Source organism: Puma concolor, chromosome B4, assembly GCF_028749965.1.
Source record: "Puma concolor isolate L17-30 chromosome B4, mPumCon1.1.hap2, whole genome shotgun sequence".
Lineage (NCBI taxonomy): Eukaryota > Metazoa > Chordata > Mammalia > Carnivora > Felidae > Puma > Puma concolor.
In genome coordinates this window covers 100693971-100766059 of record NC_141673.1, presented here as the reverse complement: position 1 = coordinate 100766059, position 72089 = coordinate 100693971, and the positions used below count along the sequence as shown (strand labels likewise).

The window sequence follows — 72089 nt, the reverse complement described above, 5'->3', positions numbered from 1 at the left end:
GAAAAGGTGGACAAAATAGTTCCATATCCCCGTCCCTATATATGAGGGATGGGTACCAAACAGCCAACTGGACAGCTCTATCCTTATAAATGCTCAGGCCCAAAGTCTGGACTGCTGGAGTTACCCTCAATTCCTACTTTCCCTAATCACTCATACCAATCCATCCACACTCCTACTGGTTTATCCTTCAAAATATACCTGGAATTTGAAGACTTCTTGTCATCTCTACCACCTTTGCCCAAGATGGCATCATCTCTCATAGGGATTATAGTTCTTATTATAGGTATAAAAGATTTCCCTGATTTGTTTTTCTCTCTCAACACTGTAGCTGGGGTGGTCTTGTGAAAAGGTAACTCACATTATAACGCTGCTCTTTGCAGAACCTCCAATGGCTTCTTGCCTAAGTCATCCTTAAAACTATGGACAAGGTGGGGTGCCTGGGTGGCTCAGTCAGTTAAGCATCTGGCTTTGGCTCAGGTCATGATCTCACGGTTCGTGAGTTTGAGCCCCGTGTGGGGCTCTGTGCTGACAGCTCAGATCCTGGACCCTGCTTTGGATTCTGTGTCTCCCTCTCTCTCTGCCCCTCCCCTGTTCACGCTGTGTCTCTCTCTGTCTCAGAAATAAATAAACATTAAGAAAAAATTTTTTTAAACTGTGGACAAGGCTCTCAGAGATCCTGCCCTCCATGACCTCTTTGAGCTCATTCGCTGCTGCTCAGCCCCTCCCTCGCCCATTCACTTCCTGCCTCTTAATCTTGCTGCTGGATTTGCTCCTGATTTGAGGCTTTCATTTGTTATTCCCTCTGCCTCTTCCCCCAGATACCTTCATGGTTTGCTTCCCCACTTCTTTCGAGTCCTATTTGATTGCGTCCTTCTCAACGAAGCTTTCCTTGGCCACTCTATTTAAGATCTCAACTCTCTTCTGGGAAGAATTTCCTGTCTCCTTTCCTGCTTTAATTTTTCCCCTATTATTTACCATCCTCTACTATACTACATATTTTACTTAAAATTCTAATGATGCTGCTGTTTCTTCACTCACCAGAAAATATCAACCATAAAGACAAGGACTTTTCTCTGCTCTGTCAGTTCAGTATTCCTAGAGCCTAGAAGAATGCCTGTATCCATAAATGCTTGTTGAAAGAATAAAAAACTCTCAGCTCTGTGTGTGTGCGTGCGTGTGTGTGTGTGTGTGTGTGTGTGCTGATATGGGTAAGAACCCATTTTGCAACACCTCTGCATGTCCTCGGTGGACTCATGAGTGGTCTGCTATCTCTTGCTCTCCGTAAAATATGGGGATAATTGCTGTCTTCCATTTTAATTAAAAAGTCCCTTTCCACGTTCTAAAGTACACCATTACCCCTCTGGACGTGGTTTTGGACTGATTTGTGACTAGAACTGGTTGTTCTGTCATAGGAGAAGTGTTAGCATTTTCCTTCAAACCTTCCATAAGAAATTCAATCAGAATAGGAAAATGGCAGGAGGGATGAAAGTCTTGATCACTTCAGTTAAAACTGGAGGACATAGTTTGGAGAGAACACAGAAAAGCACTGTAAAAATTAAAAACACAAAATTATCTCTTTTCTGAAATAAAGATGATACATCAACAATAAAAACGATTGTACAAGTTCTTAGAATTAATAAAATAAATCTTTCAATAGAAGAATAGAAATACAGAGGCAACTGGCTGAATCAGTTGGTATATAGTATGTGACTCTTGATCTCAAGGTCATGAGTTCAAGCCCCACGTTGGGTGTGGGGCCTACTTAAATAAATAAATAAATAAATAAATAAATAAATAAATTTATTTTTTAAAAAGAAATTCAAATTTTTGATAAATACATTAAGCATATACTCTTCACCAGTAAAGAGGAAAATGTAAATTAAGACAGCAATAAAATAACACTTTTTCTATCAGATTTGAAATATTTAAAATAAATAGTAACTTCCAGAGCTAGTGAGGTTAATAGAGATGGGGCACATTTGTATAGTGTTGGTAGGAACACAAACTGATGCCTTCTGTTTGAAAACTGCATATGGCACATCCATCATTTTAGCTAATTTATATTTTGAAAATTTATCCCCCCAAAATAAAATATCAATAAATAATGAAATCCTTACAAGAATTCTTATTGTAGAATTGTGTCAAAGAATAATCTCAACATTCCTTCATTTTTGTTGTTATCAATAGCCTTGTGGCCAAACAGACCTGGTGCCTACCCCACAAAACAAATAATTAAAAAAATATATAATCATATTACAGTATTATGTATATATTAAATCACCATGTTGTACACCTTACAAAAGATCACATGTACAACCTAAATATAACTAATTTTTGATGTTTATTTAGATGGAGAGTGAGTGTGCACATGAGCGGGGGAGGGATAGAGAGAGAGGGAGACAGAAAATTCCAAGCAGGCTCCGTGCTCCCAGCACAGAGCTTGATGTGGGGGCTCGAACCCATGAACTGTTAGATCATGACCTGAGCCAAAACCAAGAGTCAGACACTCAACCGACTGAGCCACCCGGGCGCTCACATAAGCGAGTATTATTTGTCAATCATACCTCAGTAAAGCTGGGGAAAATGTTATGTTTCTAGGGAAAAACAAAACAAGACCAAAAAACGTAAAACTCTGGGTGGAAACCAAAGGTGACAGCTCAAAGGGTAACAAACTTAATCAGATTATCTGCCCATTCCTTCTAAATATTTATTTAGTGATTATATATAAATATAAATGCATAATTATACTGAAATTCAACATAAATCATCAGTCTCTGAAAAATAACACAAAGGAAACTCCTCTCTCTCCTTGAATCGTTATCTACTTAACTTTTTGTTAGTTAGCCTTCTTCCCAGCTAGAATGTGAACTACATGTAAGTACATTTTTATTTTATTTTATTTTATTTTATTTTATTTTATTTTATTTTATCTTATTTTATCTTATTTTATCTTATTTTATTTTATCTTATTTTATTTTATCTTATTTTATTTTATCTTATTTTATTTTATCTTATTTTATTTTATTTTATTTTATTTTATTTTATTCACTCTTAAACTTTCTTGTTTTCAAGCAGAATGACACAACAAAAAAACTCCAAATATGTTTGGCTGTTTATGCGACTAAGCCAGGGCAGACTAATGTTGAGCATACATCCAGGAAAATGCCAGGACTTACACACCCATGCATTTTCAGTGAATAGATAAAAGCTAATATTTAGCTGAAATAATGCAGAGGAAACCCATACCGTGAAAAGTCTGACTGACGATAACCGACAGCAGAGGTCTCAATTTCCTCTTTGTATGAAAATGGGAAAGAGAGGAAGAATTGGATCATTTCTAGAGGATGGTGACACTTACTAACTATATTGAATGATTTTGGCTTCAGGTCGGAATCCTGTAGCACCCCTCCCCACCATGATGTGTCTCAAGTTCCTCTCCATTTATGAACCCTCTCCCAAAACAAAATAAAAAACTATGCTTTTTTATTTTTACCCTGAAGAGTTTATTTGTTTGAATGTTATTCTTGATCATTAATATAGAACCCGATGCCATTCTATAGTGTTAGCGCCAGGTAAAGATGATTTCAAACTTTTAAGGAGGACATTGTAAGATATTTATATCACTAGGCTGCCAAAGAAATGAGACAGGAAGAAACTCCTTAAAAATATAATAGTAAGGGGGCACCTGGGTGGCTCAGTCAGTTAAGAATCCTACTTTGGCTCAGGTCATGATCTCCAGGTTTGTGAGTTCGAGCCCCACGCCCCATGTGGGCTCCGGGCTGACAGCTCAGAGCCTGGAGCATGCTTCAGATTCTGGTGTATCTCTCTCTGCCTCTCTCCTGCTCATGTTGTCTCTCTGTCTCTCAAAAATAAACGTTAAAAAATTGTTTTACATAAAATAAATAAATACACATACACACACACACACACACACACATATATACATAAAGTGGTAAGAACTATGGGGGAGCGGTGCCTGGGTGACTTATGACTCAGTCAGTTGAGTGACCACCTCCTGATTTTGGCTTAGGTTACAGGGTTGTGGAATAGAGCCCCGAGCTGGGCTCCACACTGAGCGTATAGCCTGCCTAAGATTCCCTCTCTCCCTGTGCCCTTCTCCCCCACTCTCGCCCCCTCTCTCTCTAAAAAATAAAAAAATAAAACAAAATAAAAAGAACTGGGTCGCCAGGGTGGCTTAGTTAAGCGTCCAGCTTCAGCTCAGGTCATGATCTCACAGTCTGTGAGTTCGAGCCCTGCACCAGGCTACGTACTGACAGCTCAGGGACTGAAGCCTGCTTCCGATTCTCTCTCTCTCTCTCTCTCTCTCTCTCTCTTTCTGCCCCTCTTCCGCTCTCACTCAGTCTCTTTTTCTCTCTCAAAAATAAATGAACATTAAAACAAACAAACAAAAGAACTGGGAGAATTACAAGATGAAAAAAGGTCAATGTTGCCCCCCCACTGAGGTAGATATGAAAGAAGATTAATTTTCTAGATTATCAGAGGAAAAAAGATTTTAATAGAACTAATCTGGAATTATTTATTTATACTATTTATATACTAATTATACCAATTAATATATATATTATATATTATATTATATAATGGAATAATTATATTATATAAATAATACTAATAATATACTATTTATACTAATTAATTATTTATCTATACTATTATATCCCTATAGAAGGAGATGGATAGCATAGATATTTATGGTAATAATCTTGTTTCAGAAATATTTAAGGGAGAAAAGGACCCTTCATAAAGCCTTGTCAAGTGAAAAGAAAGTGTGAAAGCTAGGTCATGTTTCTGATGGTTATCTCAGCCATGATTTTGGTCCAGATGTTTTATTTCCTGTGACGGCCTTATGTAATTAGTAGCAGATTCAGCATCATCACAGATGTGAGCTCTTGAAATGATGACAATGAAACCATTACATTACAGAATTGTTTTAGCCGTTCCAGTTATTTCTTCTTCGTCCCTACTGGCCTATCATGGGCTCTCCTCACAAGTAAAATGTGTGCATCTGGGAGAAATTGCAGCATTGTGCGTTTGGTAACGTTCACCTTTGAGATTATTTTTCTTAACGGATTGTGAATTTTCTAGATGTTTTATGTAAACTTGTCACTGGGTCATACAATGGCAAAACAAACCGACACGCACACACAAGTCACAACACGGTGGATTGGAAAATTGTTTCACGTAAAACATTGAATTGTTGGGCGGAAGTTTGTTGAGACAGGACTGAAGCGTTCAGGTCTTAGCGTTAAAGAGAGAAAGCAGACATGTTCGGTTTTGGAACCAAGATAATGATTCCTATTTCTCAACAATTCACCTTTATTCACAATCTGTACCCATCAAGTCTTCAAAGCCCATTCCAATAGCCAAGGGAGCTATTGGATGTGCCGGAAACATAAGTTTATTACTAAGGTTGTATTCTCCTACTAATGAAATGCCAAAGCTAAAAATAAATAAAGTGTATCCTCACTGTCCGAAAAAGAAAAAAAAAAAAAAAGAAGAAGAAAACATTTTTTTTTTTAATGTTCACAAAGTCATTGGCAATGTCAATGTCAGTGGCCTCTCCCTAAAATTTCATTTTGCACGTCCTGATTGCTTGGAACATCTCGGGAAAGTGCTATAGTACGTTGATTTTTTTCTCACGGTAGTCTTCTATGAAATGTCATTTTACGTTGTCTACCTTAGTTCCTACAAAAGTACATTCTCAGGGCACCTAGGTGGCTCAGTCAGTTAAGCGTCCAACTCTCAACATTGGCTCAAGTCATGATCTCACTGGTCTGAGTTCAAGCCCTGTGTCGGGTTCTGTGCTAATAGCATAAGATTATCGGGATTCTCTTTCTCCCTCTCTCTTGGCCCCTGACCCACTCATGCTCTCTCTCTATCTCTTTCTCTCTCTCTCTTTTTCTCTCTCTCAAAAATAAATTAAAAAAGAAAAAAACTTCATCCTCTCCTGAAATAAATGTAGTGATACATTTGAAACACAATGAATATTATTAAGATTGCCATTGGTATACAGCAAGTTCATTTATTTTTTAAATTCTATTCATACCTAAGATGTAATTTCTGCTCATTCTTGAAATGATTAACATATTGTACAATTTTCCAAAATTTTTACTTTGCTTTTTATTCCCGATGTGTGCAGTATTCACAAATGTATAAAGAAAATGTGTTCTTTGCCATTAATTCTATCTTTGTGTATTAGACAGGGCCCTCCGGGGAACATGGGTTCACGCAGTTAGGGAGGCTGAGAGGTCTCACCATCTTCTGTCAGCAAGCTGGACACCCGCGAAAGCAGGTGGTGTCCAAGTCCAAAGTTCTGAGACAGGCGAGCTGATGGTGTACTTCTCAGGTAAGGACAGGCAAAGAACAATGTCTCAGCTCAATCGGGCTGAAAAGGGACGTGGTCTCAAAGGGACGCTGTCTCCCTTCCTCTAACTTTTGTTCTCCTCGCTTCCTCAACGGATTGGATACTGTCCACCCACCTTGGAGAAGGCAATCTGCTTTGCTGAGACCACTGATTCAACTTCTAATGTCACTGGGGAAAACTCTCAAAGACACGCCCAGAAATCACATTTAGCTAAATATCTGGATACTCCGTGATGATGCAATCAAGGTGATACATACAATTAGCCATCACACTCACATTTGTGTGATGTGTGTTTACACTCACATTTAAGCAACACTCCTGTTTAGATTCCCCGTGCTTATGACAGCAATACCATCCTGGCAGGTGTCTCTTCTTTTCTCCTTGTCCCCTCCGGACTATTCGGAGAGCGACTTTGTTTTTTGAAATTTAAGTCAGATTATACCACTCTCTTGCTCAAAACCCTGTCATTGTTCCCCATTTCAATGTGACAAAAGCCAGTCCTTACAATTGCCTTCAAGTCTCCACGTGATCTAGCCACCTGACTGCCTCCTCTCCTCCTCCCTCTTTTTCCCTCGCTCTACTCCTCTATGGCCCCTTCAGTATGATTCATATCCTACTTACTCCTGCTTAATGTAACCATTGTTAGTCCCTCTGCCTGTAATGCTGTTCCCAATAGGTTTGCTAGGCTAATTCCACAACAGCGTTTTACCAACGATTTCAAAATCCATTGATGAGTCCGGACTAAAACAGTTGTGAAAATTTGAGATTGATGCAAAGCCATGATTTTCTAATTCTGTTATTTCTTGCATATGTGTCAGCTGGCATCTTCTATAAAGAAGAGCCCCCCCTGCCCCCCCCCATATTTTGAGTAACATTATGGGCTCTAGATTCCGTTTTTCATGCAGTGTTTTCTAATTCATTATTGGCTTTTGTTGCGCTTAAGTTTCCCCCAAATCTGGCCAGCATGACTCTCTTTGAGTTGATTCTTGTCCTTTTGTTAACTCTCTGTCAGTGTTTGAACACTGCTTTGCTTTCTGCACAAAAAAAGAGGGACTAGGCTTGCCACGTGCCTTCCCTGTGTCAGACCTACAATCAGCCTTTTCTCCAAGAATCTCTAGTTCCCTTTAGCGAGAAATGGTGCCTCAGAGCCACGATCTAAGGAGTAAGTGTTCTAGACATCCGGGTGTCGCTGGGTTTTTCTCTTTCTTTTTTCTTTTTTTTTTTTTTATAAAAATTTTTTTGACGTTTATTTATTATTGAGAGACAGAGAGACACAGAATGTGAGCAGGGGAAGGGCAGAAAGAAGGGGAGACACAGAACCCAAAGCAGGCTCCAGGCTCTGAGCTGTCAACACAGAACCTGCAGCGGGGCTCAAACTCACAAGCCGCGAGATCATGACCTGAGTTGAAGTTGGATGCTTACCCCACTGAGCCACCCAGGCGCCCCTGGATTTTTTATGTATTCTTAAAAGATCTTTATATTAATTCTTTGTCTATGGTATATTTTGCAAATATTTCTCTTATTTCCTCATTTGTCTTTTGCCACTGCTTATAGTGTTTTAATATGTTATGTAGTTATCTGGATTTTGACTTGTAATTAGTCATAGTTAAGTTCTCAGACTTGGGTTGTATAAAACTCCATCTGTGCATTCTTCTTGTGTCTGTGTGGCTTTAATTTTTTTTAGACGTAGATTTCTTCTCTATTTGGAACCTATGCTGGTATTTGACATATGGACCCAATTTCCTTATTCTCTGAATGCGTAGTTAGTTGTTCCAACTTTATTTATTGAAAAGTCCCTTTTGAGGTGGCACTTTTATATTTTTAAGTAGTTGTGTTATTTCTGAATTTTTGTTTATTCCATTTTTGTGTCTACCTTCGTGTCCAAGCGGCAGTGTTGTAAATACAGAAGCTTTATGGGGCACCTGGGTGGCTCGGTTGAACATCAGACTCTTGAATTCAGCTCAGGTCATGATCTCATGCTTTGTGAGATTCAGCCCCATGTGGGGCTCAGTGCTGACAGCTTGGAGCCAGCTTGGGATTCCCCCTCTCTCTCTCTTTCTCTGCCCCTCCCCACCCCTCTCAAAATAAATAAATAAGTTTTTATAAATACATATACATATACATACATATATAGCCTTCATAATTTGCTTTAATATCTGAAAGGACTATTTCCCATTCATGCTTTTTCCCTCTCTACCCACTATTCTGTATGTTTTTTGAATACCATGCGTATTCTAATATGCTTTTTGCAATATGAATTTCTAAGTTTTTGGGTTTTGGGTTTTTTTGTTTGTTTGTTTTGCTTAAAGAAAAAACTTTGCTATTTGTGTTGGGATTATGCTAAATTTCTATGTTAACTTAAGAAGGATTGACCAAAAAAAAAAAAAAGAGGTTAGAGAGGGAGAGAGCCAAAGCATAAGAGACTCTTAAAAACTGAGAACAAACTGAGGGTTGATGGGGGGTGGGAGGGAGGGGAGGGTGGGTGAGGGGCATTGAGGAGGGCACCTTTTGGGATGAGCACTGGGTGTTGTATGGAAACCAATTTGACAATAAATTTCATATTTAAAAAAAAAACGATTGACATCCACAGACAAGGTATGGTTTTACATTTATGCACCTCCACTTTCAGAAGTGTGCTAAAGTCCTCCTCACATTGTTTTTTGTATATCTTGTTATGTTTATTCCCAGGATGTGTATCTTATCTGTTGCTGTCGTAAGTGGGGTTTTCTCTTCCAACTGGTTACGTCTGTATCCACATTGATTTTGTGTACTCATTTTCTATTCTACTCTCTTACTGAACTTGCTTTATTGTTTGCATCCTTGATTCTCTTCGATGTTTCAGATATATTACCATGTCATCTGCTAGTAGAGATAGTTTTGGATCTTCTTTTCCAGTTGCCATGTTTCTAGTTATTTTCCTTAAAAAAAAAAAAAAAAAAATTGCATTGGCCCATACTTCCAGCATAGTACTGAATGGGAACGGAAATAAGTGAGACTTCTCACCTTGTTCTTGACCTTAGTGACAACTTCATAACATTTCCCCACTAAGTTAGAAGCTGACTTAAGGGATAACCAGCTTATACCTTCCCAAGTGTTTTTGTTAGAAATGGATATTAAATTTTGTCAAGATCCTTGAATGCTGAAGGCAATTTATAGAGATAAATAATTTTTCTCTTTGATGAAAAATATAAAATAGAGTTTAAGGGACATTTAAAAATATAAAATGGAGGGGCGCCTGGGTGGCGCAGTCGGTTAAGCGTCCGACTTCAGCCAGGTCACGATCTCGCGGTCCGGGAGTTCGAGCCCCGCATCAGGCTCTGGGCTGATGGCTCAGAGCCTGGAGCCTGTTTCCGATTCTGTGTCTCCTTCTCTCTCTGCCCCTCGCCTGTTCATGCTCTGTCTCTCTCTGTCCCAAAAATAAATAAACGTTGAAAAAAAAATTTTTTTTTAATAAATAAATAAATAAATAAATAAATAAAAATATATAAAATGGAGTTTAAGATGCATAGAACAAGACTACATGTCCCTAAGGAGAGGAGATAGAGACGAGGGGAGAAAAAAAACTTTTATAAATGTCTGAGAATTTTCCTAAAATAGTAAAAGTCACTTGACATATTTAGAAAGACCAGACTATCCTAGACATGATTTAAAAAAGAAATCCAACACTCAGTCATGTCATTGTGACATTGTTGAATTCCAAAGCAAAGGGGAAGTAAAATGACAATTGCAATATGAATAAGATAAAACAAAATGAAATACCATTTCACAATCTCAAAGTGACAAAATTAAAAGCCTGACAAGGACCAAGTGTTGGTAAAGATGTGGAGCAGTAGGAACTTATAAAACAGCTGTTGAAAGTTCAAATTTAGAACTTAGAAATAGAATTTAAAAGTGATATTTCCCAGCAAAGAAATACCCTATGACACAGAAATTCCACTTCCCGAGAAAAGGTACACATGTGAACAGATTTATACAAGAATAGAAAATAACATCACTTGCAATAGGAAAAAAAAGGAAATAGTTCAAATATCTTTTTTGAGGAGAATTTTCTAGTTTATATTATATTCTTAAATAGCTAGATACAATATGCAGCCATGACAAAGAAGGAAATAAAACTGTATTACATACGACTATGTGTGTAAATCCTTAAAACAGGCTTTTAAAATGTAGCAAATCACAGAATAATATATACAATATAATACATTTATAGAAAGTTGAAAAACTGCCAAAATCCAACAATATATTATTTGGGGATGGAAAGCTATTTTAAAGCAAAGCAAAGAAATGATGAACACAAAAGTAAAATTTTTGTGTTTATACATTTTTGAGAGACACAGGCAGAGTGTGAGTGGGGGAGGGGCAGAGCCAGAGGGAGACACAGAATCCAAAGCAGTCTCCAGGCTCTGAACTGTCAGCACAGAGCCCAATGCAGGGCTCGAACCCATCAACTGTGAGACCATGTCCTGAGCAGAAGTTGGACACTTAACCGACTGAGCCACCCAGGTGCCCCTTGATGAACACAAAATTTAAAGTAGGGCTTTGCTCTAGAGAACTGCAGGGGGAAGAATGTGCTCAGGCAAGGACATCCAGGGAACTTCATAGGTACACATACTTCTTAAGCAAGGTGGTCATGAAAAGGGGTTTATATAATGAAAATTCTTTAAACAGTACATGGACATTATCTATTATTTTAGGTGTACTACTTTGTAAAGGATTGTTGGATGACAAGGTCCTTAGAGTCCATTTCAACTTGTGAACATTTGGCTTGAAATGCATATTTGAGCACCAAAAGTCATAATACCTAGGAATAAACCCAACCAAAGGAGTGAAAAATCTATACACTGAAAACTATAGAAAACCTATGAAAGAAACTGAAGAAGACTCCTCCCCAAATGGAAAAACTCTCCATATTCACGGATTGGAAGAACACATACTGTTAAAATGTTGATACTATGCAAAGCCATCTACATAGTCAATGCAATCCCTATCAAAATAACACCAGCATTCTTCGTAGAGCTAGAACAAGCAATCCGAAATTTGTATGGAGCCAGAAAAGACCCGAATAGCCAAAGCAATCTTGAAAAAGAAAACCAAAGCTGGAGGTATCACAATTCCGGACTTCAAGCTATATTACAAAGCTTTAATCATCAAGACGGTACGGTACTGGCACAAAAACAGACACCCGGATCTATGCAACAGAATAGGGAACCCAGAAATGGACCCACAAACATATGGCCAACTAATCTTTAACAAAGCAGGAAAGAATATCCAATGGAAAAAAAAGACAGCCTCTTCAGTAAATGGTGCTGCATAAGAATGAATCTGGACCACTTTCTTACACCATACACAAAAATAAACTCAAAATGGATGAAAGACCTAAATATAAGACAGGAAGCCATCAAAATACTAGAGGAGAAAACAGGCGACAACCTCTTTGACCTCGGCTGCAGCAACTTCTTACTTGACACATCTCCAGAGGCAAAGGAAACAAAGCAAACATGAGCTATTGGGACTTCATCATGATTAAAATCTTCTGCACAGTGAAGGAAACAATCAGCAAAACTAAGAGGCAACCAACAGAATGGGAGAAGATATTTTGCAAGTGACATATCAGATAAAGGGTTAGTATCCAAAATCTATAAAGAACTTATCAAACTCAACTCTCAAAAAACAATCCAGTGAAGAAATGGGCAGAAGACATGAATAGACATTTTCCAAAGAAGACCTCCAAATGGCTAACAGACACATGAAAAGATGCTCAACTTTGCTCATCATCAGGGAAATACAAATCAAAACCTCAATGAGATACCACCTCACACCTGTCAGAATGGCTAACATTAACAACTCAGGCAACAACAGATGTTGGTGAGGATGTGGAGAAAGAGGAACCCTTTTGCACGGCTGGTGGGAATGCAAACTGGTGCAGCCACTCTGGAAAACAGTATGGAGGTTCCTCAAAAAATTAAAAATAGAACTACCCTACGACTCAGCAATTGCACTACTAGGTATTTATCCAAAGGATACAAGAGTGCTGTTTCCAAGGGGCACCTATATCCCAATGTTTATAGTAGCACCATCAACAATAGCCAAAGTATGGAAGGAGCCCAAATGTCCATCGATGGATGAATGGATAAAGAAGATGTGGTATATATATCTACAATGGAATACTACTTAGTGATCAAAAAGAATGAAATCTTGCCATTTGCAACAACATGGATGGAACTAGAGGGTATTATGCTAAGCAAAATAAGTCAGAGAAAGACAAATATCATTTGACTTCACTCATATGTGGAATTTATGATACAAGACAGATGAACATAAGGGATGGGAAGCAAAAATAATATAAAAACAGAGAGGGAGACAAACCATAAGAGACTTAAATATAGAGAACAAACTGAGGGTTGTTGGAGGAGTGGTGGGTGGGGGGATGGGCTAAAGGGACAAGGGGCATTGAGGAAGACAATTGCTGGGATAAGCAGTGGGTATTATATGTAAGTGATGAATCACTAAATTCTGTTCCTGAAATCATTATTACACTACATGTTAACTAACTTGGATGTAAATTAAACGTAAATAAATAATAATAAAATTTTAAAAATGAAATACATATTTGGTTAATGTTCACTCAAACACTTGGTTAGGCTCCTGCAAGAAGGTCAAATTTCTACCATTTATATGGAAATGTTTCCGAAGACATTCATTCCCTCTCTCAATTCCTTGCATTTCAGTGCTTGAGATACAACCTCAACAGAGAAAGATTTACTCTAGAAAATGTGGCCTTACATTGTCCTAATGGTGCTGATCTTCCTTCCAGCTTTCAAAAAATAAGCTTATCCCTTTTTCCACAGTAAGCTCTAGTGAATGAATGCAAGCTGTAGAAACTTTCCAAAACAATTTCTACAACACAGTCTTTTCCATTGTCATCAGGTAATAAACTGTGAGTATAATTTGGCCTCTTCACATCAGAGCAGATTCCAATGGAATATTCATTCCCTTTTCTACAAATTTTATGGCCAGGAGAAAGTTCCATATAACCAAAGTGGTAAAGTATATCTTAATTTTACTTAGACATCTATTGTGTTACAGAAAGAAACAAGAGAGGTGATAAGCGAGAATGGAGTTGGGCTAACTAAGAATGTCTTTAATTTAGTGTTCCTTAGTCTTACAGTTGTACTGTGTTCAACATTATGTACAAACACAATTCCTCTCAAGCTCCAGAACTTTGAATGACATAACTCCTGCTCTTAAACAAACAAACAAACAAACAACAAAAATTTACTTGATGTGAAAATTTCTGAGCATCAGTTATTGCCAATGCTTCTATTATTTGGGGCATGGCCGCCATGCCTCAGCAGGGACAGTTACCACCATGGCAAACTCCAGCTTAAGTTCCAGAAATCAAGTATGTGGCACTTATCATGCATAAACACAAATGATGACTTGGCAATTGAAGAGAGTATTCTCCCTTCCTGGTGCACTTGGCCTTTTACCTTTTAAGACTCATGTGCAGGATTGATCTGTTATTGGATAATCAGCAGTGGTCTCTACAAAAGAATTCCTTTGCCAGAAACAATAAATAACTGAAAAACTACATCTCCCAGAGAGAATCATTCTATAGCTCATCCAGATGCTTTAAAAATTTTTTTTCAACGTTTTTTATTTATTTTTGGGACAGAGAGAGACAGAGCATGAACGGGGGAGGGGCAGAGAGAGAGGGAGACACAGAATCGGAAACAGGCTCCAGGCTCCGAGCCATCAGCCCAGAGCCTGACGCTGGGCTCGAACTCACGAACCGCAAGATCGTGACCTGGCTGAAGTCGGACGTTTAACCGACTGCACCACCCAGGCGCCCCTCATCCAGATGCTTTTAATTACAGTTGTTGTATCTCACATTTCTGGATTTAAACCTCATTTCTTGGGGCACCTGGGTGGCTCGGTCGGTTGAGTGACCAACTCCTGATTTCAGTTCAGGTCACGATCTCATGGTTTGGGAGTTGGAGCCCCACATGGGGCTCCACACTGACAGTGCAGAGCCTGCTTGGGGTTCTCTCTCCTTCTCTCTCTGCCCCTCCCTTGCTTGTGCTCTCTCTAAAAATAGATAAATAAAAACTTAAAAATAAATAAATAAATAAACCTCATTTCTTTTTTAAAAAACGTTTGTTTATTTTGAGAGAGAGAGAGCGTGCACGCGCATCACGCGAGCAGGGGAGGGACAGAGAGAAGAGAGAGAATGTGGAGCTCAAACGTCACAAACCTTGAGATCATGACCTGAACCAAAATCGAGAGTCAGATGCTTAACTGACTGAGCCACCCAGGTGCCCCCAAACCTCATTTCTTGATTCACATCTAACCCCTTCACATCTCGCTACTGGAAATATAGCTTAAGAAATTGTAAATGATATCGGATGTCAGTGGGGAAGAGAGGGAAGAGAAAATGTTTGAAAGTTCAGAGAGTATTCAAAAGCATCCCTCTCCCTTAAAGGATGTTCTTCTCTCTCTCTCAGTAGGTCAAGTTTTCTCCACTTACATGTTAGAGGAATCAGCAATATAGCACTTTTTCCCTCAGTGCCTTCTTCTGGTTCCCTCCATGTTTGTGGGTTTTTTTTTTTTTAATGTTTATTATTTATTTTTGAGAGAGACAGGCAGAGAGAGCATGAGCAGGGGGCGGGGTGGGTGGACAGAGAGAGAGGAAGACACAGAATCCGAAGCAGGATCCAGGCTCTGAGCTGTCGGCACAGAGCCCAATGTGGGGCTCAAACCCACAAATTGTGAGATTATGACCTGAGCCAAAGTCAAACACTTAACTGACTGAGCCGCCCAGGCACCCCAGTTCTTTTTTTTTTTTTTTTAATTTTTATTTTTTAGACAGAGAGGGCATGCGAGCAGGGAAGAAGGGCAGAAGGAGCGAGAGAGAATCTTAAGCAGGCTGTATGCTCAGCACGGAGCCCAACTCCGGGCTCAATCCCACGACCCTGTTATCATGACCTGAGCCAAAATTAGGAGGTGGTTACTCAACCGACTGAGTCACCCAGGCGCCCCTGGTTCCCTCAGTGTTTTACATAAGCTTTGATCCATATTTCAAGCAGGCATATGGAAGCATACAGAATGCTATTTAGACTGTCTAAAGTTCAAATTTCATATTGTTTTGTGTTTATGAACAGTTTAATGAGGGATAACTAGATATCACTGGCTTTCTACTACCAGAACTTAAAATGCCTTAAAATTTAATTTTTATTGAAATAAGAAAGAAAAAGATCTCTAACAGAAAGGAAGCATATTCTTGAGCACCCATTATATTTTCACATATATGATTTTATTTAATTTTCACTCTAACCCTTGTTAACCTGCTACATGCTATTTAAAGATGACAAAACTGAATCAGAGAAATGTCATCTGGATACACTGAAAGTCAAAGTCAGCCAGTAGGGGTGTTGAGTTTGAACACTCTTCTATCTGCCCCAGAGCTGCTTTCACCGTGATTTGCTGCCACAATAATGACAGTGTCACTTGATTAAAAAGCAATTGTCATTCTTTTGACAAAATGCATTGATTTCGTGCCACACTTTGGAATCTTTATTTTCATATTATTGTTCATTTCATATCAATGAGGTCACTTAAACACTAATTCCTTTTACCTTCTGGGAGGAAAATATTCAAATAATTTTTTCCTTGAATTCCTATCTGATCTCAGTAGGATCACTTAACACTCTGGAAGAAATAGCCAACCCAATAAACCAGCCCTGGAAACCAAGATGGAAAACGTTTCCCAAACCACCATGGCTTTGCCTTTGGTGCTCAGATAGGTGGGTATGAAAGAAATCCACATACTGCAGAAAATCAGCATGCTGAATGTGATTGCTTTGGGCTTATTGGACCTGCCTGGTAGGCATAGAGTCAGAAAAGTAATAGTCAAGGTCAAAAGTTCTAGAAAGCCCAAGTACTCCAGAGCACAGCAGAAGGGAGTAGCAGACCTTTTATTACACTGAAGGATGATTTTGCCAAACCGATCGTGTGTCAATGTTAGCAAAAGAGGGAGAAGGTCCCGGCCAGACTGTGCAGATATATACGTGAAGGAGGCACTATAAACTATCACCTTGGCGAATTGGGTCACCATCGGCCTTTGTAGAGTTTCCTGGTTTTATGGCATTGAAGGCCACAACCATAAGGAAGGTCTTTGCTAAAATAGCAGAAATGACTACAGAAAATATAACTCCAAAGAATGTTTACCTCAAGATGAAGGTGACCAGGCAAAAGGAGACCAGGTAAAAGTCAAAGAACAGAAGAAGCAAAGCATTAAGGAAGCAAGGAGGATATAACTGAGATTTCAATTATTTGCTCTGACGACAGATGTGTCTCCCTATTTGAGAAATAGTCCTAAAATCAGAGTAGTGAGGACAGAAAACCAATGCCCAGAAGGCCATAACAGATCCTAGAGGGTCTTCATGGGACGAAAAAGTCCTAATTTGCGGAAGGAACTGATTTCTCTGTTTATTTGGATATGGGTCTTCAGGACCCTTGATGTTCATACATATCTGGAAGGGATATAGCTTGATTGATTATAGCCCATCAGCCATTCCCCAAACACGTGCATAAAGCAAATACGTCTCGCACAGAACTATATTTGAATTCTGAGGTAAATATACCTAATTACATTCCTTAGATCATAACACTGAAAAAGAAAGACCGTCTTTAATGGGAGAGAAACCATCTATTATACATTTGAATCCAAAATATCGAGCCAGAAAGAATGAGTTGAATTGAACAATGAGAGAGCAAGAATTTAGAAAGTGAAATGATGTTGAGGGCAAAACAGACTATATAAAGAATGGATTTGGGTAAAGTATGAAAGGAAGAGGGAATACATTCTACAGATATCCTGCACCCAGGAAATATGTAGTCCTGATGTTTATTGAGTATCTTTATGGTAAGTGCTTTCTTTTTTTTTTTTTTTTAATTTTTTTTTTCAACGTTTATTTATTTTTGGGACAGAGAGAGACAGAGCATGAACGGGGGAGGGGCAGAGAGAGAGCGAGACACAGAATCGGAAACAGGCTCCAGGCTCTGAGCCATCAGCCCAGAGCCTGACGCGGGGCTCGAACTCACGGACCGCGAGATCGTGACCTGGCTGAAGTCGGACGCTTAACCGACTGTGCCACCCAGGCGCCCCGGTAAGTTTCTTTAAACTTATAATTTGTTTGTGACAGCAGTTTTCAAGGGTGCTTTTTTATCATTAGTGCTTACAGTAAACAATAACAATGAAAGGAAGAAACTTTAGAGGTAAATGTTTTGAAGAAACTTCAAAACAAGCACAAGGAAGTGTGATGTTTCATCTATTAAGGTGTGACCTCACTCACGCAGGGGAATTTTATTATTTAAATTTTTTTTAATGTTTATTTATTTTTGAGTGAGAGTGAGACAGAGTGAGAGTGGAGGAGGAGCAGAGAAAGAGAGGGAGACACAGAATCCGAAGGGAGCTCCAGGCTCCGAGCTGTCAGCACAGATCCAGATGTGGGGCTTGAACTCACAAAACATGACATGGTGACCTGAGCTGAAGTCAGATGCTTAACCGACTGAGCCACCCAAGTGCCCCCAAAATTGAATTTTAAAAATCTCTACATGATCTGTATATTGAAACTCCTTTCAGTGTGATGAGACTCAAATCTACATGTATTATTAAGAATAAAATGCTACAATAATTGTTTTGAAAAAGCTATTAAGTTTGTATATAAAGTCAAATATCAAGAATTTCATTTAAAATTATTTAACTAATAAAAATTATTTAAATAGTATTAAATAGCTATTAAAAACTTCTTTATTTGAGGGTGTCTGGGCAGCCCAGTTGGTTGAGCATCTGGCTCTTGGTTTCGGCTCAGGTCATGATCTGACAGTTTTGTGGGTTTGAGCCCCATGTCGGGCTCCCTGCTGGTGGCTCAGAGCCTGCTTGGGATTCCCTCTCTCTCTCTCTCTCTCTCTCTCTCTCTCTGCCCCTCCCCCACTCACACTTTCTCTGCCTCTCTCAGAATAAATAAATAAACTTTGATACAATGTTTTTAAAAAGTTGGTTTTTTAAAAAATTTTTATGGGTCCAAATTTTGACTTTATTTCTTACATCCTAATGAAATGGAGCGTGTTCTTTAACCTCTCCATCAATGTACTCACCATTAAAACATGATTAATAATAGGACCTCATTACTGATCTCTGTAATCGCTGGATGAGATTTGTGTAAACAGCCTAACACAGGAAATGACATAGAGTAAATAATGAATGACTAGTACAAATAGATGGTCGCTGGGGAGGATTTGTTATACTACTGTTTCTCTTTCCTACTTGAATTACTATGATAATATCTATCCCATCCACACTGCTGATGCTCTGTTAAATATTTGGGGAGACATTATGTAAGGGCACAAACTTGCCAACCAGTAGAGAAATAATTCCTGAAGACTTAATGCACAGCATAGAGATTATAGTCAACAACGTGGATTATAGTCAACAACTTCGAAGTTGCTAAGAGACTAGGTCTTACTCATACTCATGGCAAAAAAAGAAATAATTATGTGATGTGTTATACGTTATATGTAAATTGTGTCTCCGTAAAAATTTATGAATTGTTTAATTCATTTGGGAAATTACAAATGTGTAGAGCAGGTGCATTTGCCTCTGCTCTACTTTGTAAATTCAGAGAATAGACTGTCAGAATTCAATGACTGCCTTTTAAGTCCAGGGTTTGTGGTCTTTTGATGGCAGACCGTGTAAAGGCAACTTTATTTTCTCAACTGCCTTTGGGGAAAAAATCACTCGCTAGTAAGGAGGCAAGTATGAAATTGGGAAAAAAGGCACTAACCACTGAAATGAGAGATCTGGGTTTTAGACCTTGTTTTGCCACTCAGCAAACAATATATCTGATTTGGGACACATATCTTATTTGTGAATAAATGTATCAAATTAGATCACTGCATTGAACTCTAACATTCTCCTCCTCCCCATTCTCTGTGCATTTGTCTTTCTCTTTACAAATAATCACAGAGCTCACAGAGCAAATCTTCTCGAACATGAAAGACCACTGCTGATTATAAACTGAAGGAAAAGATGATCATTGAACTCATGATAGGAACAAGGGCAACGTTATCAATGTATCAAAGGTAAATCAATGGGGACGTTCTATTGCCAGGGGAAAGAGATTTAATGATTTTTCAGCTGCCAAAATACAGTGGGAGCTGACCAAAGCCCAAAGCAGAATCTTTGGAACCAAAGGCAGTAGCATTAAGTTGGGACGTGCCTGGATAAAAAGCAGATGAGTAACTTGTTCTTCTCCAACAAATAGATTTTGTTAGGACTTCAGTGAAAGATGTTTGCTTCCCTCTTGTGCTTTACACGCTATTTCTATGACTTAGCTCATTTCTGAGTCCTCAATAGACCTGGACCAGCCTTTTCCCAATCTGCTCCAAGCAGATCTGAATGAACTTGAGGGGGAAAGGTTAAAGCCAATCTTAACTGAGGGCCTAGGACATGCACGCCAAGCAATTTACTAAGGAATGTGTATTCTATTCTAGTCATCATCACAGCCCCTACTTCAGATAGTTATCCTGGTCATCTCTGTTTTAAAGTTCTTTATTTTCAAATCATAAAGTAAATAGGAAAATTGATGATGAATACAAATATTTAAAAAAAAGAAAAAAAGAGTGCAGGGGTGCCTGGGTGGCTCAGGGGTTAAGCATCTGACCCGTGATTTTGGCTCAGGTCACGATCTCATGGTTCATGAGAGTGAGCTCTGCATGGGACTTGCACTATAGGCGAGGAACCTGCTTGGGATTCTCTCACTCCTTTTCTCTCTACCCCTCCCCCTCTGTACAAACAGGGGAGGGGCAGAGAGAGGGAGACACAGAATCTGAGACAGACTCCAGGCTCTGACCTGTCAGTACAGAGCCTGATGAGGGCTCGAACCCACGAACCGTGAGATCATGACCTGAGTCGAAGTCAGACGCTTACCCGACTGAGCCACCCAGGTGCCCCAATAAATAAACATTGTTTTTTCTTTTTTTTAAAAAAAAAGAAAGAGTGCAGGGTGGGAGGGAGGGGAGGGTGGGTGATGGGTATTGAGGAGGACACCTTTTGGGATGAGCACTGGGTGTTGTATGGAAACCATTTTGACAATAAATTCCATATATTGAAAAAACAAAAACAAAAACAAACTTGTATCAGTCAAAGAGGGAGGTATAGAGCATCCTGGGCAGAAAGAAGCCATATGCAAAGGCTCTATGGTAGGAGGAAGCTGGGCATATTTGGAGAATCAAATGAGGTCTGGTGAAGAGGCAGGTGAGAGAAAAAGAGAGAGATTAGACTCAGAGGAATTAGATGTGGACAAAGAGTGAGACCAGACATAGAAACAGCTACCAATAAGCAGAGTTGTGCAGAATGAACAAAATTTGTGAATCAACACATTTGGCCATTGCTAATTACTAAAAGCTTTTTAATGGGTTACTGCATTTTGCAAAGTGAAAGATCATCTTACTACTATTTTATGCACATCTATGGCAAAGGACTACATTCATATCAGTGTCACTATTTAAATTCAATCACTAAGTCTTTGAGCTAGGACTAATATATAGTTCCTGGAGAATTTTCTACACTTAACCTTGCTGTGAACACATGAGGTATTGAGGTAGGTAGAATGCCTTCCCTAAATATGTCCATCTTCAAAACCTGTGAGTATGGTCCTTGATAGGGCAAAAGAGAATTTGCAGATGTGATTAAGTATTTTGACACGAGATCATCCTGGGTTATGGAGGTGGGTCCAATGTAATCACAAAGGTCTTTATAAGAGGGAGGCATGAAAAAATCAGTCAGAGAAGGAGCCGTGACCGTGGAAATAGAGGTTGGAGTGATGCTGTCACGAACCAAAGAATATGGACAGACTTTGGAAGATAAATAAAAGGCAAGGATCATAGAGGTAGGCTGCCCAGTGCAGTAGCCCCTGGGCAACATGTGGCTTTGTGCACTTGAAATGGGACTCATCCAGGGGCGCCTGGGTGGCGCGGTCGGTTAAACGTCCGACTTCAGCCAGGTCACGATCTCGCGGTCCGTGAGTTCGAGCTCCGCGTCGGGCTCTGGGCTGACGGCTCAGAGCCTGGAGCCTGTTTCCGATTCTGTGTCTCCCTCTCTCTCTGCCCCTCCCTCGTTCATGCTCTGTCTCTCTCTGTCCCAAAAATAAATAAACGTTGAAAAAAAAAATTTTTTTAATAAAAAAAAAAAAAAAAAATGTGACTCATCCAGACTGGGATACACTAAATGTGTGAAATATGTAGTGGATTTAGAAAATGTAAGATAAAACCAGAATATAAAATACCTCAATATTTTTATACTAATTATATATTGTCGAAAGGGTAATATTTTGTGTAGATTGACAGATAAATGAAATATGTTGTTAAGATGGAAAAAAAAAGATAGAGTGCAATGTCTAGATAGCTTTAATAAAATTATTCACAAAAATTTAAGTAATATGGTTAACATACATTTATAAAATTTGAAATAATAAATGTAACAGAAATCAATTATGTCATAATTTTAAGCTTTGTAGAATATCTCTGTTGGATGTAATATCTTGAAAAATGAAATAAATAAAAAATAAAAATAAAAATGAAATAAATCACTTGTTCTGTTACTTAACTTCCATTTAGGTTACAAATCTTTTAAGAGAAATTCTGCTTGGGCATTTTCCGCATCTTACATGGCAGAATTAACAGCAGAATATTGATCTTGCCAGGGTGCCTGGGTGGCTCCGCCGGTTGGGCGTCCGACTTCGGCTCAGGTCATGATCTCAGGGTCCGCGAGTTCGAGCCCCGCGTCGGGCTCTGTGCTGTGAGTTCCGAGCCTCCGATTCGGTGTCTCCCTCTCTCTCTGCCCCTCCCCCACTCACGCTCTGTCTCTCTCTCTATCAAAGAATGAATACACGTTAGAAAAAACTTTTTTAAAAAGAATATTGATTTTGCCACCTCAAAATGTCCTAAGGGAGCAAAATTCCAAAATCTTATTTAACAAAATTCATGGAAAATCATATTTGATACAGAAAGAAACTTTTCTTGTTGTTAAAGAGCATGGATACGAAGGGATTAGAGAAAAGGAAAGTGTTCAAAAATATCTCGTTCTCTATTCTCCCACAGTGAAAGGGAAGTTTGTATCCTATGAAAAAATAGCAGCATAGTGACCACAGCAGTAATGTGCCAACTGCTCTGTTAAGTAATCAGTGCTCCTATACTGTAGCCCTGTGTTACATTTACCTAATACGGTTTTAATATTAAATTGCTATGAGGAGTCCCTGGCTGGCTCAGCCTGTGAAGCATGCAGCTCTTGATCTCAGGGTTGTGAGTTTGAGCCCCGCATCGGGGGTAGGTGTTACTTTAAAAAATGAAATCTTTTCCAAAACATTACCATGAAAATTCCCCTCAGGCACCATTTTTATTATTATGTTTATATCCCAGAAGGTTATTCTGTGATGAAAACTCAAGCCAAATATTGATTTTGTTTTAAACGTTTGCCATGTATCATTGAGCCAAAAATGTGTACCTGCAAATAAATATGTATAAAGGGAGTCAGTACCTCATGCATTAGAGGAAGGAAAAACTAGAAGTTATTTGTGCCTGGTTTATAAATTATGGAAAAGTTTAAACAGTAGAGTTAGTTAGATAGATACCCAAATACAATGATGAATATAACAGTAATTTTTAAAACATGAAAGTTTTGGGGCGCCTGGGTGGCGCAGTCGGTTGAGCCTCCGACTTCAGCCAGGTCACGATCTTGCGGTCCGTGAGTTCGAGCCCCGTGTCAGGCTCTGGGCTGATGGCTCAGAGCCTGGAGCCTGTTTCTGATTCTGTGTCTCCCTCTCTCTCTGCCCCTCCCCCGTTCATGCTCTGTCTCTCTCTGTCCCAAAAATAAATAAACGTTGAAAAAGAAAAAAAAAAATAAAATTAAAAAAAAAATAAAACATGAAAGTTTTTTAAAACATGAAAGCAGGTATGATCTTATTTGACAAAAAATGAATAAACAATCTATTATATAAACTCCACCTCTATAAGCTTGGAAAATGTCTCAAAGTATATATAAGAAATCATCAAGGAACGCCTGTGTGGCTCAGTCAGTTAAGCATCCGACTTCGGCTCATGGTCTCAAGGTTTGTGGGTTTGATCCCCGTGTCGGGCTCTGTGCTGACAGCTCAGAGCGTGGAGCCTGTTTCAGATTCTGTGTCTCCCTCTCTCTCTGGCCCTCTCCCCAGCTCGCGTTCATTCTCACCCTGTCTCTCAAAAACAAATTAAATTAGGGGCGCCTGGGTGGCGCAGTCGGTTAAGCGTCCGACTTCAGCCAGGTCACGATCTCGCGGTCCGTGAGTTTGAGCCCCGCGTCGGGCTCTGGGCTGGTGGCTCGGAGCCTGGAGCCTGTTTCCGATTCTGTGTCTCCCTCTCTCTCTGCCCCTCCCCCGTTCATGCTCTGTCTCTCTCTGTCCCAAAAATAAAAAAATAAAAACGTTGAAAAAAAAAAAATAAAAAAAAAAAAAATTAAATTAAAAAAAAAAAAAAGGAACAAATCATCAAGCATGGTCGACTTTAGAAGGACACACCAAGGACAGATGGGAGGTCTTTTACTTGCCATATTCTTCTCATACTGTTAACCATAAAAATATTACTTTTATAATTTGGAAAAAGTGATAAAACAAAGGATCAAAACATATACATATTTTGGCTGGTAAGATGCTAATCATTAACTATTAATATTCATTAATTGCATGTTCATAAAATTATTAACACATAATTGTCTATTGACATTAGTTAATGCTGATTGATCATGATTAATAAATAATTGACTGTAGTCATTATGATTCATCATTTAATAATTCATTTAACTCAACCATTGTATAATTTCTTTGTGTAGGTCAAAAGTCATTTGCTGATAAGACACATGTTAAACATGCATATATTTTATAATATGGACATGTATAATTTTTAAACATTCTTTAATAAATCTATATAACTGTAAAATGGAAGATGCAGAGGAAGTTGAACAATACATTGAAACAACAAAAAGTCCCTTTGAGAACAAGGATGTTCTCTAACATGTGAAAACTGTGTGAGTCATTGTTGTGGGAATTACCAAGTCATATATATGTTACTAACGCCTCCTGACACCTGTGAATTTTAATCAGTAGAGGCCAGCTGGATCTTGTTCCAAAGTATTTTTAAGGAATAGAGTGGAAAATTACTATCAGTAACTAACCATCCAGAGAAAGCTGCATTATATTTTAATGTCTAATTGACATTGCTTCTTCTGACATTCAAATTCATTTCTCTTATATAGGTCACATTATAAAACAAAAACTCCCAAAGAATTAGGAAGAATAGAAGGAGATTACCCACTGAGTCTCGAAGGTGGCAGAAGCTGTGTTGTAACGGAAGGAACAAGGAACGGAGCTGAATTGCAAAGTAGTCATATCATGTAAGGCGTGGGGGGGGTTCAACTGGGGCAGAGATAGGAGATTGCTTTAACAAAAGGGCTATAAACCCACAATGCGACATATTCGGCCCAACATGAAGCCAGAATGCTCCAGCGTTGCAAGCAAATGAGGAAGAAACCCACCTGAGCTATGAAAAGAAACTCACATGGAGTTATAAATGCCTCTATTATGTGCCTAGCTGTGTGCCGAGTGCAAAGATTTGGTTTTGTCCTCTTTCCCGCCGACAGATGTGTGACCGTAAGGCTCAGAAGTAAAATGGGAGTGCAGAGGCGGGCCCCGCAAATATCAGAGACAAACTGAGGCATGAGTGGGGAGGCCTGGAAGAAAGTAGCGGATTTTTTTTTTTTTTTTTTTTTTTAAATAGGCATCACATCCAGCACAGAGCCCAGTGCGGGGCTTGAACTCACCTCCCTGAGATCGAGCCCTGAGCTGAGATCAAGAGTCGGATGCTTAACCGACTGAGCCCCCCGGGGGGGCCCCAGACAGAGAGATTTTATCCACCCAAAGAAAACAGTATTTTTAAGCCCCTGATGTTTCCCCTCGGTCAGCCCATTTCTGTTGGTACTTACCACTATCATCATTTCCCCACTTTGTTGTTTCCTTAAGTGAGGAGACTCGTTGCCCGGTAAACTCCCTTGTCCTCCTTATGCAAGAAAGGAAACCCTGACTGAAACACAAAGCCGCAGAACAAATTAATATTATTATGCCTTCGGGCTGAACTTCCTTAAAAAAAAAAAAAAAAAAAAAACAGAAATGGATTCATTTTCCTTAGATCTTAGCAACAAAATAGTACTGGACTCAGAAACTGATGAGAGAAGGAGAGAGAGAGAGAGAGAGAGAGAGAGAGAATGAATTCATCCCAACCATCTACATCACAAGGCACAGGTAAAATTTGCAACTCTCCCTTTCTTTCATAGATCTTTTTTTGGGGGGAAGCGGTGATAAATATGCTGAGGGGATAGGACTCTAGAAATGTCTCCACTAAAGTAAAAGAAGGGAGACAGAGACAGAATGCAAGGGGGGAAACAGGCAGTGGTTAGGAGACGCTATGTTGTACTGAGGGTTGCTGGGCTGGGTTTTGGGGAGAACTGAACCAGACTGCTGTTCCCACCCTTTCACTGTGTTGCATTGGGCAAGCCACCTCCCTTCTCTGGAACTCACTTTCCCTGTGTGTAAAATGTTTATCGGGTGGGAGGGGGAGAGGAACTATAAGAACATTGCTCACGTTTTATATGAATTGGTTTACAAAGGGCTTGGGAAATGAGACACCAGAAAGAGGAGGGCAGGAGAGAGATTAAAAAAAAACAAAACAGAGAGGGTGAGAGAAAGGGAAAGACAAAGATAGGAAAAGAAGACGGAAAGCCTGAGAGACTTAAGAAGGAAAAATAGCACATCTGTCTCAGTTCATGAGTCTTAAGATCAGCAATGGCTTATTCTAGCGGTTCTAAAAGCTGGTTCCCAGACCAGGAACTTGCTGACTGCATAGCAGCTCTAATGAATTGTTAACTCTAGAAGTGAGGCCCCATCATCGGTGTTTAAACAAACTCTCCAGGGGCGCCTGGGTGGCGCAGTCGGTTAAGCGTCCGACTTCGGCTCAGGTCACGATCTCGCGGTCCGTGAGTTCGAGCCCCGCGTCGGGCTCTGGGCTGATGGCTCAGAGCCTGGAGCCTGTTTCCGATTCTGTGTCTCTCTCTCTCTCTGCCCCTCCCCTGTTCATGCTTTGTCTCTCTCTGTCCCAAAAATAAATAAACGTTGAAAAAAAAAAAATTTAAACAAACTCTCCAAATGATTCTGAGGCATGCTGAAGTCTAAGAATTACTCCATATAGACAGCGCAAGTGGAAGGAGATAAGTAAGGTTGAATAAGAATGTCTTTTGTATCTTGCTTTGGGAAGATTGACCATGTTTGCATATTTCTTTCTACAGAGAAAGGACACTTCTCTTCCCAAAGGCTCTTATGGACTGTTGCTGGGGTCTCCATTCTACTGCTCAGTGTCTGTTTTATCACCAGATGTGTTGGTGAGTTCTAAAGGTCAAGTTTAATCTCCCTGGTGAATATTAAGAGTAAAATCTTTCTTCTTGCCTGTGGGTTCTCTTCTCCCCCAAAGGGTATTTCTGTTCCACTTTCTTCCCTGTTTATCTCCAGGTTATTCCTCAACTAGAACCCCAACTAGTACAGAACGGTTACCAAATTGCAGTGACCTCTGACATATTTTTCATGATAGACATTTTTCATCTCCTTGGTGGCCTTGAGTCCTCGCCTTTGTACTTCTGTCATGAGTGTAAACTTCTCCACGGGAACCTAGCCAGAGACATGACAAACTGTGTTTTGGAACAAGGGTAGGGAGGGTGGGCATAAGAGAAAGTGAAAGCATATTTGTTTTCTCTGGGCCTTTGGACCTGAAGTAAAGCACATTCATCTTCATAAATCAGCAAAAACCATGAAATGTGAATCCTTTTTTCTTTGGGTAAGTAAATCTCGGTACCTCTCCGCATGGAAGGACAAATAGAGAGTAAAAAAAAAGATATCATGATGATTGCTGGTTCTTTTGTTACAAATACACACATGATAAACTTAATTTTTTATCAAGAATAACGAACATACACTCTGCCCCTTTCCTTACAGTGACGTATCATAGCTTTCAACTCTGTGATGAGAAAAAGTTCCAGCCATATGAGGATTTAACGGACTTCTCCTGCTACAGAGATGTATCGGGTATAATGGTCCTGAAATTTGAACATCAACATTTACATATTGCCACTTTTTGGCTTCTAGATTGATTTGGGGACAAGGAGTTGGATGGTGTCCTGTTTCTCAAAAACAAAATATAAAATCTTGCCTGTACTACCAGAGAATGATGAGGAACTGATAAGACAGGTCTAGGACTTTGAAAATGTGATTAGCATTGGACAGGAAATCCTGGGGACATCATAGCAAACTTTTAGAAGAAATTTGAGGTATGTCTGAACAGAAAATCTAGAAGCGGAAGGTATTATCTCCAGGAGTGCACTTTCTTTTCATTCCTCACTTGCTTCCCAATGAGGTGAAGAAGAAAAAATAGAGAGAGAATAGGGAATTTGGAGATATCTCAGAAATATACTCTCTACACTCTTATATATATAGTTTTGTTCTAAGTCTTAGCAAAATGCTACATGACGCTCCTCTGGAACTTAATTTCCTCACCATTAAATTGAGAAACACTGGACTATTTCTTTCTAATAAACTTCAAAGACTTACATTCTACAATTCTAAGAAGTTTAGCCACAACCAGTTTGGAGACTTTGTTGAGGGCACATTGCTTGGGCAACATGAGAGAGGGTTGCTTAGATAAAATGCATAACCTTCTCTCACCTTGGCATTCTAAGAATAGTTAATGAGGCTCTATATCAATAGCATAACAGAGATAGATTGTATGTATGACTGCATTTACTGGCAAGTTTAGAAAGTAAGGATTATATCTCAGGGTGCCTGGGTGGCTCAGTCAGTTAAGCATCTGACTTAGGCTCAGGTCATGATCTTATGGTTCATGGATTCGAGCCCTACATCAGGCTCTGTGCTGACAGCTCAGAGCCTAGAGCCTGCTTCGGATCCTGTGTCTCCCTCTCTTCCTGTCCCTTCCCCACTCATGTTCTGTCTCTTAAAAATAAATAAACGTTTGGGGCGCCTGGGTGGCTCAGTCGGTTAAGCGTCCGACTTCGGCTCAGGTCATGATCTCGCGGTCCGTGAGTTCGAGCCCCGCATCGGGCTCTGTGCTGACAGCTCAGAGCCTGGAGCCTGTTTCAGATTCTGTGTCTCCCTCTCTCTCTGACCCTCCCCCATTCATGCTCTGTCTCTCTCTATCTCAAAAATAAACGTTAAAAAAAAATTTTTTTTTAAATAAACGTTTAAAAAAATTTTTTTTAATTTAGAAAACAAGGGTTATGTCTCAAAAGACGAGACAATTGCTATTTGTGTTTACTGACATAGGAATTCTCTAAAGTCTTAGATAGTAGGTTGGGGAGCGGGCAAGGACAAGGGGCTCCAAGGTACCAGTCAGAAGACTGGTAATGATGAACTTCATGAGGCCAGATGAAGCTTTCTGTTTCCTTACTTAGTTGATATATGACACTCATGGAAACTTCTGTCCTCCTAGGTTCAGTCAAGAATTGTTGTCCGTCGAGCTGGATCCATTTTCAATCTAGCTGCTACTTATTTTCTACTAACACCATGTCCTGGGCATCAAGCGTAAAAAACTGCTCAAACATGGGAGCACATCTGGTTGTTATCAACACACAGGAGGAGCAGGTAGTTGGAGCACAGTCACCTCCAGTGTCAATGTAACATTCCTTCCAGGATCTATCCCTCTTTCCATATGTATATGCACTCTTTGGTCCAAAATTACTATTTGTTAAGTGAATGTATTAAAATGCATGCTGTTCCTACTATTTCTATAAGTCGATACCTACTCTAATTTATTGTCATCACTAGAAGAGCCTAAGGGGGGAGGAAAGGGGAATTTCCATGTTCAATGCCTTTCTTACGAAGGGAAAAAAAGAGGTGGGGGGGACGCTGACAGTTCATTTTAGAATGACTATTGTGTTGATGAATATATCAGATGATTATGTCAGATATGCCCAAGATATGTCTGTTATCTTTAAGCTGTGATTAATAATCTTTCATGCTGGATATCTAAGTAGCTTTTGCTACAAATAACAGTAGATCAGCTTTGAATGAGATATTAAGAAACTGCTTCTCTGTTAAAGATTCTCTTTTTGTTGGTTTAATTCTATGTTCCGTATATTTTTACCACAATAAAAAAAAAAATCAGGAGATACTCCTCCATGATCTTACGATTTCAGAGCCATTTATCTGTCACCTATAATCCACTTTACCTCTTTTAATAACAATTACCTTCAACATTTGTCCAAAATTGAAATGACTGATCTACTCTGTGTTTCTATCGTGTTGCTCCTCTAGGAATTTCTTTTCTACGCGAAACCGAAAAGGAGAGAGTTTTATATTGGACTGACAGACCAGGTGACTGAGGGTCAGTGGCAATGGGTAGATGGCACACCTTTCACAGAAGCTCTGAGGTAATTTCCTTCTTACAGGACAATTTTAACACTATCTCAAGTCCCAAAGTTAGACCATTGTTGAGGGGAGTTCTCAGAACCTCCTTCCATTCCATGAGATATTTTCAGGTCAATCCTTGGTGATTTTATGTGCTAGAAGATAGTCGAAGGAAGCACGAGGGTCTTGTGCTCTCGCTTCCTGAGACCATCTGAAGAATAAAGGGGAGATAACAGATGAACATGAGGAGGGAATCAGAATCGAAGACTAGTTCATCGGAAATGCAGCAGAGACAAAGAGTGAAATTCAGAGTCTTGTGCCCAAACTAGTAAATGATTTGAGGGTAGTGATTTGAGAAAGGAGATTTATGGAGTGAAAGTGGGGACTCCCTTGATAAGGTCTCTTTTCTCTTTGATAGTGACCTTACACCCTTAGAGCACAGCACATTGGAGTTTTCATGGGTTTGATCTCATTAATTATTTCATTTTACCTAAATTGCACCCTTCTGAGATACATCGATATTATTAATCTTCATTTAGCATTTGAGGAAACCAAAGGCTCAGTTCTAAGAGTACAGCTGCCATGCACTGAGACTCTGGAAAGTTGCTTCTCTACAGCACCGTAACACCACTAAAGTATGCACCTAGGTTAATACAAACTCGGTGCAGAATAAAGGGAACTAAACGTAAGATGAGACAAAAGCGTGAAGGAAACAAATTCATGAGCATCAGTGCTTCCCGTAACTTCTCATTATGGGTCTACAGCTGAGGAAGCTTGACAGACCAGAAAGTCAGGAATATCCAGCCGGGCTTTGCCACTCGCAAACTCTAAGACTTAGGACAAGTGGTTTGGTTTTTCCAGGATTCCTTTTCTTCAATAAAATGGAGGTTTAATGCCTAACTATAATGCCTAATGGAGGTTATAATGTGCAACAAAATTGTTGCGAGGGAGCACAACACAAATGCAACTGGTCTAGCATATGAGGTCACTTGGCTTCCTGTAGCTGGGATTTAAAATCTTCTGCACTTGCTCTCTTCCAGCTTCTGGGACGAAGGGGAGCCCAATAATATAGTTACAGTGGAGGACTGTGCTACCATACGAGACTCTTCAAATCCGAGGAAAAATTGGAATGACGTGCCCTGTTTCTTCAATGTGTTTCGGATTTGTGAAATGCCTGAAATAAGTGCTTTGAATAACAAAAAAATCTTCTGAGAACAGAAAGCACAACTGAAATGCATAAATACAGAGGCACAAGAGCATGAACACAACACCAACATGAGAAAACTGTGCACTGCACTTTATAAGGACTACCTACGGACTTCATAAGGACTTGTCGCTTTTGATATAAATAAACTAAGTAGTTTTGGGGCGCCTGGGTGGCTCAGTCGGTTAAGCATCTGACTTCGGCTCAGGTCATGATCTCGAGGTTCATGAGTTCGAGCCCCGCATCAGGTTCTGTGCTGACAGCTCAGAGCCTGGAGCCTGCTTCGGATTCTGTGTCTCCCTCTCTCTCTGCCCCTCCCCTGCTTGCACTCTGTCTCTGTCTCTCAAAAATAAATAAACATGAAAGAAAAATTTTTTTAAAAAGATTTTAAATAAAATAAGTAGTTTTGAACGATATAATTTATGATCCTGATTGACATGCATTTTTCTCTATATTAGTCTCAGGACTTCTCCCAATTTACCAAGCAATTCTCTAACAAATGCTGGGAAAAGTAAAGAATACTCCTGCTTTGTTTGTGAATATTTATATGAACATATAGAGACATACAGCAAGTACAGAGCCCAGCAAAGAAGAGGATTTTATTTTTCTTTTCTTTTCTTTTCTTTTACATTTTGTGTTTATTTTGTATGTCAAAGGTTAATTATATCAGAGGTGTAATTGTAATTCCAAATAACAAAGCCATATATCCATAAGTCAGATAAGGGGGACTAAGAATCCCATTAACTAATCCATTACATTAGCTAGTTATCATTAACCCAAGAGCTGGCCCAACGCTGACAAAGCTTAGAGCCAAGTAGTTGTCACAGAGATCAACTCAATGAACCAATTTATTTTTAAGATATAGACAAACTGTTGACTTTAAAACCTACCTCAGGGGCGCCTGGGTGGCGCAGTCGGTTGAGCGTCCGACTTCAGCCAGGTCACGATCTCGCGGTCCGTGAGTTCGAGCCCCGCGTCGGGCTCTGGGCTGATGGCTCAGAGCCTGGAGCCTGTTTCCGAGTCTGTGTCTCCCTCTCTCTCTGCCCCTCCCCCGTTCATGCTCTGTCTCTCTCTGTCCCAAAAATAAATTAAAAACGTTGGAAAAAAAAAAAAATTTTTTAAAACCTACCTCATTGGACTCACCTCTGTAGAAGCTATCCAATGCTATATTATTAAGTGGATATATATGAACTCTCCAAGAAATATACTAACGACTTTTATAAAATAGATCATAAATTTGCAATGAAGCAGAAACGCCTTTATATTTTCCTATAGGATAGCAAAACATTTCAGAATGCCAAAGGATTTATAATTTCATTCACATCCTGAGAAAAATAGCTCTACTAGGAATAAAACTCAATATAGATATAGAAGATTTCTTTTTTTTTTTTTTTATTTTTTTTTTCAACGTTTATTTATTTTTGGGACAGAGAGAGACAGAGCATGAACGGGCGAGGGGCAGAGAGAGAGGGAGACACAGAATCGGAAACAGGCTCTAGTCTCTGAGCCATCAGCCCAGAGCCCGACGCGGGGCTCGAACTCACGGACCGCGAGATCGTGACCTGGCTGAAGTCGGATGCTTAACCGACTGCGCCACCCAGACGCCCCTCTTTTTTTTTTTTTTTTTATTTAAATCCGAGTTAGTTACCATACAGTGTAATAATGATTTCAAAAATAGAATTTAATGATTCATCAGTTACATATAATATCCAGTGCTCATCCCAACAAGTGTCCTCCTTAATGCCCATCACCCACTTAGCCCATCCACCCCCAATACCCCGCCAGCAACCCTCAGTTTGTTCTCTGTATTTAAGAGTCTCTTACGGTTTGACTCCTCTGTTTTTCTGTTATTTTTGCTTCCCTTCCCCTATGGTCATCTGTTTTGTTTCTTAAATGTCACATATGAGTGAAATCATATATTTGTCTTTGACTGACTTATTTCCCTTAGCATAATACACTCTAGTTCTATCCACGCTGTTGCAAATGGCTCCTCTGGATAACTGAATCTCACTTGGATTTGTGGCTATTGCTCAGCTAGGGCCAGGGTCCAATAGCTAAATTGTTCTAAGAGAACATTCAGCTTGACAACTTTCTATCTCAAGCCTATCCACTACGTGCATAATATTTTAATCAATGCTGATATGGTTATTCAAGAATATTTAAATATCTTGGTACCTTGAATAACCACACTTCTTGCACACGGCACCACACAAAATTCATACACTGAAATTAATGTGTAATCATTAGATGGAAAATTCAACTGGGTAAGTGAATATAATACGTAGTAAAACCTTGGATTGCGAGTAACTTGTTCTGCAAGTGTTCCGCAAGACGAGCAAACATTTCTAATAAATATTAACTTGATAAAAGAGCAATGTCTTGCAACACAAGTAGTATGTGACACCGAATGTCATATGATCACAACTGAGCCAATGGTTCTTCTCTCTCTCTCTCTCTCTCTCTGGGATTGTGGGTGTTCATCTCCCATGTTCAGATGCTCAGTCTCAGACTGTGGTGTTTGGCAGAAAAATCAGTGATTTTTCAGAATGTTGGAAGATGCCCACAATAGGCACTAGTGTATTTTTTGTCACTTCAAAGCACCTATGGACAGTCCTCTGCTTTTCTATACAAAAGTAAACTTAGGAATGCTTTGCTTCATTCTAGGTCAGGCTGTCTGCCAATATAGACCCTTTCCTCTGCTGCCTTACTGCCAGTTACATTAAATACAGCATGTGACAAGAGTTTATCAATACTGTACCGAAGTCAACATCCATGCGAGTGTATACAATGGCCCCGATGCAGAAGATTTCATTGAGCCAATAGATAGCAGTGATTCCATTAATGATAGTGAAAGTCACCCTACACAATAACCCTCCTTCTCTTGTCTCCCTCACACCAGCCACGAAGGTTTTCAAAGGTAAGGGCAGGTTAATTTGTTTATTTTTCTTTATATTTTATATTTTCTTTGTTACTTTGTATTATATTACAGTATTGTAATCATTTTTATATGAATAGTTTGGGGTTGTGGGATGAATCATCTGAGTTTCCATGATTTCTTATGGGGAAATTCACTTTGATATACAAGTGCTTTGGATTACAAGCATGTTTCTGGAATGAATTATGCTCGCAAACCAAGGTTTATCTATATTAGTTTTCCTTAAACTGTTCTTTCCTCTTAGATATATGTGACAATATGTAGTTTTGTTGATTTTTATTGTATAAAGGAAATATTTTGTCACTCAAAAGTTATCTCAGATTATGATATACCAATATAATGAAACACTATTTACTTATATGGGGCAAGGTATAAATCATTTTCCAAACTATATTTTTAAGTAAAAAATGCAAGATATTTTCCCCCCAAAACCAAATAATCAATTTAAAAATGGGAAGAATGGGCGCTTGGGTGGCTCAGTCGGATAAGCGTCTGACTTCGGCTCAGGTCATGATCTCGTGGTTTGTGGGATTGAGCCCTGCATCAGGCTCTGTGCTGACAGCTCAGAGCCTGAAGCCTGCTTCAGATTCTGTGTCTCCCTCTATCTCTGCCCCTATTCTATTAATGTTGCTCTCTCTCTCTCTCAAAATAAATAAACATTGAAAATAAAATAAAATAAAAATGGGCAGAAGACATGAACAAACATTTCTCCAAAGGCATCCAGATGGCTAACAGACACGTGAAAAGATGCTCAACATCACTGAGCATCAGGGAAATGCAAATCAAAACCACAATGGGATACCACCTCATACCTGTGAGAATGGCTAAAATAAAAAAACACAAGAAACAAGTGTTGGGGAGGATGTGGAGAAAAAGGAACGCTCCTGTATTCATTAGGGGAAATGGAAACTGGTACAGCCACTGTGGAAGAAATATGGAGGTTCCTCAAAAAGTTAAAAATAGAACTGCCCTACGATCCAGTAATTGCACTATGAGGTATTTACTCCAAGGGTGGAAAAATACTAATTCAAAGGAATAAATGCACCGAATGTATATAGCAGCATTATCTACAATAGCCAAATTACGGAAGCTTAAAGAAGCCGTGTATACACAACAGAATATTATTCCATCATAAAAAAAAAAAATGAAATCTTGCCATTTGCAACATGGATGGAGCTACAGAGTATAATGCCAAGCGAAATAAGACCGAGAAAGACGAATACCACATGATCTCACTCATAGGTGGAATTTAAGAAACAAAACAAAGGAACAAAGGAAAAAAAGAGAGACAAACCAAGAAACAGACTCTTTAACTATAGAGAACAAACTGATGGTTACCAGAGGGGTGGTGGGTGGGGAAAAGGAGGAAATAGGTGACGGGGATCAAAGAATACACTTGTCATGATGAAAACAGACAAACAAACAAAAACCCCTTAGATTTGTGGGGAAAAAATTGTAAGATGTTTAAGGCAATGTAGATAATGTTGCTATTAGTATAAAAACAGTAGGTTATGTATGTATATATATTTATATAACACATATAAACATACATGGAAATACATATAAGAAACATAATCATATCTACTCTGAAGAGGCATTTAAGGGACTGAAGTTCGGGGTGGAAGATTTAACTGATACTTTTATTTACATTTTTACTGTTTGAGGTGCGTGTGTGTGTGTGTGTGTGTGTGTGTGTGTGTGTGGCAAACACACACACACACACATATACAGCAAACACAAAACCAATATTTAAATTTTTTAAGTGTTTCAAATTTCTAAGACTACCACAATGCCCTAAAAAATTTGCATTTATTTTTATGAAATTACTATCAGGTGTCTTAAAGAAATTATGAGGAATACAAGTGTCATGAGAGTTAGGAATAGATTGAAAGGGCCCGAGGGTGGAAATAGGGAGACCAATCAGAAGGCCATTGCAATAATCCGGGTAAGAGCGATGGTCTGTGGTGGTCACCACGGAGGTAATGAAAAATGATCAGACTGCGAGAAAAGAGATTAAGGATATAGATGCCGACACAGATGTATAAAACCACAGAGATCACATTTTATTGACAACTGAATCTCTACCTATATACGGTAGAGAAAGTGGATGATGTTAACTACACAAAGCCTTTTAGCATATACATAAAATTATTTCCACAAGTTTTGTAGATTTTGTGCTATGTAACTAGTGAATGGCAAACAATTGAAATCATTAGCACTCCTTCAGTTAAAAGTATCAGCTTTAAATGCAGACACACACACACACACACACACACACACACAATCAATCAAACACTAATCTTCCTAACGCAGAAAATCACTAAGTAATTTACAAAATAAATGCTGTTTTCAAAAATAGCTTTAAGGCAGTCAGGTTAAAAAGCCATTGCTTGGCCTGGATGGCCAAATCAGTTGAGTGGTTGAGCATCTGACTCTTGACTTTGGCTCAGGTCATGATTTCGCGTTTGTGAGATGGAGCCCCATATAGGGCTCTGTGCCGAGAGAACAGACCCCACTTGGGATTCTCTCTTTCTCTCTCTCTCTCTCTCTCTCTCCCCCTCCCTCTCTGCCCCTCCCCTGCTCATGCTCACTCTCTCTCTCTCTCTCTCTCTCTCTCTCAAAATAAAATCAACTTCAAAAAAAAGCCACTGCTTGGAATTGTTTAGCTTCGATTCAGGAAACATCAGTAAATTGAGAATTTTAAGAAAGACCACCATATTTTGGATAGCACTGCTCCACAGTTAACACTAGTGATATCACAAAAGTGTCATGTCATGTTGTTAAGACAAGGACTTCCCTTCTAGTTTGAACTCTAGCTTTATAGCTCTAAAAAGACATGCTAACATAAATGGGCTGAAAATATGATTTTTTTTTTCCTGACTCAAATTAAAAATGTAGAAACACGAATACAGTGCTAGAACTTTCATCCATTAGTCAAGAGGCCAAGTCACCCCAGTAACTTTCCTGTAATACCGAAGGCAACACAGTTTGCCGCCCATGAAAAGTAGTTCTGGGCCACAGTCCTGTTTCTCTTCATGAACTAGCAATGTTCCAGGTGAGCTCTTTGCCTTCCCGTGGGTTCAGTTTCTTCAGCTACAGAGTTGAAGGCAGTTTGGTTAAGGTGGCCTATGAGGGATTTATCCGCTTGAAAAGAAACTAAGTCAGCTTGGGACTCCCTGCTTTGGGAAGACATTTAAGGTAGAGTAAGAAGAAAATGTTTTTAAAGGTAGATAGACTTTCTTTTTTTTCCATCTTGGCAATACTACGATTCAGAACTCCTACACTCCTGTTCAGAAAATATTTTGCTCATGGAATGTCAATCTAATGACTGATACTATTAAAAAGTCTGGGAACGAGACATTGAACAATAAGAATGTTGTTTAAAAACTTCAAAGGGTTTGTCATATTTAAAAAAAAAAGTGGCATGCCTCTATCAGTTTGAATACCCTGCCTTTGAATTTTAAGAGCTAAGAATTTGAGCAGAGGAGAACAATGACCAAGAGATCACCTCATTTGAGCCATTCTGTTTGACATATAATCAATGCACACCAATCGAAAAGGAAATACTTTGATACACTATCAAGAAAGCAAATGGGGCGCCTGGGTGGCGCAGTCGGTTAAGCGTCCGACTTCAGCCAGGTCACGATCTCGCGGTCCGTGAGTTCGAGCCCCGCGTCGGGCTCTGGGCTGATGGCTCGGAGCCTGGAGCCTGTTTCCGATTCTGTGTCTCCCTCTCTCTCTGCCCCTCCCCCGTTCATGCTCTGTCTCTCTCTGTCCCAAAAATAAATAAACGTTGAAAAAAAAAAAAAATTTTTAAAAATAAAAAGAAAGCAAAGTTCGTGAAAATGGATTCTCACAGAAAAGATGATTCTGGCCACCAAACCACACAAAAGCACATTGTCTTGAATGAATAAAACAAAAGTAAGGCCATCGTAACTGAAAAATGTTCTATTTTCTCAGCATGTTTTCTCTGCTCCAATGGTGCAGGTACATTCTGCCCTGGTCTAATTGGTTCCCCTTTTCTGTTGCCATCATAAGGACTCCTTTGGAGGTTTCTAGTTGAATGTTGCTCCAGGTAACTTGCAAATTCTTCTTCTCTCAAAGTTACAAGGAAAGTCATTCCAAGCCCATTTGTCTTGGACATTAACAAGGATAACACAATTTTCATTCTGTTTATAGTTGTTGGGTTCACCCTCATGCCAGAATCTAAAATGAAAAAATATATATGTATATCTTTATATTTGTATTTGTGTGGGTGTGTGTGTGTGTAGATCAGAAGACATGTAGAGAAAACGCCTCTGGTGAAAAATTTAGAGCTGCACTCTCTAATAGAAATATAGTCATTTAGGGGCGCCTGGGTGGCGCAGTCGGTTAAGCGTCCGACTTCAGCCAGGTCACGATCTCGCGGTCCGTGAGTTCGAGCCCCGCGTCAGGCTCTGTGCTGATGGCTCGGAGCCTGGAGCCTGTTTCCGATTCTGTGTCTCCCTCTCTCTCTGCCCCTCCCCTGTTCATGCTCTGTCTCTCTCTGTCCCAAAAATAAATAAACGTTGAAAAAAAAATTAAAAAAAAAAAAAAGAAATATAGTCATTTATTAGTAGAGAAGTTGCTCAATACATAACGGTCCTCTCTGAGCAGGCATTTCTATATCGGTATGCCTCGGGGCAAATGAATTCTCCTTGCTATCTTCTTGTCTTTGCCTAGAAAGTTTTCACCCCAGTCAATATACTTACACAATATGTGGGTCAAATGGTGTCTTGTCCACCCAGGACCACTGGCCTTCATGGTCCTCATCTGTAAGTCCCAGGAAATATGAAAACCGTCTATCCAAAAATTGAACAATAAAGTTCTGCATAAAAAGGTAAACTTTTGTAAGTATATTTGCATTTATCATTTAGTAGCTGTTATGTTAGGAAACGTGGGGAAAGATCAGATGGATTACTACTAGCTAAGCACAGAAGCACTGTCATCGGACAGATCTCCTTTCAATCCTGCCTCTGCCATATATCGTGTAATGTCATAAGTGCTTATACCCCTCCAAACTCAAGATTTCTCACCTCCAAAAGTGGAGGACTTCAAAGAATTACTGTGAAGAGTAAGTGAGATCATACTTGCAAATCACTTAGCACAATGCTTAGTAGGATCGGATTTTTTTTTAACTTTTGTTTTTAAAATCGTCTCTTCCTCTTAAAAACTGAGAACAAACTGAGGGTTGATGGAGGGTGGGAGGGAGGGGAGAGTGGGTGATGGGTATCGAGGAGGGCACCTTTTGGGATGAGCACTGGGTGTTGTATGGAAACCAATTTGACAATAAATTTCATATATTGAAAAAATAAAAATAAAAAAATAAAATTGTCTCTTCAATGGCTTGCATATTAAATTAAGTTCCATTTTATTCAAAGAGTCAATGAACCTGTAGATTGCAAAGCCATTGGAACAGAATTCTCCAGGAAACCCCCTTCACAAAGAAAAGAGTAGATTAGGAGTTACGGTACATCTCTGGAAGTACATTCTATGACGAAATAAATTGGTTTTTAAAAAAAAAACTGAATAAAACTTAAGAATTGTTTTTTATTTAGAATTACAACCAGACAGCTGAATTATTTTTCCTATGCTTTATCCTGAGAAGCTATCTCAGTCATGATTAACCATTCACGTATTCACTTACTCAGTCATGATTAACCATTCACGTATTCACTTACTCACCAACCATGTATCAGGTCCTATCCAGTGTGCCTAGCGCTGCACAAGACTTTGGAGATGCAGAGGTGAGGAAAGCATGGCCCCAGCCCTCTACAAAGTCAGAGTCATTGGAAGAGATGGGGCAGTGAACAGGTAACCTCCCAGTTAACACTAGCGAAGCAAGAGCCATGATCACGCAATACACAAAGTACCACAGAAGTATCTCCAAACGGGAACAGGGAAGATGGAGTAGGGAAGATGGTCAGGGTCACTTTCTGGAGGAAATAATACATGAATCAAATCTGGAGAGAACAGAAGTTGGCCAGATGAAGAAAAATAAGGAAGAAAGAGGAAACAGACAAAGCAAAGGCACGGAGACAGAGCAAAGAAATCCCTGTCTATGCCAAGAGATTCAAACCAGCAGAGAGACTGATGTGAGCCTCCCAACATACTTGCTCAGCTTCTGAGGTGATGGTGACCAGATGAGCCCCCATGTCCGTGCAGTTCCTCTCACTCTTTGCCCATGTCTTGTTGTCATTCAGAGGTAAATAGCAACTGTCCTGGAAGGATCTCCAACCAGTAGGACAGCAATTCCAGGTGCTTCCTCGTGAGGAAATTGACATGAAAATTACTTACAAGGAGCCTATCATCTGTAACAGATTGCGTAACCTTTCTGCTAACTATGCAGTTCACATTTTGGGAAATAATACCATGATTACCAAAATCATCCTATTCCCCTTTTAAAAAAAAAAATCCTGAAAACTACATTCTAAATATTCTCTAAACAAAACTGTCTGAATCACATCGTGACTGTGAGAAAATTAGAAGATATTCTCTTAGAAGACATCATTTTTCCATGTCCCTACATGTATCTTCTAGAATAAAGCCTTTTGTAGGAAATTATATGTAAAGGGAGCAGAGAACCTACTATAACTGTCAAGCATTTCCCCATTTTCCCAGATGAGATTTTACAAATTCTAGAATGATAAAAGAGATAAAGTCCCTTCAGCAAAGCTGTATATTCTAGAAGGAAACAGTCCTTAAGATATGTCTGAATCAACAGAAAATGGAATTAAATTAATGTTATGTTTTGGATGCCAAAAATGGACCCTAAATGTATTGTTATATTCTTCAGTTATTCAACTGACTACAGTCGTGAGAAATCTGTTTCTATTTATTGATGTTCATTCTTGCACCAGATGCTCATGTTTTTTAATCTCTCCTGGTTTATTACTGATTCCTTTAAATCCGATTATGAGGGGCGCCAGGGTGGCTCAGTCGGATGAGCGTCTGACTTCAGCTCAGGTCATGATCTCACCACTTGTGAATTCAAGCCCCACATCGGGCTCTGTGCTGACAGCTCAGAGCCTGGAGCCTGCTTCCGATTCTGTGTCTCTGTCTCTGTCTGCTCCTTCCCCCTTCTCCCCTTTATTTATAAATTTTTTTTAATGTTTATTTATTTTTGAGACAGAGAGAGACAGAGCAAGAATGGGGGAGGGGCAGAGAGAGAGGGAGACACAGAATCTGAAGCAGGCTCCAGGCTCTGAGCTGTCAGCACAGAGCCCGACACGGGGCTCGAACCCACGGACCTCGAGATCGTGACCTGAGCCGAAGTCGGCTGCTCAACCGACCGAGCCACCCAGGCGCCCCTCCCCTTTATTTATAAAACAAATATTTTAAAAATTTTAAATCAGATTATGAACCTGAATAGAAATGGAAGTAAGACAGAAATTCTCCTATGTCCTTTGCTCTCTGTACCTTTCAGTTTTGATTCCTCTTTGGTGCATGTTATCTTCGTGTAATACTCTGGTAACTTGAACATTCCCATGCGTCTCCTGCAGTGTAGAAAGCTGTAATGAGTCACTGTCAAGGGGGAAAACAAGTTAGTTTTCTTTTCCTGTAAAACCACTGAAGTAGGGAAATGGGGCTGGTCACTCTGACCTTTCTTTTCCCCTAAGAGTTAAGGTAACTATCCCTTTTCTTACTAGGCAGCTCCTTTGTTCCAGCTCTGGGTGAACTGGTTGAAAGGAGTTGCAAAAAAAAATTTTTTTTTATTTTTTTTAATGTTTATCTATTTTTGAGACAGAGAGAGACAGAGCATGAACGGGGGAGGGTCAGAGAGAGAGGGAGACACAGAATCCGAAGCAGGCTCCAGGCTCTGAGCTGTCGGCACAGAGCCCAACGCGGGGCTCGAACTCACGGACCGTGAGATCATGACCTGAGCCGAAGTCGGACGCTTAACCCACTGAGCCACCCAGGCGCCCCTAAAATTATTTTTTTTATTAGCACATTATCCATTCTGTGCTTTATGGCAGTAGTCCTGCAAGCCTCTGTTTTTTCTCACAACCTGTGTTAAGACAGAGATATTTAGTAAACACAGGGATCGTCCTGCTAAGATTTATGAGTCACATCCCACACACAACCCACTTTCAGTCTCTTAAAGGTAACTATGCCACTTTTAAAGTAATCGCCTTGTACTTTGCCTCACAATCGCACCCCTTAATGACATATCCCTAAACCATACAGATTAGATTTGCCTGCTTTTGAGCTTTATATAAATCAAATCCTAAAATATGCATTATTTTCCTTCAGCCATTCGCTCAGTGTTAACTTCTGAAATTTGTCCATATTGCTACACACAACTATAATCGATTAATTTTGACTGCTATAAAGCGATCTGTTGTCTTAATGCGCTAAAATGTATTTAGATATTCGTCTTCTGGTAAATATTTGCATCGCTTCCCATGTTGACTCCTGTGAACTGTATGTACCACTTGGAGAGTTTTTGACCATGCATCCTAGAGCACATAAGCATGTCTTTCTGTAGGATGCTACATGCCTAGGAGCGGAATTGCTGGTAATAGGATATGCATATTGCCAACTATGATAGTGGCAGACTTTTCCAAAGTGGTTGTACTGTTCTACGCTCCCACTAGCAGCAATTCATTGGAGGTCCAGTCCCTCCACACCATCAATAGTCAATAGTGCCAGACCTTTCCATTGTTGCCATCCTGGTATATTTGCAAAGGTACCTCACTGTGAGTTGAATTTGCATTTCCCCCCAAACTTGACCTTTTTTATGTGTTCATTAGACATTTCAGGCTTTCTTTTCTATAACGGCTATTCGAAATTTTGCCTATTTTTCTGCTGTATTGTCAGTATTTTTTCCTATTGGGTTGAAAGGATTGTTTATATATACTGTCCACTAAATTTTTTTATCCATTTTTTTATACATTAAAAACACCGTCTCCAATGGCTGTTTTATTTCTTGGTGTTTTTGTTGTAGAGTAATTTTTACTTTAATGTAGTCTAATTGGTCAACAGTTTCTTCACTGGCTAGCACACTTTATGACTTGTTCAAGAAATTATTCCCGGTCTTGCGGCGCCTGGGTGGCTCAGTCAGTTGAGCGTCCGACTTCAGCTCGGGTCATGATCTCACAGTCTGTGAGTTCGAGCCCCGGGTCAGGCTCTGTGCTGACAGCTCAGAGCCCGGGGCCTGCTTCAGATTCTGTGTCTCCCTCTCTCTCTGACCCTCCCCCGTTCATGCTCTGTCTCTCTTTGTCTCAAAAATAAATAAACGTTAAGAAAAATTAAAAAAAAAAAAAGAAATTATTCCCGGCCTTGAGGATATGAACATATTCTCCATGTATCTTCTAAAAAGGATTATCGATTTGCTTTTCACATTTTGGCCAATAATCCACCTTGCGTTGGTTTTGTACAAGGTATAAAACAGGAGACTGATTTCATTTTTTGAATAAGGATGATCAATGGTCCTCTAGCACATTAACTGAACAAATCTGTCCTTTCCTTATAACGGCAATATCCCCTTTTGTTTTATATAGAGATTCATATAGGCAGGATCTGTAACTAAGCTCTCTTTATCTTTCCTCTGGTCTATTCATCCATACTTGCACCCATGCTATATTAGTGTAATTATAATAACTTTACGCATGGTCTTGCTATTAGAAAGAACAAATCTTTCATTGTTCTTCGTTTCAAAGAGGCACCTGGGTGGCTCAGTCGGTTAAGCGACAGACTTCAGCTCAGGTCATGATCTCACGGTTCATGAGTTCGAGCCCCACGTTGGGCTCCGTGCTGACAGCTCGGAGCCTGGAGCCTGCTTTGGATTCTGCGTCTCCAACTCTCTGCCCCTCCCTTGTTCATGCCCTCTCTCTCTCATAAATAAATAAACATCAAAAAATTAAAAAAAAAAAAAAAAAGCCAGACTATGGTCCATCAGAAAGTTGGGTTTTTGCTGGTTACTCTTTACTGACAACATGCAGCCCTTAGTAATCTCAGTAAAAATGGGGTATGATTTACTATAGTCACCACCCTTCATACATATAGAAAAGGGACTCTAACTTCCGTATTTTGTTCCCTTACACAAGACAGCACCATCAAGAATAGAAGGTTAAGTACAGAGCTCTGGATTTTAAATTCAAGACCTTGAAAAACATTATGAATTGAAATGTTGGAGGAAAATCAAGATAACAAAAGGCTTAGAGCAACTTTATGAAGTTTAGTTGAGAAAATAATTCACAAAGAGTTCCACTTTTGGTAATAACTTACCCAAACAATTTGCAATAAAACAAGCACTGAGGAGTGAGATGAAAAAAATAGCAATGGCCCAAGGGATCAGGTGGGAAGGCTGGCCTTCTTCTACAGGGACAAAAAGAAAGATAAATAGATTGTCTTCTCAGTCACAAGAACTAAGAACTAAGGAAAATACTCTACTGAGGAGCAAGCTAAACATGAGATCATCCGAAATATTTTAGATCTAGCAGAGAGCTTAAAGATTTCCTCCGGAATAAGTCAGTTTTAGAGCTTACTGATACACACATACATGCATAAAAATACATTTTTTTTAACAGGAAGGGCTTTTTATAAGCAAGACACAAAACCCCCAAATAATAAAAAATTGATAATGCCAATTATGTCCATAAAAGTTTAAACATCTATATAACATGAATAATGTTAAGACACAAGCACCATATGAAAGAAAATTTTGTCACAATATTCTTGTCTACGCTGTGTAGAGAATTTCAAAAGTCAATTCAAAAACTAAGCAAAATCCGGATCCGGATATTTGCTGAAAACTTAATTTTCTGAAATTATAAATGGCCATTAAGCAAAAAAAGGATGTTCAAAGAAATGTAAACTAAAATACAATGATATACGTTTTCACAAATGAGAGTTTTAAAGGAAAACAAAAAAATATGCAGTGTTGGTAGGGTTGGGGGGGGAAATTAACTCTCTTGGTGAGGAAATAAACGCAACTGACGAAATATAAATTAGAAAGCCTTCAGACAGACCAAGTTAGCAGCCTTTATTAGTCTTTAAATGCATTACATTTGCCGCGACAATTTCAATCCTAGAGATCTGTCGTATGAAAATAACTGAACTTATTTATAGGAAAGGATATTCATTGCAGTACCAGAACCAGAAACCAACACTTGCTTGTGTATTAGTGCAGATTCTAAATTATGGCGAGTCTCTATGATGGAATTCTGCACAGTGATTAAAATAATCGTATACATCAGTAAGTATCAATGGAAAAAGTCTTCAAGATGTGTTGTTACATAAAAAATTTCAAGATCAGTATACTCTGTGCTCCCATTGAAGTTTGCCATGCTTGGGTTGATGAGGTGAAGCAAAACATTAATTTTTAAATTATGTATTTCTGCATTTGTTCTTTCTCAAAAATATTACTCAATATTCTTGTAAAGCAAATACATTGTGACACTTAAGTGCAGCATAAAAGGGGATAACGGCAGAGCCCCCAGGTAAACTGTGAGCCTTGGTCATCGTGTTTTGTAGATCTTCCTTCTTCCTCTTGCCTTTAAAAGAATCTTCCCGAATTGCTCTCTTTCTTCCCATCTTATTTTTCTTTTGTATACTTTACCTCCTCTTTTGGCCCAGTTTGCATTTCATAAAGAAGCTTCCCTTCACAACATAATCGAATCTATCTATGACCTTCCTCTTCACCAAAGTCATTGTCATTTCCTTTAATGTCCTCCTCCTCCTCATCTTCAATCTTCATAACTATAATCTTGTTAATTTGTATTTTTAAATCCTAGTCCTAATTATGGGGCGCCTGGGTGGCTCAGTGGTTTAAATGTCCGATTCCTGATCTCGGCTCAGGTCACGATCTCATGGCTTATGAGTTTGAGTCCCTCATTGGGCTCTGTGCTAACAGCACAGAGCCTGCTTGGGATTCTCTCTCTCTCCCCCCTCTCTGCCCCCCCTCACTTGCTCTCTATCTCTCTCTCAAAATAAATAAACTTAAAAAAAAATCTTAGTCATAATCACATTTGTCTCTTTCAAATTGAAAGGAGAGAATGTACTCACGTTTATTTTGAGGTTCTTGGCTCATTGTGTATTAACTCTCTTGTTGTTCAGTGGTTGGGAGAACCAGAAACCTCTTGTATTTTTCCACAAGGGTGTAGTCCTGTGAGTAAGGGAGTATACCCTCAGAAATACTTGAGAGTGAACATTAATCTTACTTATTCCAAATAAGATCAGAAAGCTCCCTGTATAAAAAATAAGTCAAAAGAAGTCTTTTCAAAGACGGGCTTCCTTTGATTCACTCTGGGACACAGAGCAAAGACAAAAGGAAATTGGGAAAGCAACACCCAAAAACAGTCAGTAGAAATTTCCAGAAGTATGTTGAGATCACTATCAGCATGTCACGTGAAATTACTCAATTTGTTTTTATTCATTCACACAAAATGTTTAGTAATGCCCCAAAAAGAATCATTATTATGTCTTATAAAAATTTAATAAACATTCCCTCATCTTTTTTCTTTTTCAAAGTCAGTTACATGTTTGAGGTAGATTCTCCCCTAAGACGTTCTCTGAGCTCAGTTAGTTGTGTACAGGATGGCAAAAGACAATGTGTGGAATGAGTTAAAGCTTCTCATGTACACAGTGCATGTGTGCTGTATGTAAAGACACAGGAACTTCTATTTTGAATTTGAGGAAGGAATGGTGGAGCTGTTGATTAATTCCCCGAATCTTCCTAGATGACAGAAAATAAGCTTGTTAAGGCAAAGGAAAAGGAAATGTAACATTCTGTGACAGAGACACTATCAGGGTCCCTGGCTTCATTTACAGTACTGTCATGGACTGAATGTTTAGGTCCCCTCCCACCCATGCTGCAGCATCACGATCTCAAATGTTCCAGCCTCTAGAACTGTCCAAAATAAATGTCTGTCATTTAAGCCACCAACCTATGGTATTTTGTTACAGCAGCCTGAGATCACAAAAAGAAGTATCTAGCAACTTAGAGATCTTTCTTAAATTCTAGCTTCCAAAATATGGCCATCCACCTGCATTCTTCCTTAAGCTACAATATTACTTTAAGTATATGTACATATACATATACATATACATATACATACACATACACATATATATTTAGTGATCTTGAATGAAAGACTACTTTGCTATGTTAAGTTGGGAGTGAAGGAAGTAAAATTATAAATTTGACAACACATTTTTCAACACTGTCATAACCAAAAGTATTCCCAGAGCAACAACATTACCTACCCACAAATTCTCACGAGCAACCCTAGAAACTAGATCTTTGTCTAAAGTAATATGTGTTCTTTTTTTAAAAGTTTGTTTATTTATTTTGAGAGAGAGAGAGAGAGCACACATGTGTGTGATCAGGGTAGGGGCAGAGAGAGAGGGAGAGAGAGAATCCCAAGCATGCTCTGTGCTGTCAGCGCAGAGCCCAACATGGGGCTCAAACCCATGAACCATGAGATCATGACCTGAGCTGAGATCAGGAGTTGGACGCTTAACCAACTGAGCCACCCAGGCATCCCAATATGTGTTCTTTATCAAAATTATCTAGGAGTCTAGTGGGGCACCTGGGTAGCTCAGTGGGTTAAGTGTCCGATTTCGGCTCAGGTCATGATCTCCCTGTTTGTGAGTTAGAGCCCCCTGTCAGTCTCTGTGCTGACAACTCAGAGCCTGGAACCTGCTTCAGATTCTGTGTCTCCCTCTCTCTCTCTCCCTCTCTCTCTGCCCCTGCCCCATTCACACTCTGTCTCTCTCTCTCAAAAATAAAAAAACATTTGAAAAATGTTTTAAAGGACCTAGGAGTCTTAGAAGATATATAAATCCCACCTAGGGCAGGAAAAAATAAAGTGCACCTGGCATATTCTGTGCTTCCAGAAAACAAACATGATTTCAAACACATGAGAGACAGTCTGTTTTAGAAAGTTTCCTGAGCCAAATGAAAAGTTGTGTCCACCATATAGTTAAGATCATGAAAAGACAACATGAAAATGAGCAAATGCCGTATTAACCTTTGCTTTGGAGTTGGGAAAGAGATAATAGAGCTCGATTAATCTCCAAGATTTTCCTACATGAGACAAAGCACGGTTGTTATGGCAAAGAAAGAGGAAGTGTGAACTCCTGTGGGAAAGATACAATCTTTATCACAGAAAAACTCTATTAAAAGGTAAAGAATTTGGGACACCTGGGTGGCTCAGTCAGTTGGGCATCCAACTCTTGGTATCAGCTCAGGTCATGATCCCAGGGTCATGGGATCAAGCCCCATGTTGGGAGCCATGCTCAGCATGGAGCCTGCTTGGGATTCTCTCTCTCTCACTCTCTCTCTCTCTCTCTCTCCTGTTAGCCCTCTCCCCCACTTGTGCTCTCTCACACTCTCTAAAACAAAATTAAATTAAAATAATTTTTTAAAAAAGATAAAGCAGTTCACTTGCAAGGATTCTAAGGACAAGTTTAAACAATTTCTATATAAATATATTTTTATTATGATGGTTAATTACAACTACCTGAATGTATAAAAGTTTATGAATTCACAATGATCCAAAAGGAAATCATTTACATTTGTAATACAAAATATGAATAAATATGATCGCCTTGTTTATTTTTAATTGTTTTTCTCCACAGCTTTGTTTTATTTTTAATTGATTTTGGTAGACAAAGGTTTTATTATGATGTGTACATTAATATATATGTTTGTTTCTTCCTGTAAGAATGTATACATTTTTTTTTTAATTTTTTTTTCAACGTTTTTTATTTATTTTTTGGGACAGAGAGAGACAGAGCATGAACGGGGGAGGGGCAGAGAGAGAGGGAGACACAGAATCGGAAACAGGCTCCAGGCTCTGAGCCATCAGCCCAGAGCCCGACGCGGGGCTCGAACCCACGGACCGCGAGATGGTGACCTGGCTGAAGTCGGATGCTCAACCGACTGCGCCACCCAGGCGCCCCAAGAATGTATACATTTCTAAGCACAGGTATCTCCTTGCTTTGTTTGTAAGACTAAATAATAGATACCAGAAATGGTAAGACAAGTAATCCTGGAAAAAAAGTCAACTCTTTACCAACAACAGGACGGACCAGTGTGCACCTGTTGTTATATTTAATAGCTAGGTAAAAAGGGAAACCAAGAGTTCATCAGTACAAAGTAGCTGAGTAGATAGAGGGTTCATAGTGTGCTGCAAAACTATGGATTAGTCAGATAAAACTAAGCGAAAGAACTCACAGCATTGACTCACTTACATCCTAGAAGGTAAAACTCCAACATGGGCTTACTGATTGAAAAAATAAGGACCACATGGTTTTGGAATAACATTAACAGATGAAGCCAGTGAGTTATATAACGCTAGCCAGAAAGATAGTAGAGGCACAGTATTTCTGGGGGAGACACCGGGTTGCAAAAAAATAAACCGTATAAAAAGTACAGACTAAAATAAACTGATGTCACAAGTAAAGGGCATGAACATCATTATCGGGTTCCCATCCAAAATGGTGGCACGGGTGGTTCCTGAAACTTCCTCTATGGAAACACCAAATCTATAGCTACCTGTGGAATAAATCCCTCTGAAAGAAATCCAGAAAGAAGCTGAGTGACCCCTGCACATCAGGCAAGTGAGAAAAAACCAAAATGGTTAGGAAAGGCTGAGACACACGCTCACCATAAACCCCACCGCTGGCATAGCAACACACAATCAGGAGGGAACTCACAACTCTCAGTCTCTCTCTAAGGAGCAAAGAGTTTGGACCCAATATCTACCGCCCCAGCTTTTAAGACTGTTACATGAGGGATAAGCCCCCAAAATACTTATCTCTGAAAGTGAATGGGGTTTGTATCGAGGGGACTCACAAGACTGTAGCAAAGAAACAGGTTTTTTTTAATTTCTTATTTTTTTATATTCATGTATTTTTAAGAGACAGAGAGAGAGTGAGAGAGAGAGAGAGAGAAGAGGGGAGGGGCAGAGAGCGAGAGACAGAGGATCCAAAGCAGGCTTGGTGCTGACAGTAGAGAGCCCAATGCCGGGCTCAAACTCACAAACCAAGAGATCATGACCTAAGTTGAAGTCAGATGCCCAACGAAATGAGCCGCCCAGGGACCCCGCAAAAAAACAGTTCTTAAGGGACTCTTGAGGACTTGCATGGCTATCCCCCCAGGGCTCAGCACAGAGACAGTGAAGAGAAACAACTAGCTTCCAGTCTTTCCATGAAAGAAAACTACTTGCATACTTTCAAAGCTACTGCTTAAGGTCCAGCTTCCAACTGGCTTGGATCTAGGCGCTGAGTGAGATCCTCCCTTTTGAGACACTGACAGGTCTTGGTACACTCTCAATGACTGGGACCCACTAAGAACAAAAAAGACAACTGGGACAATCACAAAGGCTTGAGGGACAATCAAGAGCCAGGGTTAGGCTAACCAATAAAGTTCATCTCCTACATGATACCACTCCTCCAAGACTGGTAGAAAAGACCACCAGAAACCAATGCAGAGCCAAGGAAAATGAAGAACAAGACAAAACTCCAAGGGCACCCGGGTGGCTGAGTCGGTTAAGCGTCCGACTTCGGCTCAGGTCATGATCTCAAGGCTTGTGAGTTGGAGCCCCATGGGGGTTCTGTGCTGACAGCTCAGAGCCTGGAGCCTGCTTCGGATTCTGTGTCTCCCTCTCTCTCTGCCCCTACCCTGCTCACGCTCTGTCTCTCTCTCTCTGTCTCAAAAATAAATAAACATTAAAAAAAATAGCTATAACTTAACTTGTTAATGGATGGTGACACAATAAAAATGTAAATGGAACATCAAAAATATAAAAAGGGGGAGAGTAAAAGATGGAGTTGGCAGGCAAGCAGAGTTAAATTGTTATCAGCATAAAATAGACTGTTACCTCCACAAGATGTTTTATGTAAACCTCATGGGAACCATGAAGTAAAACTCTAAAATAAATACACTAAGATACAGAGAGAGGAAACAAAGCGTACCACTACAGAAAATCACTGATTTGCGAAGGAAGACAGTAAGAAAGGAAGAAAAAAATAAAATAAAATGGAATGACCAAACAGCCAGAGAACAATTAATCAGATATAATTAGCAAGTTCTTGCCTATCAATAATGACTTTAATATTAATGGATCGAATTCTCCAATCAAAGGCATAGAATGACTGGATGGTTTAAAAAACAACAACAACAAAACCCAAGACCCAACTATATGCTGACTACAAGAGACTCCCCTCTGCTCAAAAGGTATACAGAGATTCAAAGTGAAGGATGGCAAAGACACTCCATGCAAGCAAAAACAAAAATCTTTCCTAACAGAAGACAAAATAAACTTTAAGCCAAAAATGGCAACAAGAGACAAAGACAGTTATTATATGATGATAAAGGGTCAATACATCAAGAAGATAAAACAAACATAAATATATACACACTTAACATTAGAGCATCCATGTTTCAAGAAAATCTAAACAAACCTAAAGAGAGAAATAGGAAACAATACAAAATAGTAGGGGATCTCAATACCTCACTTCCAACAGCAAATAGATCATTGAGACAGAAAATCAATTAAGGAAACAATGGACCTGAAACAAACTTTAGACCAAATGAACCCAACAGACGTCTCCAGAATATTCCATCCAATAACAGTAGAATACACATTCTTCTCAAGTGCAAATGGAATATTTTCCAGGATAGATCACATGACAGTCACAAAACAAGCTAAGCAAATTTAAGATTGAAATCACACCAAGTATCTTTTCCAATCACAATGAAACTAGAAACCAGTAACAAGAGGAAAGCTGGAAAAAAACATAAATATGTGGAGATTAAACATCATGGTCCTGAATGGTTTAACACAGAAATCAAAAGGGAAATCAAAAAACATTTTTAAATAAATGAAAATGAAAGCACAACACATCAAAACCTATGGGAGACTGCAAAAGCAGTTCTAAGAAGGAAGTTTATAGTGATTCAAGCCTCTACCTCAAGAAACAAGAAATAGCTCAAACACCTCACTTTATACCTCAAGGGAGCTAGAAAAAGAACAAACTGAACCCAAATTAGCAGAAGAAAGGAATTAACAAAGACCAGATAAATACATGAAATAAAGACTGACTGAAAATACAAAAGATCATTGAAACTAAGAGCTGATTTTTTAAAAGATTTAAAAAGTTGACAGAGCGCCTGGGTGGCTAAGTCGGTTAAACATCGGACTTCAGCTCAGGTCATGATCTCACAGTTCGTGAGTTCAAGCCCCATATCACGTTCTGTGCTGAGAGCTTGGAGCCTGGAGCCTGCTTCAGATCCTGTGTCTCCCTCTCTCTCTGCCCCTCCCCCACTCACAGTCTGTCTCTCAAAAATAAATAAACATTTAAAAAAATTTTTTAAAAAGGTTGACAAACTTTTAGAGTAACACAGACATGGAGAGAGAGTACTCAAATGAAACAAGAAATTAAAGAGGAGATACTATAGCTGATACCACAGAAATACAAAGGATCATGAGAGACTACTATGAACAATTATACACCAACAAAGTGGATAACCTGGAAGAAATACATTCCTAGAAACATGAAGAAATAGAAAATCTGAACAGACCAAGGTCAGTAAAGAGATTGAAACAGTAATGAGAAACCTGTCAACAAAGAAAAGCCAAGGACCAAATGGCTTCACTGGTGAACTCTTCCAAATATTTAAAGAGTTAATGGCAATCTTGAAACGTTTCCAAAAAATTGAAAAGGAGGAAATACTACCAAACTTATATTATGATAGCAGTATTCTGATACCACAGCCAGATGAGGATACTATAAGAAAAGAAAATTACGGATCATTATCCTTGATGCATATAGATACAAAAATGCTTAACAAAATATGGCAAACCAAATTCAGCAGAACATTAAAAAGATCATTCACCCTGATTAAATGGGAATTATCCCTGGGATGTAAGGGATAAAAGAAGTAAAACTGCTTTTGATTGTATATAGGATCCTATATACAAAATATCCTAAGAATTCCATCAAGAAACTTCTAGAATTAATCAACAAATTCAATAAAGTTGCCGCATACACAATTATCATACAGAAAATCATTTTATTTCTATACACTACCAATAAAACATCTGAAAAAGGAACAAAGAAAACAATTCCATTCACAATAGCATCAAAACCACTGAAACACTGGGGCGCCTGGGTGGCGCAGTCGGTTAAGCGTCCGACTTCAGCCAGGTCACGATCTCGCGGTCCGTGAGTTCGAGCCCCGCGTCGGGCTCTGGGCTGATGGCTCAGAGCCTGGAGCCTGTTTCCGATTCTGTGTCTCCCTCTCTCTCTGCCCCTCCCCCGTTCATGCTCTGTCTCTCTCTGTCCCAAAAATAAATAAACGTTGAAAAAAAAAAAAAAAAAACCACTGAAACACTTAGGAATAAATCTAATCAAGGAAGTAAAATGCCCATACACTGAAAACTACAAGACTTTGATGAAAAAAATTAAGGACACAAACAAATGGAAAGATACTTTGTATTCACGGATCCGGATAATTGATATTGTTAAAATGTCTAGTCTATTGAAAGCCATCTATAGATTCAATGCAATCCCTATCAAAATTCCAATGACATTTTCTACAAAAATAGAAAAGACAATAATAAAATTCGTATGACACTACAAAAGGCCCTAAAGAGCCAAAGCAATCCTGCAAAAAAAAGAACAAAACCAGAGCAACACGCTCCCTGATTTCAAATTATACTACAAAGTTATAGTAATGAAAATAGTGGTATTGGGATAAAAATAGACACACATATCAATGGAGCAGAATTGGAAGCCCAGAACTCTTGCATATACGGTCAACAAATGTTTCACAAGGGAGCCAAGAATAGTCAACAGAGACGGAATAGTCCTTTCAAAATGGTGTTGGGAAAATATAACCACATGTGGGAGAATGTGGTTCTTACCCTTAACTTACACCACTAATAAAAATGAAATCAAAATGGATTAGAGACTTAAAAAAATTTTTTTAACGTTTATTTACTTTCAAGAAAGAGAGACAGAGAGCAAGCAGGGGAGGGGCAGAGAGAGAGGGAGACACAGAATCCGAGGCAGGCTCCCGGCTCCGAGCTGTCAGCACAGAGCCTGACGCGGGGCTCGAACTCAAGAACTGAGATTGTGACCTGAGCAGAAGTCAGACACTTAACTAAGCCACCCAGGTGCCCCAATGGATTAAAGACTTTAAAAAGACCTGAAAATAGAAAACTCCTAGAAAAAAAACATAGGGATAAAACTGGACATTGGTGTCAGCAATGATTTTCTGGCTATCAGAGCAAGAGCACAAGCAACAAAATTAAAGATAAATAAGTGGGACTACATCAAACTTAAAAGCTTTCTGCTTTTTTCCTTAAGTTTATTTCTTTATTTTGAGAGGGGGAGAGAGAGAGAGAGAGAGAGAACACCATGGAGTGGAGGAGGGTCAGAGAGAGAATCCCAAGCAGGTTCCACACCATGGCACAGAGGCTCATGTGGGGCTTGAACTCAGGAACCACGAGCTCATGGCCTGAGCCAAGATCAAGTGTTGGCCACTTAACCGACTGAGCCATCCAGGTACCCCTGCTTTCTGCTTTTTAAAAAAGACTTTTTTTTTTCCAGACGTGCAAAAACATTTGTTAATAAAATGAAAAGGTAACCTACAGAATGGAAGAAAATATTTATAAATCACATATAAGGAATTAATATCTAAAGTGTATAAAGAATTACTACAACTCAATAGCAAAAACAAGCAAACAAACAAACCAACCCTAACAACCAGACTTAAAAATGGGCAGAAGAAGTGAATAGACAGTTTCCAAAGAAAGATAAATGGCCAGCAGGCACGCGAAAAGGTGCTTGACATCACTAATCATCAGGAAAATGCAAATCAAAAGCACAATGAAATATCACCTCACACCTGGTAAAACAATTATATCAAGAAGACAAGACATATCCGGTGTTGAGAAGGATTTGGAGAAAAGGGAACCCTAGTGCACTGTTGGTAAGAATGCAAATTGGTGATGCCGCTATGGAAAATAGAATGGAGGTTCCCCAAAACGTTAAAAATAGACCTACCACATGACCCAGCAAAACTGCTTCTGGTTTTATATCCAAAGACATTGAAATTAGGATATCGTTAGGGATATCTGCATTACTATATTCCTTGCAGCATTACTACAATAGCCCAGATATGGAAACCACCTAACTGTCCGTCAGTGGACGAATGGATAAGGAAGATACGGTATACACATACAATGGAATATTATTTAAACATGAGAAAGAAGAAAATCTTGCCATTTGGAACCCCTTGGATGGACGTTGAGGGCATTAGGCTAAATGAAACAGGTCAGGCAGAGAAAGATAAATACTGTATGATATCACTTGTTTCTGGAATTAAAAAAAAAAAATGACAAACTGAGGAACAGAGAGAGTTGGATGATGGTTACCAGGGGCTGGGAAGGGGGGGAGTGGGGAGATATTGGCCAAAGGGTACACACAAACTTCCGGAAACAGACAGCAAACCATAATAGGAGGAGATTTCAGCGCCCCACTTGCAACAACAGATTGATCATCCAGACAGAAAATGAGTAAGGAGACGCTGGACTTAAATGACACACGGAGCTAACACACATTTTGCAAAACACTCCACCCAAGAACAACATAATACACATTCTTCTCACGTGTGCATGGAAAATTCTTCAGGAGAGAGCATATGTTAGACTACAAAACAAGTCTTAATAAATTTAAGCGATTGAAATCATATTAAGCATCTTTTCTGACCACATTGGCATAAATCTAGAAATCAATTGCAAGACAAAAACTGAAAAGTTCACAAATGTATGAGGTTAAACAATATGCTCCTGTATACATACATACTACATGCTACACGCAGCATATAGTTTTTTTTGGTTTTTGTTTTTTTTATATATATATTTTTTTTAATGCTTATTTATCCTTGAGACAGAGAGAGACAGAACATGAACGGGGGGAGGGGCAGAGAGAGGGAGACACAGAATCCGAAACAGGCTCCAGGCTCCGAGCTGTCAGCACAGAGCCCGACGCGGGGCTCGACCTCACGGACTGTGAGATCATGACCTGAGCCGAAGTCAGCTGCTCAACCGACTGAGCCACCCAGGCGCCCCTAGTTTTTAAATTATTATTCATTGAGCCACTGTACGTCTTTTGATTGCGGAATATAGTCCATTTCATTTAAAGAAATTATCATTATCATTTTATTGTGGTATACTTCACATACCATAAAATAATGTTTTAGCCAATGAGTCAAAAAAGAAATCAAAATAGGGGTGCCCGGGTGATTCAGTCAGTTAAGCTGACCGACTCTTGACTTTGGCTCAGGTCATGATCTCATGGTTCGTGAGTTCGAGCCCCGCGTCCGGGTCTGTGCTGGCAGTGCGGAGCCTGCTTGGGATTCTCTGTCTCCCTCTCTCTCTGCCCCGTCTCTCTCTCTCTCTCTCTCTCTCTCTCTCTCACACACACACACACACACACACACACAAATAAATAAATAAATAAATAAACGTTAAAAATAAATTTTAAAAAAAGGATGTTGGTCAGAGAACCCTTTCACATTAGCAAACTAACACGCAGCAACCAGGCCCAGAAATGGAGATGAGTCTATGGAATGTAAACCTGAAAGGTCTGTTAGAGTGAGGGATCCAGGATAGCGCGCTATTCAAAACTTCACAGCGCTCTATTGCAAAGCCTGTTAGTTGAGAAGATTCTCAGCTGTGCATGCTTTTGCCTTATTCCATCTCCTCCACACCACGGGATTCTGGGTTCTGCCATTTTCCTTTTAATGGCTTTTGTCAGGCAGTATCTCACAGATGAACTATTGCCCTAAAGTGAAAGAAACATTTCAGCCTCAAATCTTGTGTCAAAACTTAGCAAAGAAACAGTTCGTTGCCTTCAACGTTTTTGGACTCATCCTAAAGATGGAACCTGAAAAAGATATATAGGAAATAAACGTACCAGGGAAATCCCTCAGGAAGAAACCAGGAAGGAGATGGAAATAAAAATGAATCACTTGATTAGTCGCAAATCTTTTTTTTTTTTTTTTAAGTTTATTTACTTATTTTGAGAAAGAGAGAGAGCAGGGGAGGGGCAGAGCGAGAGGGAGAGAGAGAGAATCCCAAGCAGGCTCCAGGCTGTGAGCATGGAGCCCGTCTCAGGGGGTTCGATTTTAAAAAGTGTAAGATCATGATCGGAGCAGAAACAAAGAGTCCCACTCTTGGGACCCCTGGGTGGCTCAGTCGGTTAAGTCTCTGACTCTTGATTTCCGCTCAGGTCATGATCTCACAGTTTTGGAGGTTGGAGCCCCATGTGGCAGGCTCTGAGTTGACAGCCTGCTTGGGATTCTCTCTCTCTCTCTCCCTCAGCCCCCCTCTCTAAAAAACCAATATTAAATACACACACACACACACACACACACACACACACACACAGAAGAGTCTGATGCTTAACCAACTGAGCCACCCAGGCGCCCCTAGGTGCAAATATTTAGAAAGCCTCTACTCCTTTCAATAATTCCACAATGTGCCTGTTATGTACCTGGAACTTTCCCCAGGCCCTGGGGAAAAGGCAGTGGGCAAAATAGGTCCAAATTACCTGCCTTTCTAGTGTTGACCTTGCCTTACAGAAAATCATTTTCAACAAATACTTATATATTTAATGAATATTGCCCAAGAAGAATTCCTGGATCGTAAAGAAGAAAAATGGAAGGACATAACCCAGTCTGGGGCTGGCGTAGGGATGAGGAGGAAGGAAGGAATGACTGAGAAGGTGAGTAGGAGTTGTCTGCCCCACCATTTTCCCCACCACGTGCCGGGAGATTCAGAGAACAATATGAGGTTGCATAGTCAGTAAATGACTCACCAATCAGATGATACAGGGTCCCTTTCGAATGTGACAGAGACTCAGTATTTTACAAGATATTTCTCTCCTTCCTTGTTCTAAGACAATGTTATGAAAGGGAGAACATAAAAATGACAAACTCATGCTCGCAGACTCAAAGTATTAAGAAAGGAATCTACACTCTTCCAGAGAGAAAAACAAAATACAGATCTCCTCAAAAGAAAGAAATGAAGCTGAGGTGTGACTTCTTATCACTGTAACTGGTTTGCTAGAAATAAATGAAATTATACCTTCATCAGCCAGCAGGCCTATGTTTTCTCACCTCAGGGAAGGTTTGTGTTACGGGGCCAAAAAGAAAAAGTTCCTCGTAACGAACACTATCCCTTTTCTCCTTTGTTTTTCGGAAGACGGTGATACTTGGAGTGATTAATCTAAAGGGCACATAAAGGGGCACCTGGGTGGCTCAGTCGGTTAACGGGCCGACCTCAGCTCAGGTCACGATCTCGCGTTCTGTGAGTTCGAGCCCCGCGTCGGGCTGTGTGCTGATAGCTCAGAGCCTGGAGCCTGCTTCGGATTCTGTGTCTCCCTCGCTCTCTGCCCCTCCCCTGCTTATGCTCTGTCTCTCTCTGTCTCAAAAATAAACAAAACATTAAAAAAAAAATTAAAGGGGCGCCTGGGTGGCGCAGTCGGTTAAGCGTCTGACTTCAGCCAGGTCACAATCTCGCGGTCCATGAGTTCGAGCCCAGCGTCAGGCTCTGGGCTGATGGCTCAGAGCCTGGAGCCTGTTTCTGATTCTGTGTCTCCCTCTCTCTCTGCCCCTCCCCCATTCATGCTCTGTCTCTCTCTGTCCCAAAAAATAAATAAACGTTGAAAAAAAAAATTAAAAAAAAAATTAAAGGGCACATAAAGAGGTAGAGTCTTAGGAAGATTTTCAAAGACTTTGACATGAACAAAAGTTGTCAAATTCCAGTAACCCTGAGAACTTAGACACTGCCTCCTGACAAAGATCTCCAAAGTGGATAGACCTCAGAGAAGAATAACGGTTGAGTTCTTCCAGAGAAACTGGACTATTGTCACAGAAAACCTGATGCCATCCACCACCCAGATCCCACACAGGCTGGAACATTGGGACAAGAATTGGTGACCCCACTGAAGATGCACTGAAGATCAAGAGTCTCTCTCTCTTTTACTGGACAACACGTAAGCTTCTTGGATCTTCCTGTAATTGCAGTGGGGGGAACGAAGGCCCAACACGACGGAGACCAAATTTCCTACCCGCCAGGCTGGGCACCAGAGTCTCAGAAGCAGATTTATTTTTACTGAAAAATGTGCAGTGATTTGCACATTTAAGTTGGTAGACAAAGAGACATACCCACAGCAACAAAGAGAAAGACGCAGTATACAAGAAACAGTAGCTGTAACCAGGAGAGTCAGCCAGGGAAGTCCTTGGGTGGTTACTGAGAAGAGGAACGGGTCCACTATGGGGCAGCAGAAGAAGGGCGCTGAGAAAACCAACTTAAAGCTGAGTGCCGTGTAAGAGACACGTTAATTAGAAGGGTTGAAAAATAAGGGCATAAAAGAAATAGGTTATCCAAGAAAAAGCAATTGGCCATGCCGGGAGTGGGGGGAGCTACATGAGAAACTAGAGTTCAATTAGGAAGCAAATTAACACGCAGCTTGAGTTAAAATAATTACGGTGGGGCAGCTGGGTGGCTCAGTTAGCTAAGGGTCTGACTCTTGATTTTGGCTCAGGTCATGATCTCACGGTTCCGGAGGTGGCACCCCACATCGGGCTCTGCGCTGACAGCATGGATCCTGCTTGGGATTCTCTCTCTCCTCTCTCTCTGTCCTTCCCCTGCTTTCGCACACGCACTCGTTCTCTCTCATTCTCAAAATAAACATTAAAACAAAAATAAAATACCTAATGGGATCTAAGCAAATAGAATCCATTTGACCTTAGTGAAAGGAGCAATCCCCTCTAAACAAATCAGAATCAAGACATGGGACCTATAGAGAAGGAAACATAATCTTAGCCCATCTTTTGGCCCAAAAGAGTGGTGATCATGTAAAAAGTTTGTTGACTAGGGTTGACCTCTGTACAAAACATGGGCACTTGATCATAGCTGTAGTATACATAGAAAGTGAATGTCAACACGTTAAAAAAAAAAAAATTAAAAATAAAAGGGGGCGCCTGGGTGGCTCAGTCGGTTAAGCGTTGGACTTCAGCTCAGCTCACGATCTCGCGGTCCGTGAGTTCGAGCCCCACGTTGGGCTGTGTGCTGACAGCTCAGAGCCTGGAGCCTGCTTCGGATTCTGTGTCTCCCTCTCTCTCTGCCCCTCCCCCGTTCATGCTCTGTCTCTCTCTGTGTCAAAAATAAATAAACGTTAAAATATTTAAAAAAATATAAAATTTCTAATACAATTTTGTCTGTAATTCAGAAAACTTTTCACACTCAGTTAGAAAGTATTTAGATGTTTATGAATAAAGAAAAATGTAATGCCAGTTTAAAAAGCAAAAAGAGGGGCACCTGGGTGGCTCAGTCGGTTAAACGGTCGACTTTGGCTCAAGTCACAATCTCATGGTCCGTGAGTTCGAGCCCCGCGTTGGGCTCTGTGCTGACGGCTCAGAGCCTGGAGCCTGCTTCGGATTCTGTCTCCCTCTCTCTCTGCCCCTCCCCTGCTCATACTCTGTCTCTCTCTCTCTCAAAAATAAATAAACACTACAATTTTCTTAAAAGGACTAACAAGAAATAAGGACATGTTTAGTATGAAAATCAAACAGGGGAATCATAAAAAAAGGAGGAGGAGGAGGAGAAGAAGAAAGAGGAGGAGGAGGAGGAGGAGAAGGAGAAGAAAAGAGTGCGCAAGAGGCAGAGAGAGGAACGATGTACACCAACAATGATGATGAGGAAACCAACATGGGCAAACAGGATGGAAACAACGGCAACAATCCAATGACTCAATGGGAACCCGCAGCTTCCTCTTTGGTGGAGTAAGTAAAGAGCACTAATCTGGGGGCACGTGGGTGGCTCAGTCGGTTAAGCGTCTGACTTCGGCTCAGGTCATGATCTCGCGGTTTGTGAGTTTGAGCCCCACGTCAGGCTCTGTGCCTGGAGCCTGCTTCAGATTCTGTGTCTGCTCTCCCCCTGCTCATGCTCTGTCTCTCTCTGTCTCTCAGTAATAAATAAATGTTAAAAAAAAAAATTTTTTTTTAAAGCAGGAAATAAATAATTTAAAAAAAAAAAAAAGAGCACTAATCTGGGGCAGCGTGCTTCTTGGAGGTCAGACAGGCCAGAGTAAACCAGAAGTGGTTATGAGTGAATACGCCTAGACCAACAGTAAAAACCACTTTTCTTCCCATGAGTGCTGTGGTCTACCACCGGAAGATGAAATCCACTGGAAACAGACATTAGACACTTACACTTATATTTCTTTCAGAGTGTAGCACACACTTAATTTCCATTTTCAGGTTGTAACTATTCCCCCAAACCACTGTATATTTTTATATTCCATTCTAATCCTTCCTAGATTGGTCTTTCCCTACTTTGTATTGTCTGTATAACCTGTATATTAGGTTAAGGTTTTTCATTTGCCAATGATAGAAAGAATCCTATTAAAAACTCCCAGAGAAAAATAAGTGTATAAGATGGCTGTTCATGCATTTCACAGAATCCAAGAAGGAGATGAACAAGCAGGTTTCCCTAAGTGTGAACCAAGAAAGCTTGGGGGGATCACAGACACAAGCGTATTCGGATCTTAAACCTAGGGTTCTGCGGTCAACAAGGTTTGATTCCTAAAACCAGGCCGTGTGTCCCACAGTTCATACTCCGAATCCTTGAGACAGACTTGGATTGTACAGCCTAGACCAAGTAGAGACAAAGGAAGAGAGAGTTGGGTATTCACAAACGTGATTACCAAGCTCTCGGTGGACAAATGCGAAAAGAAAAGAGACAGCAGAGAGCTAAGGAGGATAGCCCTGAACATCCCATCTCACCTCCGTGTTTCCCATTGCCCAAAGATCGTCTTAGAAAATATGCACAGCTTACGGTTCGCTTATTTACTTGGCTGTAGTGTATACTAGTCAGATTTTTGAGATGCCAGAAAGTGGACTGGAAAAGGTTAATCTTTCTACGACAGAGTCAGGTATCAAAATCCCAAAAGGTCAGCTAGGTGGGCCGAAAGTAGCAAGAAGCAACCGAGCATGAAGGAATATTAAAATTTGCATTTGTGGGGCACCTGGGTGGCTCAGTCAGTTAAGTGTCAGACTCTTGATTTGGGCCCGGGTCGTGACCTCACGGTTCGTGGGTTCAAGCCTCACGTCAGGCTCCATGTTGACAATGCAGAGCATGCTTGAGATTCTCTCTCTCCCTCTCTCCGTTCCTCCACCCCCAAAATAAATAAATAAACATTTATTTATTTTGTTTTTAACGTTTATTTATTTTTGAGACAGAGAGAGACAGAGCATGAACGGGGGAGGGTCAGAGAGAGAGGGAGACACAGAATCTGAAACAGGCTTCAGGCTCTGAGCCATCAGCACAGAGCCTGACGCAGGACTTGAACTCACAGACCGCGAGATCATGACCTGAGCCGAAGTCGGACGCTTAACCGACTGAGCCACCCTGGCGCCCCAATAAATAAACATTTAAAATACTAATAGTAATAATAATAAAATTTTTATTTGTGTCCAGAGATGTAATTGTCACAGTAAACAGTGCTTTGGGAAAACATCCTCAACACATCCAAGGCTCTGCTACCATACCTATTCACAATCGGGTTGACTTCATTTCCACTTCACAAGTGCCATGGAGATAGAGATTATAAAATATATAAACTCATAGAGCAGAAAACTACATAAAAATGATAAGGCAGAAAATTATTTTTATTATTCAATAAACACATATGTCATATTTACGTATTCTGAATCTATTCTGTCCTAGAAAAGACAAGCCTAATTAGATAAGTGAAAAGGCTCAGCTTAAGCCCCTGCACATCCGTATTATTAGCCAGTTGGACAAAGGCAGCATAAAATCTTTTTTTTTTTCTTTTAAAGAGAGAGAGAGAATGAGTGTTCAATCAGTAGAGGGAATGGCAGAGAGAATCTTAAGCAGGCTCGATGCCCAGTGTGGAAGCTGACATGGGACTCAACCCCACGACCCTGGGATCATGACCAGGGTTGAAATCAAGAGTTAGACACTCAACCAACTGAGCCACCCAGGTGCCCCAACATAAAATCTTTTAGGGAGTAATTAAACATTGTATCATACATCTCTTTAATGTGTGGCAATTTTATTTTATTGGATTTTACTGGAGAGTGGTCTAATTTTATCTTTATAATTCAATTAAAAAAAAAACCCTGTACATTATAACTATAAACACCAAATTATATGAAAACAAAGAAAAATCTTAATAAAACACATTGTTTCCTACATGTACCCACCCTGGCATTATGTTATAGATACCTCAAAATCTTTCGATTGGATCACTTTGCACAAAAGACAATTAAAATGTTTAAATAAGTAAGGATTCTTGGTTTAATCAAGCTACACCTTTCTCCTTATAAATTTTGTTTTGTATTTGATAACAAAGAATAAAATCAGTGATTTGCATCCCGAATATTCCCCCTTTTAAACCTCATAGGTACAAACTAAATTACAGAAACACCTCAATTTTAGAAGGCAAAAAAAACCCAAAATTGCATTTAAAAACAAAATTGCTTCAGGGTGCCGGGTGGCTCAGTCAGTTAAGCATCTGATTCTTGACTTGGGATCAGGTCATGATCTCACAGCTGGTGAGATCAAGCCCCCTGCTTGAAATTCTCTCTCTCCCTCTCTCTCTGCCCCTGCTTATGCCCTCTCTTGCTCTCAAAATAACTAAAGAAACTCTTAAAAATAAAATAAATTTTTAAAATTTTAAAAATTGCTTCATTCATGCATGGAAAGCCAATAAAACGGGGATTATTTTAGAGAATACTAAAAGTTTCTCTGAAAAATTCAAAAGCACAAGTTAGAGAAAATATTTACTTCACTTACTTAGTAAAAAGTTTTAGGTTTTGGCTATAAGACAGGCACTGTATAGAGATTTATACTGTATAGTCACTGCCATCAAGGGTCACCTAATCCAACATAAAAACTATTCCACTTGGAATCACTGTATTTCATAATCTCTATCCAGGAGCAGAGTCATTGTTAAAAACTATTAGGGGCGCCTGGGTGGCTCAGTCGGTTGAGCGTCCGACTTCGGCTCAGGTCATGATCTCGAGGTCCATGAGTTCAAGCCCCGCGATGGGCTCTGTGCTAACAGCTCAGAGCCGGGAGCCTGCTTCAGATTCTGTATCTCGCTCTCTCGCTGACCCTCCCCCGTTCATGCTCTGTCTCAAAAATAAATAAACATTAAAAAAAATTTTTTTTAAAACCTATTATACATTTTATTCTAAAATTTGTATATGTAAACCTTCTCTCCTCCTGAGTGGAGTGCCATGTGCACTGATGATTTTAAATAAGTTTTAGTATTTTAAAGGGAGAAATTAAAAAAATTTAAAAAATAATAAAATAAAATAAAAATAAAGAGAAATAATACTCATCTACTTATTTATCCATTCCAGAAATACAGATTGAGCTCTTATTTTTGCAAGGCAGAGCATTGCCTTAACTTTATAGAATTAAGTCCTGATACCTGTACTTGAAAACTTCATAGGCAATTCGTATTTACAATGTCCAAAAATGAGCTCTTGGTGTCCTGTCTGAAATAGTCTTATGCTGCAGGTCTCTTCATATCCGGAAAATTAAAGAAAAAAAAAAATTAACGGTAAATTGAAATCTTGTCATTCCTCAAGTCAAAAGCCTTCAATGGCTTTCTATCTCACCAAGAATAACGTTTAAAACTCCTCATCATGGCCTACAAAGTATCACATGATCTGGCCCCTCTACCTCAGGGACCTTCTCCCTGCAAACACATCCACTCACAGTGGCCTTTTATTTGAAGCAATCCTCAAGATTTAGAGTCTTTGTTTTCAACATGACTTAGCCTGGACCCTCCCCTCGGATATCTGCCTGGCTCAGTTTTTTTCTTCCTTGAAGGTGCCGCTCAAATGTCACTTTAACAGAGAGGCTTCCTAAGTAAGCGCCTATGTAAATCAGTATCCCTCCATTACCCTCTATTTCTTCATCCCGTTTTTATGTTTCTCCAAAGCACTTATCATATGATACAGGATGTATTTATTTGTTTAATTACTGTTTCATCCCATTCGAATATAATATGTGCGAGAACAGGAACTCTGATTTTTGGCTACTTTATACCCCCCAGGAGAAAACGTTCACATAACATGCAACATAGGTTTTCTGAATGAGCATTAGATGAGGCACAGGCTAGACATAGTTCGTATCAACAACACTTGTTTGTTTTCTGAATTACACATTAAATTCTGTATTGCCATACAAGCTTGAGCGTCCAAGCGCTGCAGCCTAAGTGAGTATTTGCCGAACAGATCACAAAATACTATTGTGGCAGTTACTTAGAAGTACCACCAAAAATTAATTTATCCAAAGGATACCGGTGTGCTGTTTCGAAGGGGCACATGCACCCCAATGTTTATAACAGCACTACGGACAATTGCCGAAGTATGGAAAAAGCCCAAATGTCCATTGACAGGTGAGTGGATAAGGAAGATGTGGTGTGTATATATATATATATATATATATATATATATATATATATATATACAATGGAGTATTACTCAGTAATCAAAAAGAATGAAGTCTTGCCATTTGCAACTACGTGGATGGAACTGGAGGGTATTATGCTAAGTGAAATTAGTCAGAGAAACACAAATATCATATCACTTCACTCATATGTGGAATTTAAGATACAAAACAGATGAACATAAGGGAAAGGAAGCAAAAAGAAAAACAGGGAGGTGGGCAAGACATAAGAGACTCCTAAATATAGAGAACAAAGTGAGGGTTGCTGGAGGGGTTGTGGGGGGAGGGATGGGCTAAATGAACAAGGGCATTAAGGAAGACACTTGTTGGGATGAACAATGGGTGTTATACGTAGGGGATGAATCACTGGATTCTATTCCTGAAATCATTATTGCACTACATGCTAAAGAACGTGGATGCAAGTTAAAAAATAAAATAAATAAATGAATACAAAGAAGTACCGCCAAAAATTAGTTGGAAAAACCCTGCATATCCTACAATTACCCCACTCTGAAGATTCACGATGGAGGTGGTCCCATAAAGAAGAGTCCTGAGATTCTTACATACATTCCTCTTAAGGTTGAATAAGACACCATTCTGAAATTAATTTGAATGGTGAACACTTTTTTCTTGGTACACCTGGTGATAACTGCATCCTTTAGAGCTGCCTTCAACAAACCACCAAAGTTTTGGTCATAAGGCCCAGGTTAGGCCATCAGTTTCCCAAGCAGTGAGAACTCACTGATACCCTGGTGAGCTCAGCTCTGAACTGCACTGATGGTTGCAGTGTTTCAAGAACCAACCTAAAAAAAAAAAGAAAAAAAAAAAAAAAAAGAACCAACCTAGCCCGTTCTGAATTGGTCAGGAAATTCACAAAGAAGAGTCAAGCAATCATCTTAGTAATTAAGTTAAAATTGCACGGGGACCATGACAACTAGATCATTTATATTGCAGACAGGCAGGCAAAAAGCTATCTTTAAAACGTGTTCACTTCCTCCCACCCACATGTGATCTGATTTCTTTGAAGTGAAATGTACCACTGTTCATTATATTCCAGATTGACCATGTGGGGAACTGAAGCCGTATTCTACTTTTGGTCATCTTCTGTATTCTCAGAAAACAAATGATATTAACAAGAGACTCTCCACAACTCTGAACGTCACTTGTAGTAAGAAAACGCATGACTCAGAGAAACCACACTGCCTTAAAAGAATCGCGTAATCATCTAATCATCTTGATGAGTTCTCATCATCTTGATTTATTTAAAACCCTCAGCCCCCGTCCACATAACAGATTGAAGTCTAAGCCTCTCCTTTCTTTTACTGTAATAATTATGAAAACAATTTTCTAGATGTGATTGTTCAGCATCCCCAGGGAGTGTTTCCAGGACTTTTATATGCTAACTCCATAGTTCACACCATTTCTCTTCTATTTCCTCCTATAAAAGAGGATAGCAGATTAGCACCTGTCTAAGATAGCAGTCATCATAAAATTATGGAGACTGGTGTTCGAGCTAAGGCCTGAAGATGGACAGGAATTTGCTGGACCTATTGGGCAAGACATCAACACTTTGGCATTATTTTTTTTCTTAATAGTAAAATGTACTTACGACGATACCTATTTCATACAGAAGTGACTCAAATGAAATAATGCATGTGAAGATCTTAGCATTTTCGCAACACTCATTAAGGGTTCAGTGTCACACTCACTCGGGTATCTAATATCTATTATATTGACTCCGGAGGCAAGAAAGATCCCATTTTCACAGCTTTTCACAGAAATAAGACCCAAAAAACTTAACACCAAGCACCACCAGCGTCTTTGTCACAGTTTACTGTATCAACTGTATCAACTCTCTTCAACTTGACACAGTCTCTGTGAATTTCAGCACAGAGATGGGAGACAGGAAGCGAAACAATTCATTCCCCAGGGAATAAAGGAGACTTCACTAGCTATGGGTCACCTGGAGACCACGCCTCCGATTTGGTTTTTACTGGCCCCAAGTTGAATGGCTGCATATGGCAACAAGAACAGAGGACTATATAGAATGCTAGGAACATCCCAATTTAATTAAATTACTTAATAAGCTTAATTTTACAGTATTAAGTAATTTTGGGGGGTGCTTGGGTGGCTCAGTCAGTTGGGCGTCTGACTCTTGATTTCAGCTCAGGTCGTGATCTCACCGTTGGTGGTTCCGAGCCCCACATCGGGTTCTGCACTGATAGTGCGGAGCCTGCTTGGGACTCTCTCTCTTCCTCTCCCTCTCTGCCCCTCCCCTGCTTGTGCTCTCTCTAAATAATTAATTAATTAACAAACTAATTTTTTTGAGGAAAGAGACTATGGAACTAAAAATAAAGTATTTTTGGGGCGCCTGGGTGGCACAGTCAGTTAAGCGTCCGACTTCAGCCAGGTCACGATCTGGCGGTCCGTGAGTTCGAGCCCCGCATCGGGCTCTGGGCTGATGGCTCAGAGGCTGGAGCCTGTTTCCGATTCTGTGTCTCCCTCTCTCTCTGCCCCTCCCCCGTTCATGCTCTGTCTCTCTCTGTCCCAAAAATAAATAAACGTTGAAAAAAAAATAAAAATAAAAAAAATAAAAATAAAAAATAAAAAATAAAAATAAAGTATTTTTAAATGCTCCAGAAAAAAAAGTATTTGGTCCTACATTTGCTGATAGCCTCTTTGCACAGAGTCCCAGAAAATCAGTCACACGGATGAATAACAAATCGCTTTCCGAAAACAATTTAAGCACAACTATTGTTGGATAAGTTTAGTGTAAGCGACAAAGGTGTGAAGAAAGGATTAATATGGTTATGCTAATAAAATACATTTGCATCACAATTTTAAAGTGCAGGGTCAGTCCTGAATTTGAGTTAAAAGTATGTATCCAGGACTCCATGGACAGTGGTGCAAAGGGACCCAGGGCCGGTGCTCCAGCCTGAGGGTTCATCTCGATGAATAACTTAAATGACCCCCCGGACTGGAATATCTGGCCTAATTTCAGGGCTGATGGAGGTAATGGAAGCAGATGAAATCACGCCCTGTTGGTTCCAATGCTGTGATTGGCTGCTTTTCATTGGATTTGGTCCAGGTAATCCCAGAAAGAGAAAAAGAGAGAGAAGGATACCGTCAGTGAATGACCGCTTTCCATCGGGATCTTGAAGCCAAGTACCACGCCGTGATCTCAGAAAGCAGGCATGCAGTCGCTCACTGGTCTGTGGAACTTGAAGAGGAGCAGAAGGAGAACGACAAGTTAATAAGAAGCCTGCATCCTCGGGGCGGGGGGGGGGGGGGGGGGCGGCAAGCTGATAGAAGAAGAGAAGCTTCTGAAAGAGGAACTGGTTCAGATTGTGCAAGAAAAGAGATAGTTGCAGCCCTTGAGCAGCGCTACCTGAGCTTCCTGGAAAGGGAAGGCAACTGGCAAAAGAGGGCCAGGTTTGTGCCGAAAGAGTCTGGCAGAGAGAGAGAGAGAGAGAGAGAGAGAGAGAGCACAAATGGGGGAGGGGCAGAGAGAGGGGGAGACACAGACTCCAGGCTCTGAGCTGTCAGCACAGAGCCTGATGTGGGGCTCGAACCCACGAACTGAGATCATGGACCTGAGTCAAAGTCCCACATTTAACCACTAAGCCACCCAGGCATCCCAAAGAGTCTGACGCTCCTAGGGAAAAACGGCGTGTACCGCAGCCTGCTCGCGTCTGGTGGCAGGTGGCTGGAAATACATGACTTCCTGGTCGGAGCCTCCGCTGACCCCATTAGTGCCGACCTGCTGGCCCACCCGACATACTGAAGCACCACGCATGTTATGGCGATGCCTAGAACACCAGCAAACCAGGATGGGAGACTCACGTGGCTGTATCTCAAATAGTGGCAACTGGTTGTTGAACTTGAACAAGGGTAAGAGAGTCGAGAAAGCCAGGCGAGAGAAGTAGGGCAAGAGTGAAGTCGAAGTCCTCGGCGCTGCGTTGCGGGTGGGTATCCACATTTGCTCATTTCCTCCAGCCATGCTCTGAGACCGACACAGGGTTTCTTCCTTGACCTTCTTCAGCGATTAAGGATTCAGTTTCTTAGGATAATTGTTTTTAAGCTGTAATATTTTAGTAAGCCAAACAGTATGACCTCATATCTTAGCTGTAGGGTAAGATTGTTTTTAAGAAAGTCAAATGTAGCATTGATCCTCACTGACAGTTTTCTGTTTTTATCACTCCCCGAATAAATAAATAAATAAATAATAAATAAAGTATTGATCCTCACTGAAAGTTTTCTGTTTGTTTTTATCACTCCCTAAACAGATTCTGTTTTCTCTTCAAATTACTTTTCTCTCTCCTAGAATTACTTTTAGAAGCCTTCAGGTAATGGAGAGAACTGCCTAAGGGTGACAACAGAAGATAGTAATATTATCGAGGTTTCATGGCGTCAGTGAAGGTGTCTCTCAACAAAGGGAGAGAAAGTGTTTCTTGTATCCGGTAGGGATTTGCCTTGTGTCTGTATTTAGTAAGTACATATTATTTATTAGCAATGACATGTAATAAAAAAGACTTACCATTTAAAATTTTTTTAAGTATATATCCATAACATATTAATTTTTAAAAATTAAAAAATTTTAAATCAGCTTCTTCCAGCTGAGCAATGACCATCCTTAACATGGTGACTGTAGTCTTGAAATGCTATTTTCCACTAAGAGAAAGCCAAGTTTCTCATAAAAACAGATGACTTCATGTCTGGGGGAAGGAATCTGGAATGAACCTCAAATCACTCCAAATAGCAAGGAAGTTATCAAAGACTTCCAAGATTGTGTCTGAAATACTCAGAAGTCAACTTGAAGAGTCTTTCTCTGGTCAAAAATAATATTATTTGATCTTTAATAAATCAAAAAATAATAAAAAAGAATTCCAATGTATTGCCCCCCATCCAATATTTAAATCCATGAGTTTATAATGGCATTATAAGAATTAATTGAGGGGCGCCTGGGTGGCTCAGTCAGTTGAGCGACCGACTTCAGCTCAGGTCATGATCTCACAGTTTGCAAGTTTGAGCCCCGCATCGGGCTCTGTGCTGACAGCTCAGAGCCTGGAGCCTGCTTCGGATTCTGTGTCTCCCTCTCTCTCTCTCTGCCCCTCCCCCTCTCATGCTCTGTCTCTCTCTGTCTCAGAAATAAATAAACATTTAAACAAATTAAAAAAAAAAAAAAAAGAATTAATTGAACGACCTTACCAGAGTTACAGAGAACAAATGCACTAATGTTTGATAATCGGTAAGTAAATTGAAAGAATCAAGTATATAACCTGCGTTTCTTAGATGAAATGTTACTGGTACAATAGTTGAGAGGAAGAATCTCTTATTAAAAGTATCCCAGCAGGTAAATGACAAGGAAATTATACAATCACAATATCAGCATTTTGGGACCCAGTGAATTAATGAATCTAGTCATCAAATACCCCACCAGTGGCCACCAGCATCACACAAAGAGAAAAACTGTAATGGAGTTATGTAGCTTCTGGTTAATGAAGTTCTTACTAATGAAAAGAAAAATAAGTCACAAGATGAATCATTTTGAACAGACTTTTGGCTGTTGAAAGGATTCAGAGCATAACAAAAGCTAGAGATAGAATTACATGTTAAGACAAATTACCATAACTTAAGAATACCAAAGGTAGGAGTATCTTAAAAGAGTCCAGAGAGGGGCGCCTGGGTGGCTCAGTCGGTTGAGCGTCCGACTTTAGCTCAGGTCATGATCTCACGGTCTGTGGGTTCAAGCCCCGCGTCAGGCTCTGGGCTGATGGCTCGGAGCCTGGAGCCTGCTTCCGATTCTGTGTCTCCCTCTCTCTCTGCCCCTCCCCTGTTCATGCTCTGTCTCTCTCTGTCTCAAAAATAAATAAATAAATAAATAAATAAATAAATACAAATTAGTAAACACAATAATCACAAGTATGAATCTGAGATTAAGAGTACCCACCACCATAAGACAAAAATACAACGTAACTTTTTAAAATAAGAAAACAGTTTGATTAATCTAATGAAAAGCAGGAAGCAATTGTTAAAAAGAAATAAAATGGAAACAGAGTACGCTGAAAATATGAAATAAGATGACAGTGATGTGTATAAAATAATCACAATAAATAGGAATGGGTTAAACTTACTATTTAAAAAAAAGAGACCAAAAAACAAAACAAAACAAAACAAAAAAAAAGAAACCTAGTTGGATCAAAGGCTGTTGTCTACAAGAGACATACAGAAAACAAGCAGAAAAATCAAAAACTTTGAAACAATGAAATGACATCAAAAACGAAACAAAGAAAAAAAGATAAAAGAAAAAAAAGATTCAAGCAATATGAACTAAAAGAAAGCTTGAGTATCAATTTGAAGTTCTAATAAAATAGAATTCAATGCAAAATAATATAAGTGAAGAAGAATATTACATATTGTTAAAAGGAACGATAAAAGAAGATTTAATCATAATAGTGGAGAGAGGTTAAAAATATAT

At 39.7% G+C, this 72089-nt stretch overlaps 2 protein-coding genes, 1 long non-coding RNA gene and 1 pseudogene across 4 annotated transcripts; 2 read left to right on the top strand and 2 right to left on the bottom strand.

The window, feature by feature from the left end:
• Window positions 1-14238: 14238 nt before the first annotated feature.
• On the bottom strand, window positions 14239-25545 carry LOC147579354 (uncharacterized). The gene is made up of 2 exons (XR_015253831.1): window positions 25458-25545; window positions 14239-14473 (listed from the first exon to the last, which is right to left on the bottom strand). It is a non-coding gene; the product is annotated as an uncharacterized LOC147579354 (long non-coding RNA).
• Window positions 25527-31560, top strand: CLEC4E (C-type lectin domain family 4 member E). Of its 2 annotated transcripts, XM_025930355.2 has the most exons (6): window positions 25548-25773; window positions 26814-26906; window positions 27514-27603; window positions 29021-29172; window positions 29845-29960; window positions 30978-31560. In XM_025930355.2, exons 1-6 carry the CDS (start codon window positions 25737-25739, stop codon window positions 31147-31149), a joined length of 660 nt encoding a protein of 219 aa, XP_025786140.1. In that variant the 5' UTR covers window positions 25548-25736; the 3' UTR covers window positions 31150-31560. The 2 variants fall into 2 exon arrangements, with proteins under 2 accessions (XP_086570290.1, XP_025786140.1); XM_086714164.1 differs by lacking the exon at window positions 27514-27603 and having other exon boundaries at window positions 25527-25773.
• A 6449-nt stretch (window positions 31561-38009) lies between these two features.
• CLEC4D (C-type lectin domain family 4 member D) lies at window positions 38010-68832 on the bottom strand. The gene is made up of 8 exons (XM_086714163.1): window positions 68736-68832; window positions 64623-64679; window positions 46104-46203; window positions 44325-44414; window positions 41514-41618; window positions 40208-40359; window positions 38807-38922; window positions 38010-38282 (listed from the first exon to the last, which is right to left on the bottom strand). Exons 3-8 carry the CDS (start codon window positions 46126-46128, stop codon window positions 38132-38134), a joined length of 639 nt encoding a protein of 212 aa, XP_086570289.1. The 5' UTR covers window positions 46129-46203; window positions 64623-64679; window positions 68736-68832; the 3' UTR covers window positions 38010-38131.
• On the top strand, window positions 68560-69395 carry LOC147579352 (coiled-coil domain-containing protein 127 pseudogene; annotated as a pseudogene).
• The last annotated feature ends 2694 nt before the right edge of the window (window positions 69396-72089 follow it).

What these genes read in the sequence shown, in the direction of transcription:
- CLEC4E (XM_025930355.2), top strand. Translation starts at nt 25,737, where the DNA reads ATGAATTCATCCCAACCATCTACATCACAAGGCACAG. An exon ending in ATCTACATCACAAGGCACAG is followed by an intron (nt 25,774 to 26,813) that starts GTAAAATTTGCA and finishes TTCTTTCTACAG; the next exon opens with AGAAAGGACACTTCTCTTCC. An exon ending in CCTTTCACAGAAGCTCTGAG is followed by an intron (nt 29,961 to 30,977) that starts GTAATTTCCTTC and finishes GCTCTCTTCCAG; the next exon opens with CTTCTGGGACGAAGGGGAGC.
- CLEC4D (XM_086714163.1), bottom strand. Translation starts at nt 46,128, where the DNA reads ATGAGCCAAGAACCTCAAAATAAAC. An exon ending in TTTTATTGCAAATTGTTTGG is followed by an intron (nt 41,619 to 44,324) that starts GTAAGTTATTAC and finishes CCCCCTTGACAG; the next exon opens with TGACTCATTACAGCTTTCTA. An exon ending in CCATTTGACCCACATATTGT is followed by an intron (nt 38,283 to 38,806) that starts GTAAGTATATTG and finishes TTTTCATTTTAG; the next exon opens with ATTCTGGCATGAGGGTGAAC.